At 39.9% G+C, this 72,089-nt stretch overlaps 6 protein-coding genes across 10 annotated transcripts in view; 2 read left to right on the forward strand and 4 right to left on the reverse strand.

Annotated features, from left to right (window-relative positions):
• Positions 1–2,530, forward strand: part of LOC135473818 (melatonin receptor type 1B-like) — a 19,073-nt gene extending 16,543 nt beyond the window's left edge. Inside the window, exon 6 of the mRNA XM_064753725.1 lies at positions 88–2,530. Within this exon, the coding sequence (XP_064609795.1) occupies positions 88–827 (740 nt within the window). The 3' untranslated portion in view covers positions 828–2,530. The remainder of the gene's footprint in view (positions 1–87) is intronic.
• Positions 2,531–27,061: 24,531 nt separating this feature from the next.
• On the reverse strand, positions 27,062–29,679 carry LOC135473539 (melatonin receptor type 1A-like). The gene is made up of 3 exons (XM_064753392.1): positions 29,518–29,679; positions 28,770–28,860; positions 27,062–28,237 (listed from the first exon to the last, which is right to left on the reverse strand). Exons 1-3 carry the CDS (start codon positions 29,677–29,679, stop codon positions 27,573–27,575), a joined length of 918 nt encoding a protein of 305 aa, XP_064609462.1. The 3' UTR covers positions 27,062–27,572.
• Positions 29,680–32,060: 2,381 nt separating this feature from the next.
• LOC135473540 (melatonin receptor type 1A-like) lies at positions 32,061–34,927 on the reverse strand. Its single transcript, XM_064753393.1, has 3 exons — positions 34,766–34,927; positions 33,934–34,024; positions 32,061–32,725 (listed from the first exon to the last, which is right to left on the reverse strand). Exons 1-3 carry the CDS (start codon positions 34,925–34,927, stop codon positions 32,061–32,063), a joined length of 918 nt encoding a protein of 305 aa, XP_064609463.1.
• A 2,445-nt stretch (positions 34,928–37,372) lies between these two features.
• LOC135473833 (iron-sulfur cluster co-chaperone protein HscB-like) lies at positions 37,373–40,872 on the reverse strand. Its single transcript, XM_064753742.1, has 2 exons — positions 40,409–40,872; positions 37,373–38,430 (listed from the first exon to the last, which is right to left on the reverse strand). The coding sequence occupies exons 1-2, from the start codon at positions 40,676–40,678 to the stop codon at positions 38,044–38,046; spliced, it is 657 nt and encodes a 218-aa protein (XP_064609812.1). The 5' UTR covers positions 40,679–40,872; the 3' UTR covers positions 37,373–38,043.
• Positions 40,873–41,125: 253 nt separating this feature from the next.
• Positions 41,126–46,231, forward strand: LOC135473759 (U6 snRNA-associated Sm-like protein LSm6). Its single transcript, XM_064753640.1, has 4 exons — positions 41,126–41,154; positions 42,615–42,767; positions 44,189–44,302; positions 45,910–46,231. The coding sequence occupies exons 2-4, from the start codon at positions 42,680–42,682 to the stop codon at positions 45,942–45,944; spliced, it is 237 nt and encodes a 78-aa protein (XP_064609710.1). The 5' UTR covers positions 41,126–41,154; positions 42,615–42,679; the 3' UTR covers positions 45,945–46,231.
• Positions 46,232–59,857: 13,626 nt separating this feature from the next.
• Positions 59,858–70,002, reverse strand: LOC135472168 (uncharacterized). Of its 5 annotated transcripts, none has more exons than XM_064751537.1 (6): positions 69,752–70,002; positions 67,289–67,533; positions 66,968–67,027; positions 66,155–66,430; positions 61,059–63,432; positions 59,858–60,073 (listed from the first exon to the last, which is right to left on the reverse strand). In XM_064751537.1, exons 2-6 carry the CDS (start codon positions 67,410–67,412, stop codon positions 59,863–59,865), a joined length of 3,045 nt encoding a protein of 1,014 aa, XP_064607607.1. In that variant the 5' UTR covers positions 67,413–67,533; positions 69,752–70,002; the 3' UTR covers positions 59,858–59,862. The 5 variants fall into 5 exon arrangements, with proteins under 5 accessions (XP_064607607.1, XP_064607605.1, XP_064607608.1 ...); XM_064751535.1 differs by having other exon boundaries at positions 67,289–67,844; XM_064751538.1 differs by lacking the exon at positions 69,752–70,002 and adding an exon at positions 67,711–67,745.
• Positions 70,003–72,089: the final 2,087 nt, after the last annotated feature.

Raw genomic sequence — 72,089 nt, forward strand, 5'->3', positions numbered from 1 at the left:
GTGCGATTGTCAGCATGTCACAATGCGGTCGGTAACATGTAACTATAGGGTTCCCAGGCCTATCAATCTACCTGTTTCTGCTTTCAGGTATATTTGCTGGCGGTGATTTTTACAACCACCACCAAACGTTGTGTATAGTGACGGCCATGATCACAGTTACCTTGTGCGTTTCCTCCATCATCAACATCGTGGCCATCGCAATCAACCGTTACGTGCAGGTATGCCTCAGCGGTTCTTACAATAGCATCTACACACGCAGGAGAGCAGCTGGAATGTGCGTCGCAATCTGGGTGATAGGTTTTCTCCCCAACTTCTATTACATATTCGCAGGTGTGCCCTATCGCTTTGACCCCAAACTGCTGCTTTGTCTATACGATAGGGACAGCAGCTACCATTTCAACATTGGGCTGTACACACTGTGTCTCTGGCAGAACGCTATCGTTGGACTCGTTTACTGGAAACTCTTTCGCCTTGTTGCCAAGAGTTCCCAGCGCTTGTCTCGTCCTTCGTCCGAGTCCAGCAGCCTCCTTAAGGCCGTCTTCACCATCTTCCTTGTCTACACGGTGTGTTGGGGACCTTTTCTCTTTATCGGCCTAATCGATGGACATGACAGAGCTCCCAGGTTGGCCTATGTGATCACTGTTTGCATGGCGCTCATCAACTCTAGCTCTGATTGGATTACTTACACCCTTAACAATCGTTACTTCAAAGAAGCTTACAGACAAATCTTTGGATGCAAAGCTCCTGAGCCGAACAACTGCAAATCTTCGAATTCTCCGAATACGGAAAGGTTCAGTAATATCAAGTCTAGCATACGAAATTATTGAGATGCTGTAATGACCAAACGAGAACGTGACAACTGTTGACACCACGAACTTTCAGATTGTAGAGTTACTCCTGTTTGAACTGCCAATACAAAATTTTACTACATTTTGATGTTGCAAAGTTGCTATAGACCTATAGCATGATTTGCCACCTAATATCAAAAGTGTACTCTATAAAAATATACTCTAGTACGAACCTATTACCTTATGTGGTAGCAGTAATAAAACCTTGCCAACCAGAACCCAAACCTAATATAAAAGTGTACATACTCCAGTACGAGTCTGTCTGTCACCTTATTCTGGCGTGATAAACTTGATGCCCAGAACCCAAACCTAATATGAAAGTGTACATACTCGAGTTCGAGACTGTCTGTCACCTTATTCTGGCGTGATAAACTTGATGCCCAGAACCCCCAAGTATGATACTGCCAATTTACTTTGATCCCTTTGTCTCTTAATAGCAAGAGTGTACATACTCGACTACGAACCTGCCACCATGTGCTAGCGTGATAAATTTACCACCCACAGCCAAAAACTGCATGTGTATACTGGGGTATGATTCCGATAATTTATCTGGTGCTATAGCACGAAAAGTTTGCCCGCACAATCCCAAAACTGTACTACCATACGAGTACAACACAGTCTATGGCTAGCGTGATAAACTCGTCACCCGAATCCAAACTGTTCTGGGGTATGCAACTGACTGGTACCTGCTCGCACAGCGTGATGGCTTTACCATGCACCCAGTTTCAAAAGTATACTGAGGTACGAACCTTTTACTAGCCTCATACCTTGTCACACAATCCCAAGGTATTTGTACTCGATACACTCTTTTAACCCAAGTACTCACACTTAAGGCTGGTAATCAGTGCCCTAATCAATCCTAAATAAGCACTGGCGCAGCACACTGGTAACCTTCAGAGAACTTTTAGCAATCCTTAAATGTAAGATACTGTTACTAGCGCCTTGACATTAGCAACCAATCAAAATGTACAGCCGTATTAAATCGACTTGTAACGTCTTAACATTGCCAAACAATCTTAAAATATACTGGTGTATTGAAGAGTAGTAACGCCTTAACATTGCCAACGGGTCCTGAAATGTACTGGCGTATTAAATAGACTGGGGACACCTTATCATTGCAAACCAATCTTAAAATGTACTGGCGTATTAAAGAGGCTGGTAGAACTAATAACTTAGCTGGTAGAACTAATATAGATAGCACTAATGTTTTGCAACTGATATCAGGTATGCAGATAATGTAGACGTTCTATATGATGCTTGATATGTACATGTGATAGTGGATATGTTGATGTATAGCATAAACTAATCTTACAGATGTTTTGTAACCAATATCAGCTCCCTCGAGATGTCAAGTATGTAGACAACTTATACTCTATACTTGATGTTTGATACTGAGATATGACAATTGATATGTTCACGTATAGTACAAACCGATTTACAGATGTTTCATAACCGATATTAATTCTGTCGAGATTTCAAATGCGAAAGCAACTTAGACACTGTACTAGATGCTTGATACGATATGATAGCTTTATTTGTTTTATTTGATTGGTGTTTTACGCCGTACTCAAGAATATTTCACATGTACGGCGGTGGTCAGCATTATGGTGGGAGGGAACCGGGCAGAGCCCGGGGAAAACCCACGATCATCCGCAGGCTGCTGCCAGACCTTCACACTTACAGCCGGATATGATAGCTTACATGTTGATTTATAGCACAACTGATCTGCATATGTTTACAACTGACATCGTTTCTAATGTTGTCTAAATGTCATATGTACAGACAGCTTAATACAAAGATGTGGTAGTTGATACGTTGATATCTGTTACAAACTGATCATTACAGACTTATTTTCATAACCGATGTCTATTCTGTTAAGATGGATATACGGCATGTAAATATATTATATGTTTCCTATTTGATAGTTAATAAATGAAAAAGAGGTTCAGTTTTTCCTTTTTCTCGTGTGTTATGACATTAATCAGTTCCCCCGGAACCTACTTGGTTCACTCTCCCAAATCATTATGCTGGCCGCCGTCGTATACGTGAAATATTTTTGAACACGGCATAAAAGCAACAATCAACTAGATGAATAGATATATTAATCTGCGTCCTGATGTTAAATGGCGAACTGTTCACACCGGACAGTCTGTTTCGTTCTGATGATTTTCTCAGCTTTATGACCGGGGATATCGTTATGCTCGGAGATACTTTCTCCGCCTTATGATCTGAGAATCTTCATGCTGTTATGCCCGGAGATACTTTCTCAGCGTTATGATTGAGGAGTTCAAAACGCCCTTACACTTGGAGAGCAATTCTTAGCCTTATGATCAGGGAGTCCTTCACGTCCTATGACTGGAGAGTATTTCTGAGTGTTATGATCGTGCATTCCACTTAGTCTTTATTATTGGAGAGTATTTCTCGGCCTTTTTGATCGGGGAGTTCTTCTTGTCCTTCTCATTGGACAGTATTTCTCAGCCTTCGGGGAGATTATGAAAGTCTTTCACATGTTTATAAGTTTTTCTCAATCTGAGGATCAGGGAGCCACGTCCTTACGATGCTGAAGTGTCTGTCGTCTGCCTTATGGTCGTGGACTCCTTCACGTCCTTATAAGCATTTTTCAGCCTTATGATCGGGAAGTCGTTATGATTTGAGCATCTTTCTGATCATTAGGATTGGAGAACATTTCATATCCTTTATAAGAGTGTGAAGACTCTATCCCATGCACCCCTCTCGAATCGAAAATAATCCTCAGTGCATATGATCGTCAGACCATATTGCAAATCTCTGTACGTGCGCCAATACTCCAAGATAAGAGTATCTTTCTTATAATTACGACTGGAGAGCATTTCCTGTCCTTATCATTGGAGAGTCTTCTCTTATGATTGGACACGTATGAATGGAGGGAATTTCTTATACTTATGATTGAAAAACCATTGCTCTTTACACTTACGACTGGAGAGTCTTTCTTACCTTTATAATTAGGAAGCCTATTTAAACCCTATTATAAAAGAGTCCTCTTGACAGTTATGATTGAGGAGTCTTTTTTCATCCTTATCTATATCATTGAAGACTCTTTCCTGTCCTTGTTGTTGTACAGTCTTTTCGATCATCATGAATGTCAGAACAACTTTCCAAATCTTAATTTAATTGGTTGGTGTTTTGCGGCGTATTCAAGAATATTTTACTTATACGACGGCGGCCAGCATTACGGTGGGTGGAAACCGTACAGAGCCAGGGCGAATCTTAATTTGTAACGATACTTCCAGAAAAACATGGAATACCTTTCGATGTAAAAATACTCATTTATAGGAATCAGCAAACGATTAACAGACATGATTTCGGCGAAAACATATTACTGTTTAGCACTTTACATATGTGTACAAAGCACTCTAGAAACCAACATAACTGCGAACGTTCTGCTGACATTTACGGGATAAATATAGATATCCCATTAGTTTTTCCACCGGAAAAAAACTTATTGTTTCCATTTCCTGTAATTAGTGTGAATGACAAAAAATAATCACCAAAATTTGGAAAAATAGGAGGACATTCTCCAAATGAATATGTGTACTTTTTCTGTTTGGTACACCGATCGAAGGGAGAGTTAACTGAAATCAGCCTGGTGATGGAGAAATAGACGAAAGTTTTTTTTTTACTCACGTATAAGTATTAAATCTATAACATTTCATGAAACGCAAAGTTTCTTTAAATGCATCCCGGAAACGTTGATTGGTCAATCCATAAATTATCGAATTGAGACCGGGGCCCAAGTAAGCTTGTATTATTGTCGACATGTACACTGCCTTACCGAGTGAATCGGTTTGTTTTATACTACTGACGACAATGTACGGTATGATACACACATATGTACTGTCGACTATAAGGAGTAAAGTCTGAGTCAGCTTGATGGAGTCTGACTGCAGAGACCAGTTAATCAGCCGATGGATTCTGAGTAGAACAAATATGCCCGAATAAGACAAATTCAAAACAAAACGGACATTGATTCGGCTTTGACGTGATTACATTTCGGGCTTTTTAGGGAATCAGTGGATATCGAAAGTAAGGTAGAGTTCGAGCTGTTATTTTTTAGTAAATTATCTGCTTGGATTAGATTACTTGAAACCAAGTTGGATGTTACGGTAGGAGTGTCCTGCTTAGCTTTGGGCTATATCGTTCCTCCCCTTTGTGATGTTTTCTTTGTTATTTAACATGTTTGCGCTAAATCGCGTTTGAATACCCTACAGCCCTATCCCCATATGTGGCACAAAGCAGCCCTGCATGCTCTACCCACTTGAAATGTATAACTTTCGTATAACAAGTTTTTTAGATAGCAACCATGCATGGTCTATAAATATGACATTTATAACTCCACTACATTTAGCCATCAAACAGAACGAGATAGATTCGTATATACATGAGCGTCATTCCAATCACTCTAAGAAGTGCCAACGTGCAATGCAATTATCCAAAGTAATTCACAGCTCAAGAATATGTACATACATGTAGCTTTGGGCATTGTAAATTTTTGATTTTTGAACTAGATTTTTGTCTCCAGTAACAGGGGAAAATGTTTGTAAATGATCATTTATCAGAGTTATCGAGCATTTTTGTCTTCAATTTTAGTAGATCTTAGTGAGTATACATTACCTGTAACAGCGCAACTGGTCAAAACAGTAGAAGTAAGGACGTCATCCAGAGTCAGATTAAGGATGAATTTGTTCCCAATAGCCCGAATTGTCTGAACACAAGAAAACTTCATTTTTCAGATTGATTTCGTTATTGTTTAAAACTATATTCAAAAAGTTCGCACCTCATCGATGGCAGTGAGATAAATGAATGTAGGAACTCGGATTGCTTGGGATAAACCACCAACCTGTGGCAAGTTATTGTCGAACTTTTGAGACTCTCATAGATGTATGCAAACAGCCCTAAAAAGGCCATTGATCGGTTATTATAATCAACGCCACATTAACGCTTAAAGCGCAATATTGCTGAAACTTCACATCCAATGTAACCTCTTCGGTGGCGTAATGGTTAGAGCGGCCTTCTCAAAGTCGGGAGGCCCGGGATCAAAATAGGGTTGGGTCATTCAAAAGGCTTGGTGAAATGGTACTTCTTGCTACCTCGCTTGGAGCTCAGTTCTGGGAGGTTAGAGCAAGGAAACAGGACTGGTAAGCCAGGTGTCAGTATAATGTGACTGGGTGAGGTGTCATCTCTGGTCTCTTCGCCATGATATTTCAGTGGCAGCAGCACTTTGGCTGAATGGAGTTGCCCTGCCATAAGAAGACACAATATATGTACACACACCTAATGACTCCTTGTCGTCATATGACTGAGAAATTGTTAAATACAACGTTAAACCACAAGCATTCGTTCATTCATTCCCATCCAAAGCAAGCATTGCACCTCCTCCTAGTGCGATTGAAAAAAAAGAGAAGAAAATGGTAGCTCTTCGTTTTCCTTGCATGCTACTGATATGGTGGTGGATGTGAGCAGACATTGCAATAGATATTTGCAACATATCCATAGGTATCCACAGTATCCATTGATGTCCAGTTTTTTTATGGGTTTTTACAATTGTATTTAACGGCATTATTTATGCATGGGGTACATTAGACTACAACAATCCTTACGTCTTTAATTCTACCAGGTCCTCCAGCAACCTACAGATGGTCGTATGCTTCCCTCGGAGCCTGTAAGGTTTCCTCCCACCATAATGCTGGTTGCAGCCGTACAAGTGAAATATTCTTGAGTAAGGCGTAAAACACCAATGAAATTTTGACTTAAGAGGTGGCTAAGAGACAGGTAAGTCTCTAAAACACAAGAAAGGCAATACAAGGTTGAATTCATTAATGTTAAATTTATAAAAGACTTAGCAGAGAGAGTAAAACCAGAGCAGCGACGACAGTGTGATAGTTGGCAAATGGTCACTAAACGGGGATTGCTTTTGAGCCTGTGTTTAGAGGGCGCAGCTAGTCTTCCGATGTTTAAGTTGATAGACAATACATGTTTTTGCAGGTTGGACACTTGAAGACAATATAACGATAAAAGACTTAGAGCATAGAGAGTAAAACGAGAGCAGTGACAACAGTGTCATACTTCGGAGATGGTCACACATATATTTTACCGCTGAAATCCGGAAACTTGTCAGTTCACCTGAGTCATACATTAATAGTGTCTCCAGTATTAGACTGGACTAGAGTATCCTTACCTTCGTATCCAAGATAGAAACGATCACAAATGTGTTCCCAAACGTCACAGAAACACTGCATATAGTGATATGCGATTGCAAATGATGGATTTGTTTCCAGCAGGGAAGCGTTAGTTGTGCGCTTAAAGCGCATACTATTTGATGCCAGATTCATTGTTGCTAATCATCTATTCTGCTGCCGTAAGTGGGAAGGTCTGCCAGCAACCTGCGGATGGTCGTGGGTTTCCCCTGGGCTGTGCCCGGTTTCCACTCACCATAATGCTGGCCGCCGTCGTATAAGTGAAATATTCTTGAGTACGGCGTAAAACACCAATCAAATAAATAAATAAATAAATCTATTCTGCTGGGTTTTGACAATGCTTTCTCTCCGGTCGTAAGTGACATCAACCTGTGGATGGTCGTGGGTTTCCTCCGGGCTCTGCCCGGTTTCCTCTCACCATAGTGCGGCGTAAAACACCAATCAAAGTTTCACAATGCGACACAAATGAAAGTACACGATAATGAAGTTCTTACTGACAATCGATACCTAACGCCATGGCCTACTTAAATGTTTATGTGTTCACAGATATTTTACTGTAACATTTCAGGTTCTCTATGAGTGGCCAAGTTTCATAGCAAGAGGTGTGTAAATGCGTATGTTTGTATGAAAACTACAACTTAGAGTGCACAACCAGCAGTAGTGACACGGTGATAGTTGGCAAATGATGGCACGTAACCGGTGAAATAAAGCCCCTTGTTAATTAACCTCAGTTAAGGTTTTATTCTAACTGGTCATGTAAATGCATAAATAGCACCAGATTTCATATCTTGTGCCTTCAGTACGGTACTTTCGCTAGGTAACACCATAATATGAAAGTAAGGTCACAAATGAATTGAGCAAAGAGTCAAATGGTCTCATGAGTTTATCATAATGAAAGGAACGGGACTTAATGCATTTGTACGTGACTACAAAATCAAAAGACTACAGCACAAGGAGTAAAAGGGAACCAGCGATGGTAATCTAATAGTTAGCAATAGGCCACACCTTACGGGTGAAATACGGTCAATTTAACTCATTTTTTTATGGTTTCTTTGTAAATTGTCTATTTAACTGTTCATGTAAACTACTAACACCATGGCTTAAGCAGATATGGCGAAAATATATGCAGTGATGGTAACTATAACAAACGCTGGCCAACGAGATACTGATTCATTCCCGAATTTCCGGAAGGGTTCCTGGAATCCTTGACCAGCGATGTCCCTGATTCAAAACCAGCTCTCCCTAATTCATCAGCGGCTTTATGTCACTTTTTCATACCCATTGCCACATGATTTCAAAACCAGCTCTCCTTAATTCATCAGCGGCTTTGTGTCACTTTTTCATATCCATTGCCACATGATTTCAAAACCAGCTCTCCCTAATTCAGCAGCGGCTTTGTGTCACTTTTTCATACCCATTACCGCATGATTTCAAAACCAGCTCTCCCTAATTCATCAGCGGCTTTGTGTCACTTTTTAATGCCCATTACCACATGATTTCAAAACCAGCTCTCCCTAATTCATCAGCGGCTTTGTGTCACTTTTTCATACCCATTGCCACATGATTTCCAAACCAGCTGTCCCTAATTCATCAGCGGCTTTGTGCCACTTTTTCATACCCATTGCCACATGATTTCAAAACCATCTCTCCCTAATTCATCAACGGCTTTGTGCCACTCTTTCATACCCATTACCACATGATTTCAAAACCATCTCTCCCTAATTCATCAGCGGCTTTGTGTCACTTTTAATGCCCATTACCACATGATTTCAAAACCATCTCTCCCTAATTCATCAGTGGCTTTGTGCCACTTTTTCATACCCATTACCACATGATTTCCAAACCAGCTGTCCCTAATTCATCAACGGCTTTGTGCCACTCTTTCATACCCATTACCACATGATTTCAAAACCAGCTCTCCCTAATTCATCAGCGGCTTTGTGTCACTTTTTCATACCCACTGCCACATGATTTCAAAACCATCTCTCCCTAATTCATCAGCGGCTTTGTGTCACTTTTTCATACCCACTGCCACATGATTTCAAAACCATCTCTCCCTAATTCATCAGCGGCTTTGTGTCACTTTTTCATACCCATTGCCACATGATTTCAAAACCAGCTGTCCCTAATTCATCAGCGGCTTTGTGTCACTTTTTCATACCCACTGCCACATGATTTCAAAACCAGCTCTCCCTAATTCATCAGCGGCTTTGTGTCACTTTTTCATACCCATTACCACATGATTTCAAAACCATCTCTCCCTAATTCATCAGCGGCTTTGTGTCACTTTTTCATACCCATTACCACATGATTTCAAAACCAGCTCTCCTTAATTCATCAGCGGCTTTGTGTCACTTTTTCATACCCATTACCACATGATTTCAAAACCATCTCACCCTAATTCATCAGCGGCTTTGTGTCACTTTTTCATACCCATTACCACATGATTTCAAAACCATCTCCCTAATTCATCAGCGGCTTTGTGTCACTTTTTCATACCCATTGCCACATGATTTCCAAACCAGCTGTCCCTAATTCATCAGCGGCTTTGTGTCACTTTTTAATGCCCATTACCACATGATTTCAAAACCAGCTCTCCCTAATTAATCAGCGGCTTTGTGTCATTTTTTCATACCCATTACCACATGATTTCAAAACCAGCTCTCCCTAATTCTTGAGCAGCTTTGTGTCACTTTTTCATACCCATTACCACAAGATTTCCAAACCAGCTCTCCCTAATTCATGAGCAGCTTTGTGTCATTTTTATAAATTGTATTTTGAAGGTCTCTTATTGATAATCGTATCCGTTTACATACGATTTTGTAACCAGATGGAGAAATACATATTCCAGCCTTGCAAAACCTCTTGTTTGTCACCAAAAGCAAGCTGTTGACTTGATCAGAATTCTTTTTCATTACTGGCATACAACGTTCATATATACTAAACTACCCATATCTTTTGTCTGACACCCCTTTTTGTTTAATGGCTATTCCTTACTGAACTATGGTGTTTTACTTTAATTGGTTAAAATCAAAGATACACCTGCAGAATACTTGAAAACATCTTCGAAGGTCGGTAAAATCTGTAAAACTCTAGATAATCCTAATACCGCACGTTTTATTGAAGGGTATCATGTTATGACATGTTTTTACCTTCCTCGAGTATAAATTCCATTGTATAATGATCCTGGACATAAATTATATTACGATATGATATGATAGACCGCTATTAATGTTATTACTGTTGAACTGAATCCAGCATTTTGTATATAGATTATCTTCTAGTGGTGACATTGACAATCTAACAGTCAAAGTTATGTTTACATCCAACGTTTCGTGGAATAAATGGTATCTATAAAAGCAGCTTGGAATTGTTCGTTTGTCAATCCACAAATAATCCAATTGAGGCTAGAGCCTGCGTAAGCAATTTTCGACGACAAATAAGTAGACTTGCTTTCAAACGAGACGATAGTGTACGGCATGAGACAAATATATGAATTAATGACTATTAACAGTAGAGGCCAGCTTGATGCAGTCTGACCGCCGAATTTGAATAGTCAGCCGATGTCTCCTGACAAGGTAAAATATTCCCGAATAGAATACAGTGACGGTCAAAAAGCACAGCAGGGCGAGTGCTTTCAGAACCCATGAGTTAGCCTCACGGTCGTAAAAACATTGTCAAAACAAGTCAAAGCCATGTCCACGGCTGTGCAATTTGATCAGATAGCGGGCGTCACGGAGGATAGTAATTATCCAGACAGCTGCGATCAGGACACTGGTGGACAGCCTGGTGAAGGCTGAGAAACAAATGTGAACGATAGTAATTATCCAGACAGCTGCGATCAGGACACTGGTGGACAGCCTGGTGAAGGCTGAGAAACAAATGTGAACGAATCTGTGAAAGCTGCCAAGAGTAACGCCAGGGATAGAGACGAGACAGGAGATAACAACAAAGGACGAGGACAACTCACAGAGGACCGGATGGTCGTCATAAAACACCCTTCCCAGGATGGCACCTATATCAAAAAAGAATGTCAGCAAATCTTAAGGTAGGCGTTTTAGCGTACATTCATACGCCAATCGTCAACTAAAATAAAAATAAAAAAACAAGACCAATTTCCAATGCAGCGTACCAGTATAGCATAAACCACCAGAAAATAGGATGGATATTCGATACATGTAAAACCAACTAAAAAGCTTGTTTGTCAGGACAATTGATAGGTAGGACAGTGTTTGTCAGGAAAATTGATATGTAGTGTAGTGTTCGTCAGGTCTATTGATAGGTAGTGTAGTGGTCGCCAAGACAATTGATAAGCGGTAGAGCGTTCATCAGGGCAACTGATAGGTACAGCTGTTTTCGTCAGAAAAGTTCATAGGTATGTTCGTCAGGATGTTCGTCAAGATAACCGATAAATAGTGTAGTGGTCGTCAAGACAACTGATAGGAGGTATAGTCCCCGTTAGCTAGGGTAGTGTTGATAAGGACAGTCGACAGGCAATATAGTGTCCGTGAAGACAATTGATAGGAAGTGCAGTGTTTATCAAAACAATTGATAGGTAATACAGTTTTTGTCAGGGCAATTGACAGGTAGTGTAGTGGTCGTCAAGACAATTGATAAGTAGTGTACTGGTCGTCCAGACCATTCATAGGCAGTACACTGTTCGCTAGGACAGTTGATAGATAGTACAGTGTTCGTCAGGACAATTGATAAGTAATGTAACGTTCGTCCGGGCAATTGATTGGTAGGACAGTGTTCGTCAGGACAACTGATTGGTAGGACAGTTTTTGACAGGACAATTGATAGGTTGCGTAGTGGTCGTAAAGACAGCTGATAGGTAGTATTGTGTTTGTGAGGGTAATTGATTGGTAGGACAGTGTTCGTCAGGGCAACTGATAGGTAGTGCAGTGTTCGTCATGACAATTGATAGGTAGTGTAGTGGCCGTCAAGACAATTACTAGGTAGTGTAGTGTTGGTCAGGACAGTCGACAGGCAGTATAGTGTTCGTCAGGACAACTGATAGGTAGTGCAGTGTTCGTCAGGACAATTGATAGGTAGTGTAGTGGTCGTCAAGACAATTAATAGGTAGTGTAGTGTTGGTCAGGACAGTCGACAGGCAGTATAGTGTTCGTCAGGACAACCGATAAGTAGTACAGTTTTTGTCAGGACAATTAATAGGTAATGTAATGCTCATCAAGACAATTGATAGAAAGTGCAGTGATCGTCAAGATAATTGATAGCTTGTACAGTGTTCGCCTGGACAACTGATACATGTAGGTAGTACAGTGGTCGTCAGGACATTTATTAGGCAGTATAGTGTTCGTCAGGGCAATTAATATGTAGTACGGTGCTCGGCAGGACAATTGATAGGCAGTACTGTGTTCGTCAGGGCAATTCATAGGCCGTGCAGTGTTCGTCAGGACAATTGATAGGTAGTGTGGTGTTCGTCAGAGCATTTGATAAGCAGTGCAGTGTTCGTCAGCAGAATTCGTAGGTGGTACAGTGTTTTCCGGGCAAATGAAAGGCAGTACAGTTGTCCACAAACCGTGGATAACGTTGAAAACATCTCATTACCTAAAATCTACCCAACTAATTCTTAAAAGGAAGTATTTGAAAAGAAAAACACAATATGCACAATATGTATATGGCCATCGACTAAGTGAGTACTATATATAAATAATATATCATTGATAGGCCTATGAGGACATATTTATGAACTGAATACACTGAACTACAAACCGTGGATATCGTTGATAACATTACAACATGTCTAAACATTACCCAACTCATTCTTTAAAACAAAAAATATTTGAAAAGAAACAAATATATATGTACAATATGTACACTTACATTTAATGACTACTTCACTAAGCACATGTTTAACAGGCAGCGTTTCTGTAGTTCGTACTTTGTTGCATCACGAGCTGTTGTGACCATAACTGACGTGTGAGATCACACCGTGACATCAGGCGGCAGCGGTAGATACCCGCGCATTGGCAACTTGTTTCAATGTAGTCACGTGCTTAAGGCCCACTTTTTCGTGAGGGAGTGTAAGTTTCTCTTGACTGTGGTATTGCCGAACGTCTCCAGACATCTCTATACATGGGCGTTAACTTATATGAGGCGCATAAAATCGCGGTGTTCTGCAAGACTATTCTAACGTACGGATAAAACCCGATATCTTCACACATCACAATGTCAGGTAAGCTATATCATTATATCTATGTGTCACTTTGTATCCGTTTGTTTGTTTCTTTATGTTTTTCTCTGCTCACTTTATTCGACTACTTGCCATGCATAAGACATCCACTATTTGTGTAATTTTGTTTTCATACATTTCAATGGACAGTGTGTTATACAAGAACAGAAGTGAATTGCCGTAGCGGTTTTAATACTAATCTTCCGTCATCGCATAATTCAGCAGCTTACGAAGGTAAATCATTGTTTCTTTGACTTACCACTTGATTTTTTTCATTTCGTCATTTCATGTTTATTAATTTTTACAGGGCTAAAGCAGCTATAGCGCCTACACACTCTCCCTAATATATCCGAATTTCAGCTGTTGCCTCAAATGTCAACATACCCTCGTATTAGGACCAACAAAATCTCTATTATCGGAACCACGTCTGTAAACTTTACGAAATTCGATATTTTTAAGATTTTGTTTTTCATCATGCAAAAAACAAACAACTGATCGTATCTGTACTCACAACTGATGTGGCGTGAATATATGAATGGTTTCATGGCAATGCCGTGTTTTCAGCCACGTTGGAGAGTATTTCAGCTATGTAGTCGGGAACATAGAGCTCAGTCGATCACCATTTTATCGGACACCATTTTTCCTATATCGACTGTATTTCAACCATCCACGTCATTCAGATTTGTTTGTGTATGTCAGGTATCCAGATTGTTTCATGTTATTTAAAAGTCAGGCTGGATATAAAAGTACAATAGCTCCGTTGTATATCAAATGCATTTTGCATACCCTATAGGTAAATACAATTTAAAGTATTTTCTACTTCACGTAAAGGAGCCATTTTTCTGGGGCATTCATTTACGCAAATACTGCGAACAAGCGTTGAACTGGCGAGAATAATAATTCACACTGATGTCGGCAGGTAGGAGAAAGTTTTCACGTGACTCTTTTAAAAGCTTCAAGTTACTGGAGACGGTAGCTAGACACAAGGCAGAACACAAGGAGTGAGGTGTTTCACAAGTCAAAGGACAAGCATATAACCTACACTGACGAGGCCTAAGCTGACGTCAACAAAGCGGCCGAAAACAAAGCTTAAGTGTGGAACATACATATGTCTACATCATGCGGGCTTCTCGATTGCCACTGACTGATCAAACGGGTAAAAATGTTGACATACACTTGTCACAGCTGCAGGACACGCCCACACAGGGTACCAATCAGGGTTAAAATCCCCATATACCCTTCTCTACACGCGGGTAATTTATAATAGCGTAAGGTTATTATGCAAGCAAGTCAACAACCCTGAAATAGAATAAGTTGGTCTCGACAGTAAAAAAAATGTTTACATTTTCATGTTTCAAGATCGAAGTCGAGAGGCCAGAGATCAAACCCAGGTCGGGTCATTGCATTTGGTCATTTCTTTCTTTTGTCTGTTTGCCTGGTGTTTCTATTTCCACCAAAGGGCAATAGGGCTGCATATACAGGAGTAATTTTACATTCAGTCGTGTTCCAATGTAGTCTATTTAATTGTCCATATTCCTGTCGTTACCTAACAAATCCAACTCTCGTCGGACACGCGATCCATTAGACACGATATCTCTTAGACACGCTATACCTGAAATACTTCAGACATAATGTCCCTCGGACACGCTGTCCTTCATTCACGATATCCCTCACTCAGGCGATACTTGAGAATAGTTGGCAAAATGTATATCATCTCGGATCACACGGAAGAAACAGTGCAAGAGAACAAAAAAAAAATACGGACATATACATTTACAAAATGATGCAATTTCCCCTCATAAAATACTGTGGCAATTAAAAGCTTACTACTATGGATGCGCAAGAACCGTTTCAACAATATGTTCATTTAAGTGCGAGCTTCCCTGTTGTTGTACTCCGATACCACTCATTAGACCAACAGAACGTCCTTAAACTAAAGAGCCTGAAGCTTGAATCGAAGTTTAGGTTTTAATTTTATCTATATATAAAGTTTGTCACTTTGTGTGGCTGAAAGTCTATTCTGAAATAAAATCTTTCACCAGACGTCTGATGCAGTATATCTGTGATAAATTTGTGACAGTCGAATACAATAGCTATTGTCGTATTCTATTCGACTGTCACCACCTTTCCGGGAGGTCTATAGCTTTTCTGTGGCTCTACTCGATCACTGCGCAGTTGTGGTGCACCGTGATGACATCACTTGTCGTGGGCGGATCGAGAAATGACGCTTCACTGAGAGAAATGCAGGGGACTAGTGCCCGGTTATGTCACCATGTCACCAAAATCATATGGATAAATTCAAACAAAGTGGTTATTAAAACACCTTACAGTTCATAGAAGTCATATATCGTGGTTTGGAAAACCCACCTTTCTGAATCACAATCAATTTTAATTCCATTTCTCTTCTTTTTTTATTTATACATTATACAGAATATCAAAAGTAAAGATGGTTTTGTGCTAGGTCAATAACTACATGTGTATATATAATATATCCACGGGTGAGGCGGGTGGGGCAAAGCGGGTGGAGTGGGGTGGGGGGGGGGGTGGCGGGGCAAGTCGGAAATACTTAACCTCAATCATAAACACGCTCTGGCTATGCTTTTCCTCAGCTGTTAAGGTGCAAAGATTTTAAATGCAAGGATATTATGCTTCTCGTTATTAGATTCTGGTTTAGCTCAATATTCTTAATCCGTACTGAAACCGCATCATTGCACAAGGCACTCTCTTCGTGCTCTCTTCTACGTCCTAACATTTACATTTAACATGTTCTGTTCATAATTTCAGCATTTGTGAATTTCAGAATCCATTTTGCTGAATTCATACACTTCAGTGAAGAGTTTCTTATCTCGCGTTCAAAATATCGTCCGGGCCTTCACGGGGTACCTTTATGTCGCAGTCTTAAGCTCTATATCTTCACGATCAACACTCACGGGAATACCCACACACCCAACCCCGCCCCCTCTCCACCCCGTCATCCCAGCATCTTGGAAAGATGCGCAGGATGAGAGGGATTCTCCGAGATACAGGCCGAAGCTTTGAGGGAATATATTTGCATGGTTTATCATGCCGCAACAAGACAACATGATTTTTAACGAGACTTCCGGTCCCACCAGGTTGCAGGCCATCAGGTACTATATGACCCCCAGGCACCCCTTAGTTCTTGTCTTTTTAAACCAACAGCGCAGATCGGTTGGCAGTACCTGCAGACTGATGGGTGGGGGGAGATACTTGGCTGATGTGAATTGTTCCTACTTGATCCTCCGATGCCGTTCACAATGGAGTCAGTATGCACGCATGACCTGTGTACACCCCCAGCCTGTGACACCAATTGTAATGCGAATTGCCATACTAGACATCCATCTTCCATCCCAAGCGTGACATTAGGTAGGGTGATTCCGTCAAGGCCTCAGCCGGTATCTCGAAGAATCCCTCTCATCCTGCACATCTTTCCAAGATGCTGGGAGGAGAGGGGGAAATTCTTCTTCGATAGTCTCAGCCTATCGGGATAATATTTGCAACCTTTACTTTTCGTTATATTGTGCTCTTTACTTTCACAACAGCCCATGGAAATACATGTATCTAAAACTGCTATATAGTTGGAAATTTGGTGCTAGGTAGCTCAACAGGAAAACCGTAAACGAATATTCACTGCAACACAGCTTCGGCATAGTTTTGCCCTGTGAGGGACAATGGCCTGCAGTCAAACACTGAAAAAGTTCTCGCAGATGACCAGTCCGCAGTCTTCATGAGTATCCTTAACTGACACCCCCTTCCTACCCGCAACCGATGTGGAAGCACCCCTAAAAAAATGTGCGCGAAATACATCAATATCAATATCTGATAACCTAAGGACTTCACATAGCCATCTAGAAATAGTTTCCGTGGACATTTGTCGTAGAGTCTTAAATGAAAGTAACGACAGGTCATGTTTCTGCTTGGCATTAGTGCGCTGTAAATAAATTAGCAATGTATGAACAACACAAATGCTTCTTTCTCGAAACTTGCAAATCTTAACAGAACCTGGTGGGTGTCTTTGAGACGTTGTTTTTACCGACTTATCGATCAAAAGGTAACCTCTGTCTGATCATCAGATATGCGCATCCCTGACACGCTGAGGGCTTTGAGCGTGCATACACGCTGAGCAGAGATCAAAGCTACTAAAGACACCAATTTTAATGTCAGACATTTAAGAGAAATAGTTTCAGCTGGAACTAAAGTTTGTAGGTATTTCAAAACCTTTGACACATCCCAGGTCCTCGACGCACATACCAGGGCCTGGGCGGTAAAACCTCAAAAACTCCCTTCACCAATCTTTTGACAAGATCCAGTTGAACAGGTCTGTTCAGACAGTGTGGGCGGGCAGCACGACGGTCAGGCCAAATCTTCATGTTTTTACATACACTGGTAGTGAGGCAACATGGCCCGTCTCAGGTGAATGTAGTCCGAATAATTTTCCCTGTACAGTGCATCTTTACTACTGAAATATGCAACAAAAATGCAACGTATACATAAATAGTTTATTAATCATATTCATGATCTAATACGCTGTAAGTCTGGCAGCTATATTATCTACATGTACAAGGGTGAATAAAGGTACAGCTTTTAGACTTAGGACAGTATGACAATATGATATGACAAAAGAAATAAGATACACAATTTAAGATGATATGTAACACTTTAAAATATACCGTCAGTGTGAAATGAATTGTTACAATTTCTGATAGATGAACAATTTCCATCCTTTAATTACACAGGATTGACAGAACTATAAATACTTTGGTCGCTAAAATTGGGCACCTGTAAAGATAAACAGTGTAAATGGTGCCATATTTGCCCTTGTCATGTACATTTTGTTACTGTTGATAGATACAGTATGTGAACTGCGAACTACAATAAACCAATCATGTCTTATTCTCAGTGTTCTCATTTCAGGCAACAAAGAGGATTTATTGCTACAGATCTATGGGAATGCAATTTATGGATCTCATAATCTCCTCAGTGGCCACATTTTCAAAAGTCTCTTCACCTACACGGTTAAATAGCCTTATTCATCGGAAATTGCTTTTTAACCATGGCGTTAGCTATATTCCATGGGGTATCCTTCATATCAGTTTAATATTTCCGCTTGGTTTCTCCTGGGACTGAAGTACATGTAGCACTTTAAAAAATTACCGCTATGCTAATACTTGTGACATGGTTTTGAATCAATGCTGTCACCACAGCTGCTTGCCTCCTGTAATTCGTAATGGGGTTGTATGATAAGGAGTTCCTTTGTATTGTATTTGTATTGATATGTGTCCATAGCAAATAAAAAAAAATGTGATAAGATAAGGCTCTTTGATAGTAGCACTGTTATGACGTAGTGTGAGGGGGCATGTTATTAGTTACATGGTTGCACGGATGTGAAAATACCTGATGTTAGTAACCCTCATATAGAAAAGGGAATAGTGCAACGACTTGTTGACCCATATCAGTATAATGGCTCGGGCGGGGCAACTGACTGCCTTCGGTAAGCCGTCTCAGTGAAACAGCACTAGACAAAAGAGCGGTGGGAATCTGCCGTGCAACAAGGAGGCATACTACATGCATTCTAAGGATTCCTTCGTCGTCATATGACTGAAAAGTTGTTAAGTACGACGTTAAACCCCAAGCTCTCACTCGCTCACTCACTCACTAATAGGATAACTGCTGTTGTTGTGACTACATTTTAAGACACGCATACCAGTAAGTAGTCTGAGTTAGAGTCTGGGAAGTCGCGGAATAAAAGTACATCAAGTAACTCATACAATTAATGGCTATGAAGTGCGGAGTGATGTAAATTAAGTCACACTAAAATGGCATTATGCTACAAAAGGTCTTAATGAAATTTCACAACCTTTTGCTGCACTGAATTCCGTCTTTTATTAAATGTAATATAGCATTCTAGATAACTACCCTATTTCTTCCACCTTTTCGCATGTTTGAGGACAACTTTAAATAATGGTGAAAATTTATGTTTAATTATGTTTCCCCACATCAAGGCTTCACAGAGAAAATCAAGTTTTTAGTTAGATAGTGAAATCTCCTCAGAATAGACTTAAAACACCAGGTGAACATGTTAATAGGTTGAAGAAATATAGGGTAGTGGTAACCTGGTAAAACGCAATGAAAAGAAATTAATCCTATTAGTGGATATAATATTTGCTTTGATATTTATATACTAGGCCTATTTGCTTGTAATACATCCTATTCAGGCAAGTCATACAACTCACGCTCACAACTTTGTGCGAGCAAATATCTCAGCAAGCCTGTATGCCACGCGGGCCAAGACAGGATTGCATAGTGGTCAGTTCAGGCCTAAATATTTCAAAATAAATATCGATTGTAGGAGTTCGTAAGTGTAACTAGATTTATAACTGTTGCAAAAGTTGATAAGAACACATTTATTCAAAATAATTCAGTGAAAAACACCTCAACAAGAGGAAAAGCGACGATTTTCTGAGAAAAATTCTTGAGTAAGGTGTTAAACAACAATCAAATCAGAAAATGAAAGCTAAGTTTAACTATTCCACACTTTTTTTGAAGGGGTGTGGAACATGACATGTTTGATTGGTTACAGAGTACATGTTTTAATAACACATGTGGTATATTTCTGAGCATGTTTTGTTGTTTTCTGATCAAATACACAGCTGATTAATAAAAATGTGATTAAAATGTTGTTTACTCATGGGTTCAAGTCCAGTTTATGATGGCTTCCCCTCTGGCCGCACGTGGGAAGGTCTCACAGCGGATGGTCGTGGGTTTCCACCGTGCTATGCCCGGTTTCGTCCCACCATAATAGTGGCCGCCGTCGTATAAGTGAAATATTCTTGAGTACGGCGTAAAACACTAATCAAATAAATAAAATAAATTTAAGTAATTTTCATAATTTTGCAAGAACACAGCTAAACAGGAATTAGGCATTTAGTGATTTATATTAAAAGAAATAGTTTTTCTTTCACCATTACGGATGTAATGTATTTTATATTTTACATTTTATTACAAATTATTGCTTACCCGTTATTAACAATCTATTACCAATATTATATATATTACCAACATAATATTAATAATGGCTATTTTATGATGACTGCAGTAAATTATGAAATGCTTAGTTAACTTAAATATGCTGAAATGATGAAATTTTTGTTGAATAAAAATAAATTTAGAACTGTGCTGTAAGAATGTTTAAGGTTATATACCAGTAAGTACCAAAGTTAACTACAATGGGAGCCCAACAAAGGCCCGGCAATAGGATCGTAAAATTATTAAATTGATATCAGATGTTCCTTTACCAGGTCACAACAATAATGCCACATTAAAAGCAGTATGACGTTACAATAAAAATTGATACATTTAATTTGTAACATATAGTAGCCGTTGCGCAGACGTTGCGCTACAATGCACAGTTGTGACATGACAATGGTTACAGGTACTTCTTCGCTCTAGCGCCACTTTCATTAAATAAAAAATATCCCTCCATCCCAGTATTTTCACCATATATTAAATTGGGAGACCTGAACAAAAACAATTGTTATAAATAAATAAATTCAGTAATTTAATTGCCAGTTGAGCTATTAAAGTGAAGAACTTGGTAAGATGTTTATTGTTTACTGGAAATAAACGTTTCTGAATATTGTTATCCCGTCGGTTATTGCTTTCATGAGTTTATTTTCTCAGTTTCAACAAAACTTTACCGGCCCCGATAGCACAGTTAGTAGAGCGTCCGCTTCGGGTAGATCCAGGGTCAGTCCTGGGTCGAGTCACACCTAAGACCTTAAAAGAGGAAGTTGTAATTTCCTCACTTGGCGTTCAGCATGAAAGGGATAGTGCAACGACTGGTTGACCCGTATCAGTATAATGGCTCAGGTGAGGCGGCTTACTTATCTTCGGTAAGGCGTCTCAGTGAAGCAGCACTAGACAAAAGAGCGGTGGAAATTCGTCCTGCAACAAGGAGCCACATTACATGCACTCTAAGGATTCCTTCGTCGTCATATGACTGAAAAATTATTAAGTACGACGTTAAACCCAAAACACTCACTCACTCACTCACTCACTCAACGAAACTTCCTTGTGTTAACTTTTAGCTGGTTTCGCCAGATATCGTATGATAGATGACTAATTGTTGGACTAAATAATTCTCGGGCAAATTAAAACCATTAAAACAAAATAATGCATAATTATACATTTATTATTGTTACAAACCAGGAAACTGAAGAACATGAAGCACTTAACAGGTTTGTTGACCTGCAGCATGCAGACCTACTTGGTAACGCCTTGACATTCTCACCTACTCCCGAAACGCACTCTTGCATACCGTATGAGTAGCCTTTTAGCATTCTCGAGGTGCCGAGGTGGTTAGCACGGTAGCGCCGCGCAATGGTTCATGAGCAACCTGCAGATGGTCATGGATTTCCCCTGGGCTCTGCCCGGTTTCCACCCACCATAATGTTGGCTGCCGTCGTATAAGTCACATAACCTTGAGTAAAGCCTAAAACGGCAATCAAATAAATAAATAATGTTTGCCAAATGGTCCACATTGTCTCTGGTCGAATTAGTAACACTTATTCTATGCTGGTTCAAACCACAACACGATTTCCTCTGATCTCCGCCAGTTACTCTTCTCTATGACAAGGCTTTTTTAAAAACGAACCCCAATACATGCATTTAACAAACTCAGCTTAGACAACGTAACGCTTTTGTCTCCACAGACAGTCAGTGCAAAAGTATTAAGAACACAGGAGCTATTTCTAATACGAACCCCAATACATGCATTTAAAGAACTCAGCTCAGATAATATGTTCCCAATAGTCCGTGTTCTCTGGTAACGAACATTGTACAAAGGGTGTAGGTCTACGATGTTGAAGAATGAGAGTAAATGTCAGATAGCTCAATGACTGTGTCTTTTCAGTTGAATACACGGTATTAAACCCATGTCGAGTAATGCCAAAGATTTTATAAAGTTGCAATCTTGAGCTTACAACTCAGCGTTAGAACTGGTTTGTTCGTTTGATTGGCGTTTTACGCCTTGCGCACGAATATTTCACTTTTCACGAAAACGAAAACGGGCTCGGGAAACCCACGACCATCGACAGATCTTACAAACCTTCCCAAGTACAGCCGGAGAGGAGGCCAGCACGAGCAGCACTTGAACTCACATGGGATCGCATTGGTGATAGGCTCCTGGCGATTGTGCTGCACTAGAACTCTAACCACTTGGCCACAGAGGCCTCCGCTTTCAGGAAAGTAAGTACAATAAATATGTTTGCATTGCATTATATGAACACTACGCGAGTAAAACCATAGAAGCGACGACAGTGTGATAGTGGATCACATGAAATTCATTTGTCAGTTCACCTGATACCCAAATACTTTATGGAGACACAGCCATAACAAAATAAGACAATATTGTTGAAAGCGGCTTTGTTACGTACATTATTGGGGTAAGATTATCATTTATATTTCCTAAAACCGGATGTTTAAAATTATAATGCAGTGACCTACCTTTGTAGCCAAGATCGAGGCGATCACCAGAATGTTCCCAAACGTTCCAGAAACATAGCAGACTATGAGGATTGTGATGTCTGCGATTGCCAATGGCGGGTTTTTCTCCAGAAGAGGGACATCGGTGTGGTTAACGCCCATACCAAACCTTGTCGCATCTATAGACTGGCTATGCAACATAAGTTCCACGCCTCTAACACAGACAATGAACTAGTCCTGTGTTACCGGTGACAAATACCATGGCGTAATTAATGTTTAAATGATTGCTGAAAGAAATTGTTGCAAATTAAATTAGTAGCTAATGTATTTCATGCCAAGAAGCGAGTAAAAGAATCATGTCCATTGACGTAAAATACAGTTACATACTGGGTGTGCTTGTCGAAGGGGGGAAATTTTTAAATAGATTAAGTGTATTGATTTTTATGATTGGCCGATGTTTGTGGAGTCGATAAAGCTTTACGGCTTGTTACTACATTCAGATTTGAATTTGAGTGTTGTTTACTTTTCGGGTATGATCTCGATTTCATACTGTTGTATTATCTTATGACATCATAATGCGGAAGACACCAAACAGGAAACCCGGTACCTTTTCTGCCATTCAGGTTTTCAGTGTTTCTGCGTGGTTTTCGCAACTCAGAAATTTCAACCCGTAAGTTATAATCATGATAGTAAAATACCCTTGAGTTCGGCGTAAACACTAATCAAGTAATTATAGAAATGAAAATGGACGCCAGCCACTGTGAGACCAATCGTTTAGTTTTTTTTTATGTATATCAGACTAAGAGACAAAAAGAGCAGACACCCAGCCAGGGATTGTATCCGCGCCTTTTGTTTATTGTTTACTGGAAATAAACGTTTCTGAATATTGTTATCCCATCAGTCATTGCTTTTATGAGTTTATTATGGTTACAAACCAAGAAACCAGTTTAAACCAACCAGGAAATGAAGTCCCTTTTTTACAGTGTCGTGCGACCTTAATACTGGCTGTTTTTATCTGCAAATCTTTGTTACTGAGTTATAGTTCATGATAAAACTCGATTGCAGCGCTGCCAATTAATAACAATAATGCTTTATGTCAGGCAACAAGGTCCATATGAAAGGAAGGTTTTACAATAGAAGTAAGGCTGATCAGCCGATGGCTTCTGACAAAACAAAATATAGCCCAATATACTCCACCAGACATAACATCCATCACGAGGAAGTCTGGATCCAGTGTGGAAGAATCACCGGCAACCGGACTTCGAGTTGAACGCGTGCCTCACGCTTTCGGGTTACAAAGCAGAGGTTTGAATCCCACCGGCCACCTTGGTGTGGACAGTGAGTTGAAGGGGTTGGCTAATAAGTGCATAGACAGTTTACATCGGGTTAATACAATGGATTGTAGCGTAATGTCCGCTTACCTTTGTAGCCAAGACCGAGACAATCACCAGGATGTTTCCAAAAGTTCCAGAAACACAGCAGACACTGAGGATTGTGATATATGTAATTGCCAATAGCGAATTTTTCTGCAGCAGAGAAACATCGGTGTGGTTAACGCCCATTCCCAAATGTTGTAAGATTCATTGTATGCAATAATTCAGTTGCAATTTAGCCTATCAGCCTATCGTCCAGCTGCAGTTAAGTCTATCATCCAGTTACGTTTACAACTATGCGACACAAACTCCACAGCTCAACTTTAAAACTCAAGTTAGTTCCCAGGACGATGTATACTTGTACAGCTACATACAGTAAGCAGTTCAATGATTATGTATGTAAAGATGTAGATTTGGCAATTAATTCAGAGGAGTGAAAATAGACACCCAATACCAGGACGCTGCAAGGTAATTTGTGGCTTCATATCGTGTAAATAAAATGATAAAGTAATTTGTGAATCAAACATGTCCTAATGTGTTTATAACGCTTACTCCCAATCCCAGTTATAAGCGGTAAAAAGGAGATCGCTGACGTGCGCGTCACAGCTATGATGCCACAATGCAGAAATTCACAGCCTCTTGAGCTGTTATATTGCGCTAAGAGCTCCAAATAAAAGAGGCGCCGGAGAAATTATATCTGTTGCCTTGTTTGTTTGGTTGGTTGGTGTTTAACATCGTTGTAAACATGTTTTCGGTCGTACTACGACGGTGACTCCTTGTAATAGGCCAGGCCTCATGCTCTAAGCCATGTAGGCCCTAGTAGCAAGATTACTTTCAGATGTCAAAATCTCAGGTGTGATAACAAACTGGATTGAGCCCGGAATCTACCGTTTACGAAGCAAATGTACTAACCACTACGCCACCGCGGCCGATCGTTAATTTTTCTGAATCATCAATGATTTTCTATTCCATGATATTTCGCATTCTCAACATACTTACATGTACTTATGTACAACAGCTATTCCTTCTCCGAACTATTAATCTGTCCGGCAGGATAGAAGGCACTGTATGATCTCTTATTGGTGAAGCTAAAAATTTTTAATATTTCAAAACTTAAATCAATTTGCTTGTATCATCCGTGCCAATAAATTGATTCATCATGCACAGCAATATTCTGGTAATTTTAGAATTATTTCACAAGACATTCTGATATACACAATTACCCAACGAGAGTGGGAGAATTATCTTTGTGTATAGAGTCAGTTAATTGTACATCACTGTTTAAATCTCGACCATAACAGATCATGTATGTAATTGCTGTGTGTGAGCATTTTTCAGTGTGTATAGTTGTTGCATGTGTCACTGTCAATATTTTCTGCATGACTTTGAGAAGAGAACAAGTTCTTCGGAACTTTTTCTCCTACCGAAAACCAATATATATGTGTGTGTATACACTTCAGTTATACTTTCATGATTATATGATATACATATATATAACGTCATAACGTATAATATATATATATATATATATATATATATATATATATATATATATATATATATATATATATATATATATATATATATATATATATATATATATATATATATATATATATATAATCATGAAAGTAAAATACCCTTGACTTCGGCGTGAGCACTGATCAAATAAATATAGAAATGAAAATGGACTGAGAGTCAAAAAGAGCAGACACCCAGCCAGGGATTGTATCCGATCCCTATGTTTATTGTTTACTTGAAATAAACGTTCTGAATATTGTTACCCCATCAACGAAACTTCCTTGTGTGAACCTTTCGCTGGTTATATCGGTCATATGATAAACGACTAATTGTTGGACTATATAATTATCGGGCAAACTGAAACCATTAAAACAAAACTTATACATTTATTATGGGTACAAATCAGGAAACCGGTTTAAGCCAACCACTGATTTCTTAACTATAGTAGCATATTTAGAGAACTTCCTTAGTAACATATTTGCACGTACACCCAGTATCCGTTTTTGTGCTACAGTATCAGAGTTATCATACAGACCACTAGTAAGTATATGACCTAAGCATACATATGACTGCACGTAGAGCAATATCGCATTGTTAAGCATGACACGCGGAAGGGTAAAATGCTATCGGATGACGTTATGTCTCCATATTTGTTCTCAACTATTAGAGTGATAACAACATGAGTAAGCAAACTCCCCAGGAAGTTATCCATGTTTACTATCAAAGATACTCATCTTGCGGCCCCTGCATGGCCATACAAAAACTAGACATACAAGTTAACTGTAAGTATTGATATACTTGCTGTACAAAACCTGAACTGAAAGATCAGATTAAATTTGGAAACGTTTAGAACAGACACTACGCCATGGCCAAGTAAACAGCAGAGTCGGTCACGTACATATTTCGCCGAGCTTATCCTTGCGGCAAAATAGTACCTACTCTGGTGACAGAGTATTAATCGAATGGCTACTCCTTAACTAATGCCACATAATCCCAGTGTATTCGCATCAGTTTGTTTGTTCATCTGTTAACAACGTCCTCTGTGATTTTCAATGAATGTTTTCATATTGTGGACCGAAGTCACAAGAACTTTCTTATGGTTTATTTGCAGCATGCAGGCCTAATATGGTATCGCCTTAACATTCTCACCTAGACCCGAAACGTATTCTTGCATTAGAGTACTATCGTATGGCTAGCCTTTTAGCATTCTCCGTTGCAGAGGTGGTTAGCATGCCAGCGCGGCGCAATGATTCATGAGTCTCTCGCCAATACAGTCGCTGTGAGTTTAAGTCCAGCTCATGCTGGCTTCCTCCCCGGCTGAACGTGGGAATATTTGTCAGATACCTGCGGATGGTCATGGGTTTCCCCTGGGCTCTGCCCGGTTTCCTCCCACCTTAATGCTGGCTACCGTTGTATAAGTGAAATATCCTTAAGTAAAGCCTAATACACCAATCAAATAAATAATGTTGGCCAAATTGTCCACATTGTCTCGGGTCGAATTAGTAACACTTATCCTATGCTGGTTCAAACCACAATACGATTTCCTCTTGTTTCGGCCAGTTACTTTTCTCTATGACAAGGCTATTTTAAATACAAACTCCAATACATGCACTTAACAAACTCAGTTCAGACATTGTAACACTTTCGTCTCCACACACACTCAGTGCGGAACTCTTAGGAACACAAGAGAGCCATATAGGCCATAAATGAAATATACAAAGTACTTTAAAATCCTGGAAGTTCACATCGTCCCCATGGGTAAAATCTTCGATTGAAGATCAGATCAGGAAAACAAGTTGGGTTAACAAAAAACAGAATTATCCTTCCATCAAGTTGTCATTCTGTAATGAATCGGAGTCCCTTCAGCCCCTGGCACATCATCTCATAATCCCCGTGGATTTTACTTCCAACATTTTATGGAATTTAGGGTGTTTTTGAAGGCGGCTCGGAATTGTTGGTTTGCCAGTCCGTAAATCATCCAGTTGAGACTGGAGCTTAGATAAGCAATCGCGATGGTCAACAAATATACTTCCTGCCCGAGAGAGTCCGTTTTGTCGATGATGGTAACAACGGTGTACGGCATTATACATACATACACACTGATGACTATTACCAGTGAAGTGTGGGCCAGCTTGATCGAGTCTGACTGCCGAGCTTGACTCATCAGCCGATGGCTTCTGACAAAGCAAAAGATAGCTGAATATGATACAGTAACGGCCACGAAAGCCAACAGAGCGAATATTTTAAGAATCACGGAATTAGCATGACGATCGTAAAAACACTGTTCCACTTTGAAGTCAAAACCGTGACCCCGGCTGTGCCATTTGAGGAGATAGCGAACGTCAGAGAGGATAGTAATTGTCCAGACAACAGCGATCAGAACACTTGTGGATAGCCTGGTGAACAGTTTGTCACAGTATACTGAGAAACAAATATGGACGAATCTATGAAAGCTGACAAGTGCTACGCCAGCGATAGAGGCCAAGCACGAGATAACCACAAGCCCACCAGCTACCTCACACAGGACAGGACGGTCGTCATAAAACATCTTTCCCAAGATGGCACCTGAGTGGCAGAAAACAACAAAGCAAACAGGATTAAAAACTTTCTGTAAAATCACAGGGCAAATGTTAATGCGACTGGCTGAAATCTGTAAAATATTTATGAAGCAAAACTACTGTTATCGGAAATCTAGTCTCTGCAATTCGCTGCTCCTCACCGTCCTTGTATAAGAAGGAGATATCGGTATAGGTCCGATTCACATTCATTTCCAGCTTTCTCCAGGTAAAAATAAATATGAATTTATGTCTAAAACCGGATGCCCAATGACAACCTTAACATTACCATCAGGTAAATATGTAAAATATACAACTGCCATGCCCCAAAAACGGTAATTTAATGACCTCAGAGGAGAAAGGCCACAGCTCAGGAAAGTGTACCTTAAGGATTGTAAATTCTATATTCGAACTAAAATATTTCTTGCCGGAAGGCAGTAAAATGTGTAGCTTGACTGTTGGAAGGTTATTTTCTACAGAAGGACTTTAAAATGCATAATCAACTCATATTAATCAGATCTCCATGCGAACAGTTGACCCACCTGTAACAGCGGAACTGTCCAACACAGAACACACAAGGAGATCAGCCACAGCCAGATTCAAGATAAACATGTTCCCAATAGTCCGAATTTTCTGACAACCAAAGCAAAAGGAAAGAACTGTTGTAAGCCTTGGCAGTGAACCTTATATACTTGACCGAGAAACTAGAACATCCGTCAAATTATTGAGAAACCCCAGAAAAACGTTGCCTGTGTAGTACGAAGAATGTCGGTATATACAGGTTGTAATCATATGTCGTCATATTATTTGCATTCACCCAGGGGCGGGTTAAGTACTGAGGTTACAAAACTTGCGTTCTTAGAATTGATTGCTTGGTTCTCGACATACGAGGGTATACCTAAACAAATCGTCAGGCCCAGTATCGAAGTAATAATAGCACCACCTAGCCGATTGATTGACTTAATTATATATCCATTTATTTGACGTTCTATGCTCTACTTTTATTCAAGAATATTCCACTTATGCAACGCCACTCCCCCCCCCCGCCCCCACCCCCCGCCCCCACCAGACATAACACCCATCACGAGGAAGTCTGGATCCAGTGTGGAAGAATCACCGCCAAACAAACTTAAAGTTGAACGCGTGCCTCACGCTTTCGGCTTACAAAGCAGAGGTTTGAATCCCACCGGCCACCTTGGTGTGGACAGTGAGTTGAAGGGGTTGGCTAATAAGTGCATAGACAGTTTACATCGGGTTAATACAATGGATTGTAGCGTAATGTCCGCTTACCTTTGTAGCCAAGATCGAGACGATCACCAGGATGTTTCCAAAAGTTCCAGAAACACCGCAGACACTGAGGATTGTGATATATGTAATTGCCAATGGCGGATTTTTCTGCAGCAGAGGAACATCGGTGTGGTTAACGCCCATTCCAAATGTTGTAAGATTCATTGTATGCAATAATTCAGTTGCAGTTTAGCCTATCAGCCTATCTTCCAGCTGCAGGTATGTCTATCATCGAGTTGCGACACAAACTCCACAGCTCAACTTCAAAACTCGCAACAAGTTAGTTCCAGACGATGTATACTTGTACAGCTACATACAGTAAGCAGTTCAATGATTATGTATGTAAAAATGTAGATTTGGCAATTAGTTAAGAGGAGTAGAAAATAGACACCCAATACCAGGACGCTGTATGGTAATTTGTGGATTCATATCGTGTATTTATATTCCAATAAAGTAATTTGTGAACCAAACATGTTTAATGTGTTTATAACGCTTACTTCCAATCCCAGTTATAAGCGGTAAAAAGGAGATCGCTGACGTGCGCGTCACAGCTATGATGCCACAATGCAGAAATTCACAGCCTCTTGAGCTGTTATATTGCGCTAAGAGTTCCAAATAAAAGAGGCTCCGGAGAAATTATAACTGTTGCCTTGTTTGTTTGGTTGGTTGGTGTTTAACATCGTTGTAAACATGTTTTCGGTCGTATTACGACGGTGACTCCTTGTAATAGGCCCGCCTGATGTTGACATATTCATAGCGCTGTCTCACGGGAACGAGAAGGAAACGGGAAGCAAGATTACTTATAGATGTTAAAGTCTCAGGTGTGATTACAAACGGAATAGAGCTCGAAATCTACCGTTTACGGTTTTCCGTATACTGAGACACACACTTACATGTACTTATGTACAACAGCTATTCCTTTTCCGAACACAGGCTATTGGGACTATTAATCTGTCTGGAAGGATGGAAGGCACTGTATGATCTCTTATTGGACAAGCTAACATTTTAAATATTTTAGAAGTTAAATCAATTTGCAGGGGCCGCAACTGCGGAAGACCGCCCCCCCCCCACCCCCCGGCAAAAACGTTCCACTAAAGTTGACCAAAAAATATTTTAGTCAATATTTCTTACCTAGCTATTAACATTCATTCCACAGATATTTGTTGTAGCCTATATAAACCAATATTTCAATTTCGTACCAATTTACTAAATAGTATATAGGCCTATTTAGATATGTTCTGTTTAATGTCAACCATTCCATATTGTTCTCGGTGGAAGACAGCGTGTTTGACAGAATTACCTCTCTTGAATCGTACTGCGCAGGAAGCAGAAGCCATTTCCGTTTGGTGGACAAGACAGATGCCGCAGTTTTACTTGTACTGTTTGTAACCCTAGAATCCATGACAATAAATACTATATATTCAATGACAGCCTGTTTTCAACCCCACCTAAGCTGAGCTTGAATTAATCTGTTAACTGTTAACAAAGCCCCTGTTAATTTTTGAAGTATTCAACAAGACATTCTGATATCCACAATTACCCAACGACAGTGGGAGAATTATCTTTGTGTATAGAGTCAGTTAACTGTACATCACTGTTAAAATCTCGGCTATAACAGGTCATGTATCTTATTCCTCTGTGTAAGCATTTTTCAGTTGGTATTATGTATGTATAAATATACTAAAGTCATATTTATATCGTGTATAAATTTATATCATGTATAAATGAAAATGAAATGAAACAAGTCATGTTCTTGAATATTTTCGAAGGATGAGATGGTCCTGTATATTTCGACACCATGAGAATAACAAATATTTCAGGGCCGTATGAAGTCCCAGAAAACAGGCGACGGAAAACTTCTGAGTATACGTTCATGTCAACACAAATGGATGTGTCTTTATCATCAGACATCTTGTGGCGTCCTCAAACAGGGGACACGTCCATTTTCTCCGGCAAAAAGCGACCATTATATCTTAATCTGAATAATAAGAGATCCGTTAAATATCTTTGGACCATCATCATTTCTTGAATTTGGAGGACCGACATTTTCAACATTTCTAAACTATCAGAAGTATACTGAAACATTATTGGCTGATTTTATCTGCAAGTCTATCTCACTATGCCAGTCCATAACAAAATAAATTTGTAGCATAAATTAATACATGTACTATAAATGATACACGTCTTGCCGCCATGCATTACATGGTCATAAAACCTGTACATACAAAATTACGGTAATCATTGATACACAAGCCGTGCAAAGATCTGAGCTGATAGGTCAAATTTAATTTGGAAACATTTGAACGTGGGAACACAGCACAGAGCCCTTGTCACGCAAACAGAAGAGTCGATCATGTACAAATTTGGCCAAGCATACCCTATTCGTCTCCACAATCAGTCAGAGCGAAACTCTTAAGAACACAGGAGAGCCATATAGGCCATAAATGAAAAATACAAAGTACGGTACTTTAAAATCCTGCTGTAATTCTGTAATGAGTCAGGCTCCTGTTAGCCCCTGTCACACCGTCACATAATTACTATGGACTTCACTTCCAACATTTCATGGAACTTAGGGTGTTTTTGAAGGCGGCTCGGAATTGTTGGTTTGTTAGTCCGTAGATCACCCAGTTGAGACTGGTGCTTACGTAAGCTATCGCGATGGTCAACAAATATACTTCCTGCCCGAGAGAGTCCGTTTTGTCGATGATGGTAACAACTGTGTATGGAATCATACATACGTACAGACTGATGACTATTACCAGTAAAGTGTGGGCCAGCTTGATCGAGTCTGACTGCCGAGCTTGACTGATCAGCCGATGGCTTCTGACAAAGCAAAAGATAGCCGAATATGATACAGTAACGGCCAGGAAAGCCAACAGAGCGAATATTTTAAGAATCACGGAATTAGCATGACGATCGTAAAAACATTGTTCCACTTTGAAATCAAAGCCATGTCCGCGGCTGTGTAATTTGACCAGATAGAGGACGTCACAGAGGATAGCAATTGTCCAGACAGCAGCGATCAGGACACTGGTGGACAGCCTGGTGAACAGTTTGTCACAGAAGGCTGAGAAACAAATGTGGACGAATCTGTAAAAGCTGACAAGAGCTACTCCAGCGATAGAGGCCAGCCCACAGACTACCACAAACCCGGCAACCACCTCACACAGGACCGGATGGTCGTCATAAAACACTCTTCCCAGGATGGCACCTGAGTGGGAAGAGAAAAAAGGCGCACAGAGTTTAAAACCCTATGTAAAATTATCGAACAACTTTTATCAGAAGTCCTTTCACTGGAAAGCATTCAACCGCCCATAAACATGACCATAAAAGTAAAATATTCTTTATAAAGACGTAAAACACCAGTCAAAAGAGGAAATAAATAAACCATGTAGATATTATCAAATAAATTGCCAGTTAAGGAAATAAATGTGTCGTCCAGAAATTGAAAACGTACAACAGTCGATATTTTCGATCTGAATTCCAATGGTCCGCTCATGCACTATAAACTACATTGTAAACATGAATGCGGCTGGTGGAAACTTCTGCTATCTGTAGTTTGCTGTAAAGGCCTACCGATATTTTTCTTCAGAATAAGGTATCGGTATAGGTCCTTGAAAGGAACATCTTAGCTTAAAGTTTTTTGTTCATTTTTGTTTTTTACATTGATTTCCAGCTTTCTCAGGTGCAAATTAATCCGAAGAACTCTTTGCCATATGGACAATATCTGAAACCGAATGCTCAATGACAAACTTAATATTACCATCGTGTAAATATGTAAATCAAACATGGAGAAAGGGCACAGCTCAGGAAAAGACACCTTAAGAATTGTAAATTTCATATTAGAACTAAAATAATTCAAAAATCAATGCAATGCCTAAACTTGACATTGGACGTTTTCTACCGAAGAACTTTAAAATAAAAGAAAGCTGAAATATGAAATAAGGATCATCAAACAGACAACTGAACACTATGGTAGAAATACTTTCATTAATTTTTTCCGATTTTTTGTAACAGTGTTGAAATGCAATCAAATAAATGAATACTGTGGTGGGCTTTAAGAGCCGTATGCAGGAACTGTGACGTCACATCACCTTTTATTCCTGATCTTCACCGGAAGGAAATTTTTACTCATGGGTGAAAACAGTTATTCCAACATTCAGTGTCTGATTAGAGTAGGAAATACTTCACGTGACGTCAGAGTTCTAAACTCTGACAGTATGGTCCATAGCAGCCACCTTAGAATTCAAATGTTTGAACGCCTTTAACTCTTTTCACAAAAATCTAAAAAATTAAATGAAAGTATATTTATGCATAAATTTAAGTGGTCTATTTAGTGATGCCTACTTTTGTTTTTAGAGGTCTTTTCTTTTAAAATGCATAGTTAACTCATATTAATCAGATCTCCATGCGACCCACCTGTAACAGCGGAACTGTCCAACACAGTACACACAAGGAGATCAGCCACAGCCAGATTCAAGATAAACATGTTCCCAATGGTCCGAATTTTCTGACAACCAAAGCAAAAGGAAAGAAATGGTGTAAACCTTGGCAGTGAAGCTTACATGCTTGACCGAGAAACTAGAACATCCGCCAAATAATTGAGGGACCTCAGAAAAACGTTGTGTGTGCAGTACGAAGAGTATCGGCACACACAGTTTTTGATCTTATGGTGTCTTACTATTTTGCATTCACTTAGAGGGCGCCAATACATGATTTTTTGATTTATTTACATATTTATTTATTTCAGGCTTTACGTCATGTTCAAGAGTATTTGACTAATACGACGGCGGCCTACATGGTGGGTGAACAGGTAGCAGAACCCGGAGGCAAACCACGACCATTCTGAGGTATAGCTGGCAGATTTTCCCACGAACGACAGCACGTGAACCGCAGAGGAAACCAATGTGAGCTGGACTTGAACTCACAGCGCTCACGTGTTCAATACCTAGAAGAGGGTCCTGCAAAAACGCCGATTCAGCAATATCGATTGTAGCGGAATGACTCCTTATCTGTGTTTATTGACTTATTTCATTGGTGGTTTACGCTGTATTCAAGAACATTTCACTTATATGACGGCGGCCAGTATTATGGTGGGAGGAAATCGGGTAAACCCACGACCATCCGCGTGTTGCTGACAGACCTTCTCACGTCCGACTGGAGAGGAAGCCATCATGAGCTGCGCTTGAACTCACAGCGATTGGTGAGATGCTTCTGGGACACTGTGTGCTTTGCTAGCACGCTATCTTACCTTTGTAGCCAAGATCGAGACGATCAGCAGTATGTTCCCTAACGTTCCACAAACACAGCACACGATGAGGATTGTGATATACGCGATTGCCAATGGCGGATTTTTCTGCAGCAGAGGAACATCGGTGTGGTTAACGCGCATACCAAACGTTGTCAAATTCATTGTACTCTATCATCCAGTTACACCTGCATCGCAGCCTATCAACCAATTACTTTTGCATTGCAGCCTATGATCCAGTTACATTTGCGTTGCAGCCTATCATCCAGTTACGTTTGCAATGCAGCCAATCATTCAGTTACATTTGCATTGCAGCCTATCATCCAGTTACATTTGCATTGCAGCCTATCATCCAGTTACGCTTGCATTGCAGTCTATCATACAATTACGTTTACATTACACTCTATCCCCCAGGTGTATCTTCGCTTATCACCCAGATGCGTTTGCAAACATTCTGCAAACGCTCCACGCCTCTATTAAAATCGTTGGTTCGAGATGTTGTATACTTGTTGAGCTACATACAGCAAAGGCTTCAATGTCTGTGCGTGTAAAGATGTAAATCTGACAAGTTACCTAGAGGCGTGGAAAATATCTAGCCAATACCGATATGTTGTGTGATGAGTGATGTCTTCACATTGTGAACCGACCTTATCTTCAAATTATAGATTTTTTAAATCAAACCAGTTTAATGTGTTTATAATTAGTCTGGGAATCTGTCCAGAGGAGAGATTAGACACCAGGAAACGTGTTAACATCAACCAGGTTTCATATTTTGAATTAAATTTCTACATTTAGGTCAGTCGCTCTCAGTTGTGGGTGTGTACAAATTCCCTGAAATTTGTAAACAAATGTTTGTTACTGTCGATGTGTGAAGCATAACGTAAACCTAGTATACCAAGAATAACAAACGTTTCATGACCTTCTAGTCTTGCATAATTTGAATCATTAGAAGGTCATTACACATTTATTGACCATCATCACTCCTTGATTTCGGGGGACCAACGGTGTCAACTTTTCTAAACCATCAGAAGTATACTGGAATATTTTTGGAGTAAGCCTATAAAAAGTCCAAACTGGTATTTCTCTCCCACAGGAACAACATTTATATCTCTGAGCTATCGGTATGTTATGTAAACCCTAGAACAGGTAATGAATGAACATTCTCAGAATAAGGTATAGCGAATGGGTTAGTCCACCTCTGTGACAATCGAAAGTTTTTCTTGAAGCTTTCCTTCAAGAATACCTTTCCTCCATTTTTTTTTTTTTTTTTTTTTTTGTCTTAAAAAATGTATTCATCATTCGATATGTCAGACAGTCTGACTTTCTGACCGGTTTTTCCTGGTATAGTCTCGGTGTTTGGATCTAATATATCGGTAGCCATGCAAGACAACAAATGCACAGAATCATATATATCTCCAGATTTCGCAAAAACTGGAATCACGCTTTGCATGAATGTCACGCTCTCCATTAACATTTATCAATGATACCAGTGGCTACGCGCATCACGATCTTACTTGGCACCAAACAGCCTTGGATAACCAAAATGAGATATATGCAGGCTGATCCTATAGGAAAAGACCTCTAAAAGTCGAAGCAGGCATCATTAAATAGGCCACTTAAAACCGGCATAAATGCACTTCCATTTCTTTTTTTACATTTTTGTCAAAAGAGTTGAAGGCGCTCAAACATTTGAATTCTAAGGTGGGCTTTATGGAAAATACTATCAGAGCTTAGGAACTCTGACGTCGAAGGAAGTTCATCCAACTCTTATCACGACACTGAATGTTGGAATAACTCTTTTTTATTTGAATTAAAAATTACTGAAATAATGATCCTAAAAATTTCAATCTTCTGGTGAAGATCACGAAAAAAGTTGATGTGACATCAGTTCCCAGATACCGTCAACATGGCCCATAAAGCTCACCATAGTATTCAAACATTTGAGTGTCTTTCCAAAAAATCTGAAAAATAAATGAAAGTATTTTTACGCACAGTTTTCAGTTGTCTGTATGATACACCTTACCACATAGCTTAGTTTTCTTTTACTTTAAGGCAAGCTATCAATCCTTGGTAACCAGATGTAGTAGGAGATACAGGAAGGCTGATCTAAGGGGAACCTTCCAACCCTGGGTAACCAGCAGGAGATACATCCAGCCTGATGGGAAGGAAACATTTCAACCCAGGATAACGAACTGGAGATACATGAACACTGATCTGAAGGAAACCTTCCAACCCTGGGTAACCAGCAGGAGATACATCCAGCCTGATGGGAAGGAAACATTTCAACCCAGGATAACGAACTGGAGATACATGAACACTGATCTGAAGGAAACCTTTCAACACTGGGTAACCAGCAGGAGATACATCCAACGAGATCTTAAGGAAACCTTTCGATTCATGATAACCAACAGGAGATACATCCAACCTGATCTGAAGGAAACTTTTCAACGCAGGAAAACCAACAGAAGACAGATGTTAGGTTTAACCCGAGCTAATATTTTATCAGGATTTTAAGACATTTTGAGAATTTTCATACCTTACTATGTGTGATTTTATCATTATTTCTAGCTTAAATAAAGACGAAGCACAAATACAAATTCAATCACACAGGTAAACTTTACTGAACTATTTGCTGCTTGATCACAAAATTAGACACATAAAACAATATGCCTCATATCCAGAATCTGTGGTTTATGATCTAGGAATTTATTCTCTGACGGATGATTCAGCTAAAAATTCCACATTACCATCTATTATCATCGGGATATATATGTATACTGCCTGAATTGCCTGGATATAACAATTCCACATTACCATCTATTATCATCAGGATATATATGTATACTGCCTGAATTGCCTGGATATAACAATTCCACATTACCATCTATTATCATCAGGATATATATGTATACTGCCTGAATTGCCTGGATATAACAATTCCACATTACCATCTATTATCATCAGGATATATATGTATACTGCCTGAATTGCCTGGATATAACATTCGTGAAATGTGATGTCTCTTCTGATGTTATGGCATGGCCTTATAAATAAAAGTGCATAAAAGCTTCCCACCTTTCTTCTTATGGTAAAAAAATGGCTTAAACTAGTCCATAAATCTCTGGTAATACAACAGGTAAAAGGGATTCTCAGCATTTTTCTTTCAAATGAATGTACCCTGTGGACAGTAGGTACACATCTATATTAAAATATATTTGTAAAATCACAATATATACATTTGTAATGTTCACAGAATATGTCATGTATTCAAGAACATGTCCCTAATCTTCAAATTCCTTCCTTTCCAATTCTTTTATTTTCCCGGCAATGTTATCATAATACTTTAAATGTATCAATAATTTCCTTGCTTCTGAGATGTCCCCTTTGTCAAAAGCCATGGATATATCAGTTGTAAGTCTTTGTAAGACTTGCTGATTGCGTTTCCTGATTGCATTGACTTTCTCCATGGAATCTGTTTCTGCCAGATCTTCGTTAATCTCCATGATTTCCATGAGGAAGTCTGGATCCAGATTTGTGTTATCTGTTGTCTCATCAATCGGATCTCCGCTAAGCTCTAGCAGGTAAAGACCTCGCGATAATGGCTTGATCAGTGTTGTGTATGCCTTGTTCACTTGGCTGGACTGATCAGCCGAATACTGCTGCTCTGTCTGCAAAACATAGACAAATACACCAAGTTACATGAATGTACTGACCGGTAGTGAAAACATTAATCACCTGCACAAACTTCCCGATACACAATAGATGAGTGTGTCTGTGTAGGAGATGTGTGGCAGAGGTGAACTTTTCTAGTCTGACAACTATTTCAAAGTGTTTTTTCCAGTTCAGCAAAACATGTATATAGGTTATCATAATGACAAAATCTCTGGAAACACTACTTCTTTATACATTTATTTATTTATTTGGTGTTTTATGGCGCACTCAAGAATATTTCATTTATACAATGATGACTGGTATTATGATGGGGGGAAATACTTTGTTATATAGACTAAAACATTGTTACATTGTAATTTTTTTACACCACAATCTAAATATTTCTAAACATGCTAAAAAAACTATCTGTTACATTATCTACTGGTTTAGTATAATTTTGCATTACCAAGAATTAGCTAGCAATACAAGGGAGATAACTTGGCAGTGTACATTTAGATAACAAATATTAATCACTAAAATAAATTGCCTACAGCAGAAAAAAAAAATGCTAGTGTCTAGGTTGAAAAAAAAAGTCCTTTCAATGTAGCACAAGTAAATCTGCAACTGTTTGATTTGGTATCAGAACAAGTTGTCCTAATATTAAGATATACTGGTAGAATACTAGAGTACATACATGTACCGACAGCTAATATCTCCCGATACGTTCTGGATAAAAATGCCTTCCCTAGAGTTCCCTCGAGTTCATTTACCTGTGCTCTCTGAAGTTGAAGACAATTTATAGAGTCAGAGGCTATAAGCTGCTCTAATTCTTTCTTCACAAAATTGGCAGCCTGTGGTAAACTCATGCACATTCTGGCATGTCAGTGCACTATTGGATCTATTGAGCCAAACATCTTTGGCAACTCAGCTAGGCAAATTAAAGAGTAGCACAAGATAGATGATCTCATCTTAGGTAGAGCTCAACCCCAGCCCTATTTAACTGCATGGCAAAAATGTCACTGGCTTTTACAGTACAATGTCGTTCTTATATCTGGTATACACTGATGCCCTCTCATCTAATGTGTAGACATACCAAAGCCTATGATAATACATTACTAGGCTAAACCATATTTGCAATGTTATCCAGCTGTTAAAATATTTGAATCGAACATGTCTACACATCAGATGACATAGGAGTCATCTAGATGACATTCAACGTAACACTGAGTCCATCGCCACCTCTCAAACAAATCGCCACATATCAGCACACTCCAACTCGATGGAGCCGATCTCAATGAGATCACGGCACCCAAACTTACCTGCACTAAATATACAAGCTCTTTTTTATGCCTTTTTGGATTGAAGTTGTTCTTGCAGACGGTGATTGAAATATAATCATGTTCTTGAGGATTTCAATACCAAAACTAAGTTGCATTTCAATCCCGGAAGTAGGCCACCTGACACTTCAAAATAGCTGTCAATGGCGAGGTACTTGGTACCGCCGAAGTTCTTGCAGTCAATGTGACCACCATGCGCTGAGTTAATTAGTTTCGTTGGTGAGGATCGTAACTTAAAGGATATTATTAGAGATTCCACCATAAAATTACATATAAATAAGCAGAGTAGGTGAGCTAGATTGCCATTAGTGGGAAGGAGGTAGGAGTTGGAAATCTGTGTTTTCTGGAGAGGTGTTGATGAACTCAGTGTTACAATGCATGTCAGAATTTTAAAATAGCACACTGTGTCCATCTAAATGGACTGAGGAAAGTAGTATAGGGGCTAACAAACATAAAGTCGGGTTGGGGTTGTAAATGTTGGGGTCATTTAGCTTTTCCTCTTAGAATTAAAAAAAACATGCGACCGAGCGCTACATAAGGTCGCTTGAGCAGTTCAAAAAGGGAGCTGAGTGTGGACTATGAAACAACCAGACGATGAAACAATAAACCCAAGACAACCCTGGGTTATTGACACTCGCTGTCATACAGTATATCTCACCTCTGACTTTTGAGTAAATTTATCAGGATGAAGTTGGCGTTGTAAATCTTTAAATTTTTGAGACAAACTTTCTTCATTCAAGTTAAAGCTTTTTTCCAGATTGAACAACTGAAAGTGATCCATGTTAGGTCTTGGTGCCATTATCACTCCACATTTGCAGAAGAAAATCTCATCACTGGGGTGTATTGTATTTCCACATTTCCAACATGATGGGCTAGATGACGCTGCGTCGCTATGTATATCTGCAGCAGATGACAACCCTGGCGTCATGGGACCAGAGAGAAACACTTCTGCAGCAGACCACAAAGGAGAGTTCAAACGCTCAGGTCTGCGTCTAGTTACAGTCAGACTGTTTGAGAATGAGTTATTTATTCTTTGTCCCCAAGACGCAATGCATGCTGCTGAAATCCGTTTTCTTGGTATTGGTGAACTCCCTAGTCGATCGAATACTGTCACAAAACCTTCAACCCTCAGCATCGTTTGACATCCCTTGATCACCTTGGGCGCCGCCATTTTTGAAGTCACGTGATAATTTCGTTATCGTTTATTTTTGCTTTGCAAAAGCCGTGATTCGGTCCGGTTACTAATAGAACCTCTTTGCGGCGCAAAAAGAATTTATTCTAACAAAAACTACAGGACTAAAACTCTCAAACAATGCCAAAACAATTTTTTGAAATCGAAAGTCACGCAAATTTTCGCGAGAATCCAATAGGGGGCGCTGTACAACCCTTTAGGCGGCGTGTTTGGTAAGTGACAATAAATTTTATAGATTGAGAACAGAGAATATCCATCCCTGTTTCGTGAATAATTTTGTTCTGCAACATGTGCTTTACAAGCCGAAACATGTCTTGTTGCTGCCATTATTACAACATCTTAGTGAAACGTAAGTTAGTGAAACATTTCAAATGTTGATCTGTTGACTGTTGTGCTGTTGTTGTTGCTGTACCGGTACAGATTATTGTCTGGGATAGTTACCCAACTTTCATTTTTTGACTATGACAAAACTATTTTTCGAGGATACCTAAATACTGAAGCCATAAATTGTTTGCTCCGTAATGCTGGCTGCAATCGTATATGTTGGATATTCTTAAAACGCCTAGGTCTAAAAACACCAGTGAAATAAATAAACAAAATTAAATGCAAAATTTTTCTTGAATGTCATCGTCTGTGATCTAACAGTTAGGTTACGGTGTTACAGCACGTCATATATCCCAGCACTTAATGCCTTTCAGCTACTTGAAATAGCACTATCACTTATGAGTGTGTGGTCTTAAAGTGTCGAATCATTAGTCCGAGGGTCCCCCTAAATTCATATAAAATGTGGAGGGGCCTCTGTGACTGAGTTGGTTAACGCGCTAGCACAGCATAATGACCCAGAAGACTCTCACCAATGTGGTCGCTGTGAGTTCAAGTCCAGCTCTTGCTGGCTTCCTCTCAGGTCGTAAGTGGGAAGGCCTTGCAGCAACCTGCAGATGGTTGTGGGTTTCCACCGGACTCTGCCCGGTTTCCTCCCATCATAATGCTGGCGGCCGTCATTTAAGTGAAATATTCTTGAGTACAGCATAAAACACCAATCAAATAAATAAATAAATAAATAAATAAATATAAAATGTGGATCAAATTGCTGCATTTTTGTCTCTGCTGATCCTAGGCTAAGTTGACAGTAACTGTCATGGCTACATATGTTTTTAACATGTGTTACCATTGTAGTTATTATCAGTTATGATCTGCTTAATCTTTGTGCGAGCAGTCCTAAGTAGAATGTCATTTCAGACTTCACCAGTGGAAGTTAATTTGTAGGCTACCAAACTTTATATGTGTTATCGGTTGTGTTAACATGTGAAAGGATTGTATGTAAAATATATGATAGACCCAGTTGTGGAGGAAATTTGGCTGGGTACCAGTATGTCTTGTAATTTGTGCTGTGTTTTGTAGATACTTAAAGTACTTTTTGAGTAGTTATAAATAGTTTCTTGAATGGTTAGATCATCTGATTTACCAGCTGGCTGCCAAAGATTTCTCAATTTACCTTCAAAATATGCCATACAGAACCACAAATTTACACTTATATCAAGTTTTTTTATTTTTTTTTTATTTTATGTTTTTTTTAAAATTAGGCATACTTATGTAGTTGTGACAGGCAATATCTAACTTAGAAAAGCAGTTGTGATGTTTAAAACTTAATATTATCCTTTTTTTTCATAAGTGAATTGATCTTGACTTCCTTACAACTGATTCAACGTCAATGTCAAGTGGGAGTCAGAATTCAAGATGAGCCGTAAGACTCCAAGTGATTTTCTCAAGCAGATCATTGGCCGTCCTGTTGTGGTGAAACTAAACTCAGGCGTTGACTACAGAGGTAACTCTAACATGGCTAAAGACTTACAATTCATTAGATTCAGATTATTATCTCTATACAGTACGCTGATATGGTACATATTAAGTTGATCCTTACTGAACAGGGGCATTTGATTATGATTTATGAGTATTGGTAAGTAATGAAATAACCTTTGTAAGTGGGCATGATTTAGGCAGATTAAACTTCACTATAGTTTTCAATCAACTTTGCCACATGCCATTTCAGAAATGTAAGTTGACAGCTGACAGATCATGATCCATCAGGTTCCTTACTCTTTACTAGTTACTCTTACATAAATAAGGATGTAGTTGTATTTGATATTAGCTCTGAGATCAGATGGCCATGTTCCCAGCTTAGCGTCCACATTACCCGCTCTGGACCGTTACATTCAATAACCTGGAACTCGGTCCTGTCACCTGTGCTGTCATCAAAGTGCCAACGATGGACGCCACAAAAAAAAAGGTGTCCTGTGATGTTAAAGTAATTCTGAATTCATATCACTTCATTATGTGGGAATAATAAAGACCATAACGTCGTAAATAACACAAAAGTAACTGATCGGAACTTCAAATCATTTTCAAATCATGTGACTTGGTTGCTATGGTGGACTAGGCTGCTTTTCCCAAAATTAAGATCATCTTTTTTTACAATATAATTGATTATGGTTCATTTCTGTTCATTATTAACACACATATTAAAGTAAAGACTCCCAAATTTGTCAGTCACCATTTTTATGGTGTACATCTCATTAGTTTCCATCAAATTGTGCCACAAGATTATCTTTATCTGGAAGATGCCGAGTGCGACCGATTCTAATCAAACGTGGCCTCTAGTGAAGTTTGGCTCGCTGTTAATGTACCAGATACGTTTGTGTTAATTATAACGTTGTTGGTGTTCATTATTCACGAATAACTAGGTGATATGAAATAAGAATTACTGAAGGATTGCAGGCAACTTGTTTTTGTAATGTACAGCTTTGACATGTTGAGGACAGCATACTCGAAAACAGTGAGTTGCAGGTTAGTGAATGGAAGAGTACAGGTTGTATTTTTGAAAGTTAAGCTAGGAAGAATAAAACAGATCTCAGATCTTATTTGATATATGCATACGTTTGAATTATATTTCAAGTATTTAAAGTTTTGTATTGCATTATCTTATTGTCTGATTTTTCATTGTAGTACTTGTAGGCTCTTGCCTGTCAATCACAGTGACAAAAGAGGTGCAGGATCAAACCCCGCCTTAGACAGGGAATTTGTAGATTCCTGGCTCTCACTGCCTCTGGGGCCTTTGTGACAAGTAGTTGTAGCCGTTTTGCTCAGGTGAAAGTTGATGGCAGACCTCTTGTCTTCCACCATTAAACGTGACTGTCATTGTTCAAGTAGCACTCAAATAAATAAATATTGTCTGACTATCTTTTCTAGGTGTATTGGCCTGTTTAGATGGGTATATGAACATAGCCCTGGAACAGACAGAAGAATATGTCAATGGTCAGCTGAAAAACAAATATGGAGATGCCTTTATCAGAGGAAATAACGGTGAGTCACCAAATGTATATATGTACACTTTGATAAAGTATCCCTTAGGAAATATAAAAAGCATAACTTTTTATTTTTAGCTCATGTAGCTTATGTGGCACTCTGAGAGTTGGTGTTAAACAAAGTGTTAGGGATTGTATCTCAAAAAGTACTGTTGGGACTTCCGTGGACGAGGGGGGTTAACAAGCCAGCGCTGAGCAATGACCCAGGAACCTCTCACCATTGCAGTCTCAGTGAGTTCAAGTCCAGCTCATGTTGGCTCCCTCTCCAGCCATAAGTGGGAAGGTCTATCGGCAACGTGTGGATGGTCGTGAGTTTCCCGGTTTCCCCCCACAGTAATGCTGGCCGCCATGTATAAGTGAAATATTCTTGAGTGTGGTGTAAAATCAAATAAAAAGTACTGCCTGTACGCAAATCAGGGTTTGAATACATGTAGAGCACAAAATACACAGGGGGGATATTCCATCGTTGATTTGGAGCGTCCACCTTGAAGTAGGGAGACCCGGGATGAAACCTGAGTCGGGTCATACCAAAGACTTCAAAATGGTACTTGTTGCTGCCTCACTTGGCACTCAGAGGTTAGAGCAAGGAAACATGGCTGGCCCGATGTCAGTATAATGTGACTGGGTGGGCACTTTGGTAGCATGGACTCGCCCTGCCACAAGACACAGCATATACACCCTAATGACTCCTCGTCGCACTGGCCCAGATGGCTCAGTTTGTAGAGCGTCTGCTTCAGGGGTGGTAGATCCAGGGTTAATCTTGGGTTAGGTCACACCTAAGACCTTGAAAGAGCAAGTTGTAGTTTCATTTCTTGGCATTCAGCTTTAAGGGGATAGTACGACTGGTTGACCCTTATCAGTATAATGGCTCGGGTGGGGCAGCTTACTTTGCCTGCTGTATTAAAGTCATCTTAGTGAAGCAGCACTGGATAAAAGAGAGGTGGAAATCTGTCTTGCAGCAAGAAGACACATTACATGCACTCCAAGGACTCCATCATCCTATGACTGAGAAATTATTTAAGTGCGATGTTAAAGCCCAAGCACTCACTCACTCCTCGTCACAGGACTGAAAAGTTGTTAAGTATGACGTTAACCCCTCAAGCATTCATTCGTTCTTTCTATCGCTGATTTTGTATTTGCATATTAAATTCCATAAATTACCAAATTCCTGAGTTGTTGAATTGTGTTAGAATCATTATTAAAGCAAAACATGAGGGGTGGTATCTTAAAAAAGTACTGCATGTATTGACCTGAAGTTTTGCATGCACATAAAGCACAATAACACAAGGAGGATGTTCCATCGCTGATGCTCTGTGAGCATATTAATTGCTGTAAATTCATGACTTCATTACTTTATATATTGAGATGGAGTTTTACATTCATGTGCCTCCCCCAGTCTTTGGTAGCAATTTGAAGTTGTGATATTGCATATCCGATATATTGCTGTTCAAAGAGAGCAAATCAAAAGTGCCGCCATGTTATCAGTTTTATCAAGTTAGGGACAAGTTACATGTATTTCTATAAACCAAGGACATGTCTGTTTCGGCTTCCATCACTCAAAGGAAAACACATGCTATTCAAGTGTGTTTGCCATTTTGTTGACAGTGTTGTACATCAGTACACAGAAGAGGAGGGTATGAGAACAAGGGCATAGTGACTTTCCCCTGGCTCAGCTCCAGAGCACAAGGGTGTCCCAGTTCTAGTAGCTGAGGTATGCAGAATACCTCTTGTGGATGACCTGGCCAATTCCAGTGACGAGACTAAAACATTTACCGTGGCGGAAACACGATCTGTGGACCCCAAGGGCACAATTGTCAGGACTGTTCATGAGGAAATGATGTCCTGCCAGATCTTAGGACTCCTAACTAGTGTGCAGGAAAGCACCAGTCGTCATTTGAACTTCATAATAAACATGTCATTGTAGAAATGTGTATTGTTCTTGGTTTCCTATGCAGGAATTGTTTGGTCTTGATTTTGTCCATAACTGTGATCCTATGCAGACAGTCCCGTGAGTTTAGGAGTTCAAGTCCATCTCCATATAGAAAGTCAGTCACCAATCAAATAAATATATACGAGATATTCAGCCTGCCACTGGTGGTGTGCTCTTTTCAGCAAATGTAATACTGATGTACTTATATTCTCTTGATTGTTGTTTGACACATAAGTCTTTTTCACTGGAATGGTGGCCAGTTTTCTGAGGGGAGGAATCTTGAATACTTGGAGTAAAGCCCTGACCTTTGGAGAGTGTGCAGTGCAGTGGTGATATTCTGTCTGCATGTACTTTGCTTGGTGCCCAGCAGAAGAGGAATAGGCCAAGTTCTGGTTAGTCCCATGTCTGTATAATGTGATTGGGTAGGGTGTCACGTCTGTAGTCTTAGGCATGGCCTTGCAGTGAGGCAGCATTACAAATATGTCGGTATGGGGCCCCAGCCTGCTCCACAAGGAGACACTGTCATGATACGTCCACAGGAATGTTGAAAGTGATGTTAAACCTTAATCAATCAAATGAATTTGTGTATGTAAATATTCAACACAGCGCTGTCATGCAATAACTGACAAACAAATCCACTTCAGATTCGGTTCAGTTTTTTATTTGTGAGCAGTTTTATATAAAAAAAAAAATACTAAAATTCATCACAATTCACATCCAGCCCATTTCAGACTGATAAACAAATCTCTTGTAAAATATAAAGCCTTCAGTTGCATTAGAATAAAACTTTCCTCAGTTATCAAGAAAATAACTGAGTTTTGGGACTAAATTTAGAGCACTTGTAGAGGTAAGCAGTAGGCACAAATGGCTGAATTACACTGATAATCATCAGGATGATCAACACTGTACCATCTATACTGGTAGGAGAGTCTCCATGACTGTGTGACATACATATGTGTATTAATGTTCATAACTTATTCTATGCACAAAATTTATTTAAATGATACAAAATCAGTGAAAATCTGGCTACATACATATAACCTGAATATCCACTCATTGAAAAGCTGCATAAAACTGCATGAGTATCATTTATACTGATGGTAAATAAATAACAGATTTGGTTTGATGTGCACATGTTTTACATGTGCCACCATGGATTGTTATAATTACAATTTTATATTAATAAATACTTAATATATGCATACAGGTACACGTGCCATGTACTTCGATTCTGATCTCAATATTATGATGCTGGCTGCCGTCGTACAAGTGACATATTATTGAGAACGGCATAAAACACCAATGAAATATATAAATAAATCAATATTATGCCTAACTGAAACTGCTCTTTGCAGGTCACCTACCAGTCCGTAATATGTGTATTCACCGGGTTGTTAGTTACAGTAAATTCCTTAGGACAAACCCCATGTACAATCACAGTTACAAACTCCTGCACATGTATTTATGTATTTGACTGGAGTAAAATGATAGATTCATGAGTGGCTCACAAAACCGTAGTAAACCACTGACCTTTTGGCAAGTAACTCTGATAAATTTCCCCATGTGTTTTACTGTCTTATACGGGAGCGGTAGATCCAGGGTCAATCCTGGGTTGAGTCACACCTAAGACTTTAAAGGAGGGAGTTGTAACTTCCTCGCTTGACATTCAGCATGAAGGGGATAATGCAACGACTGGTTGACCCATATCAGTATAATGGCTCAGGTGTGGCGGCTTACTTGCCTTCGGTAAGGCCTCTCAGTGAAGCAGGACTAGATAAAAGAGCGGTGAAAATCCGTCCTGCAACAAGCAGGCACATTACATGCACCGGCCCGGATAGCACAGTTGGTAGAGCGTCCGCTTCGGGACCGGTAGATCCAGGATCAATCCTTGGTCGAGTCACACCTAAGACTTTAAAAGAGGAAGTTGTAACTTCCTCGCTTGGCGTTCAGCATGAAGGGGATAGTGCAACGACTGGTTGACCTGTATCAGTATAATGGCTCGGGCGGGGCGGCTTACTTGCCTTCGGTAAGTCGTCTCAGCGATGCAGCACTAAATAAAAGAGCGGTGGAAATCCGTCCTGCAACAAGGAGGCACAATTACACGTGCATGCACCCTAATGATTCCTTCGTCGTCATATGACTGAAAAATTGTTGAGTACGACGTTAAACCCCAAGCACTCACTCACTCATTACATGCATGCTAAGGATTTCTTCGTCATCATATGACTGAAAAATTGTTAAGTACAACGTTAAACCTCAAACACTCACTCACTTACTGTCTCATAAATTGTGACCAATGGAGCAAGTACAATGTGTATATTCTGTAATGGTGGAAGGAAATTGATCTCCCAGAGACTTCATGTAAGACGATTTTAAGCTACAATAAATGTGCTTTTGACTGCTTACTGGCACCAAAGTCCCCAATAGTCATTAAAAGAACACATCAAATATACATGTAAATACATAAAATTATTCATTACGAGCACTTGCTGATTTAAAAAGATGCATGTCAAAGTAATTATAACACCAATGTATAGCTGAAAGTACAAGTGAATCCTGCACAGAAAGACATCTAAGAATGCACCAAGGCAAAACACTATTGAACATAATGTATATAATTTAGGTCCTTGAACCAGAATACAGTATTTTTATGTAGTAGTGCTTCGACAAGTAACGGGCCCCACCGAATTACTTCCCTTGCAATTACTCCCATATATTAAAAATACACATAGCATGCTTTTTTTTATGGAGTAATGGGGTCAACTAGTTCCTCTGACAATGGCTAATGACATGGAATTGAGCTCAATCCATTGTCAAATACTGAAAATGCAAAATACTGCACATAGTTATGATTTGAAGTGTAGAACAAATTATTGACGAACACCTGCACAGCAACAAAAATTTGAATAAGAAGATACTATTCTGATACAAAAACAAGTATAACCAATAAACACAAATCAAAATTACGCCACACATGATGCATGTACAAGTATTGCCAGTCTCTTATTTGCTCAGGTGTAAACCATATTCTCATGATGTGTCATTTTAATACCTTGAAATATCACTTCTTAGTATAAACTTACGGTGACCATTGAGTATGATGTCACAGTCAAGATATCACACAGGTCATGCTTCTCTTATTCACAGTGTGCTCTTGTGAGCCTGCTGTCAAGAGAGTCAACTGAGCTTCCCTCTTGTGAATTGTTCAACATATCCATGGATTGATAGTTCAATCCAATGATACAACACGATCTGGATTTATTTATTTGATTGGTGTTTTACGCTGTACTCAGGAATATTTCACTTATATGACAGCGGGAGGAAACCGGGCACAGCCTGGAGGAAACCCACGACCATCCGCAGGTTGCTGGCAGACCTTCCCACTTACGGCCGGAGCACGATCTGGAAGTCAGATACTTGTTATTGTAGGTCACCAGCCATGTTGCATTCCTGAATGACAAAATCATTCAACTCGAATTTAGAGTGGTGAGGACAGAGGTCACCAAATCTTCTGTATCATTGCTGTCTGGCTGCGGACAGATCCCAGTCGCTCTTTGTCTGCGCTGGAGTCGTAAGGCAGTGGGCTTGGCTTTCTTCTACACATAAGTCAAGGGGTCCAGATAAATCAGAGACAACTTTATGATAAGTAGCCTCACTTGTATCACTTATGTGATAAACAGCCTCACTTGTATCAGCTTTGTGATAAGCAACCTCACTTATATTGCTTACATAATAAGCAGCCTCACTGGTATGACACCGTGTTTCTTCTACTGCAGTGTCTGGTGTCCTCGACTGCCCAGTCATTACAAGCACAGTGACCTCCATCATCGTGTTTCTTGTACTGCAATGTGTGGTGTCCTCAGTTGCCCAGTCATTACATGCACAGTGACCTCCGCCACCGTGTTTCTGGTATTGCAGTGCCTGGTGTCCTCAGTTGGCCAGTCATTACATGCACAGTGACCTCCATCACCATGTTTCTTGTACTACAGTGCCTGGTGTCCTCGGTTGCCCAGTCATTACATGCACAGTGACCTCCATCACTGTGTTTCTTGTACTGCAATGTCTGGTGTCCTCAGTTGGCCAGTCATTACATGCACAGTGACCTCCGCCACCGTGTTTCTGGTATTGCTGTGCCTGGTGTCCTCAGTTGGCCAGTCATTACATGCACAGTGACCTCCATCACCATGTTTCTTGTACTACAGTGCCTGGTGTCCTCGGTTGCCCAGTCATTACATGCACAGTGACCTCCATCACTGTGTTTCTTGTACTGCAATGTCTGGTGTCCTCAGTTGCCCAGTCATTACATGCACAGTGACCTCCGCCACCATGTTTTTGGTATTGCAATGCCTGGTGTCCTCAGTTGGCCAGTCATTACATGCACAGTGACCTCCGTCACCACGGTTCTTGTACTGCAGTGTCTGGTGTCCTCAGTTGCCCAGTCATTACATGCACAGTGGCCTCTGTCACCGTGTTTCTTGTACCGCAGTGTCTGGTGTCCTCAGTTGCCCAGTCATTACATGCACAGTGACCTCTGTCACCGTGTTTCTGGTATTGCTGTGCCTGGTGTCCTCAGTTGGCCAGTCATTACATGCACAGTGACCTCCATCACCGTGTTTCTGGTATTGCAGTGCCTGGTGTCCTCAGTTGCCCAGTCATTACATACACAGTGGCCTCTGTCACCGTGTTTCTTGTACTACAATGTGTGGTGTCCTCAGTTGGCCAGTCATTACATACACAGCGGCCTCCATCACCGTGTTTCTTGTACTGCAATGTGTGGTGTCCTCAGTTGCCCAGTCATTACATGCACAGTGACCTCCATCACTGTGTTTCTTGTACTGCAATGTCTGGTGTCCTCAGTTGCCCAGTCATTACATGCACAGTGACCTCCGCCACCGTGTTTCTGGTATTGCTGTGCCTGGTGTCCTCAGTTGGCCAGTCATTACATGCACAGTGACCTCCATCACCATGTTTCTTGTACTACAGTGCCTGGTGTCCTCGGTTGCCCAGTCAGTACATGCACAGTGACCTCCATCACTGTGTTTCTTGTACTGCAATGTCTGGTGTCCTCAGTTGGCCAGTCATTACATGCACAGTGACCTCCGCCACCGTGTTTTTGGTATTGCAATGCCTGGTGTCCTCAGTTGGCCAGTCATTACATGCACAGTGACCTCCATCACTGTGTTTCTTGTACTGCAATGTCTGGTGTCCTCAGTTGCCCAGTCATTACATGCACAGTGACCTCCATCACTGTGTTTCTTGTACTGCAATGTCTGGTGTCCTCAGTTGGCCAGTCATTACATGCACAGTGACCTCCCGCCACCGTGTTTTTGGTATTGCAATGCCTGGTGTCCTCAGTTGGCCAGTCATTACATGCACAGTGACCTCCGTCACCACGGTTCTTGTACTGCAGTGTCTGGTGTCCTCAGTTGCCCAGTCATTACATGCACAGTGGCGCCTGTCACCGTGTTTCTTGTACCGCAGTGTCTGGTGTCCTCAGTTGCCCAGTCATTACATGCACAGTGACCTCCATCACCGTGTTTCTTGTACTGTACTGCCTCATGTCCTCAGTTGGCCAGTCATTACATACACAGTGGCCTCCGTCACTGTGTTTCTTGTACTGCAATGTGTGGTGTCCTCAGTTGCCCAGTCATTACATGCACAGTGACCTCTGTCACCGTGTTTCTTGTACCGCAGTGTCTGGTGTCCTCAGTTGCCCAGTCATTTCATGCACAGTGACCTCCGCCACCGTTTTTCTGGTATTGCAGTGCCTGGTGTCCTCAGTTGGCCAGTCATTACATGCACAGTGACCTCCATCACCGTGTTTCTTGTGCTGTACTGCCTGGTGTCCTCAGTTGCCCTGTCATTACATGCACAGTGACCTCCATCACCGTGTTTCTTGTACCGCAGTGTCTGGTGTCCTCAGTTGCCCAGTCATTACATGCACAGTGACCTCCGCCACCGTGTTTCTGGTACTGCAATGTGTGGTGTCCTCAGTTGCCTAGTCATTACATGCACAGTGACCTCCATCACCGTGTTTCTTGTATCGCAGTGTCTGGTGTCCTCAGTTGCCCAGTCATTACATGCACAGTGACCTCCGCCACCGTTTTTCTGGTATTGCAGTGCCTGGTGTCCTCAGTTGCCCAGTCATTACATGCACAGTGACCTCCATCACCGTGTTTCTTGTACCGCAGTGTCTGGTGTCCTCGACTGCCCAGTCATTACATGCACAGTGACCTCCGCCACCGTTTTTCTGGTACTGCAGTGCCTGGTGTCCTCAGTTGCCCAGTCATTACATGCACAGTGACCTCCGCCACCGTGTTTCTGGTATTGCAGTGTCTGGTGTCCTCAGCCATTACATGCACATTGCATGGGTAAGTCATCACACGACTGGTGTTCATAAATCCTTCATTCTTCTTGTGATTGCCTCAAACCAACGCTTGTCTTCTTTCCACTTTTTGATATCCTGTTCCCTTTTCTTTTCATTTTCCACCTTAATATACCGTCTTTTCAAAACCATTTCTTTCATTCTTGAATAGTAAAACTCGTCTCTGGTGTGGAAGTAGTATGCACACAAACACTGCAGTCCAAAAGGAACCTTGTATTTACCCTCACTTTTTGAATCCATGAAGTATGGTACTATGCGCCAATTCCTTTCTGGTTTCTGAATGGATTCCATTAGGCACTCTTCTTCTAGAAAGCAGCTGAGTTCACATTCGCAGAAAGTTTTGGAAATAAGGATGAAAACAAAAGTACAATGTTCCATTCCTTCTCTCAGGCAGCTGATTTGGCGATTAAAGGTGCTTGCCAGTTCCTCGTATAACAGAACCTGAATTGGGTCTTCAGTCATATGAAATTTTTCATCTGTTTCCAAGTGTTTTTTAACTTCTAAAGCCTTGTAAAGGTCATCCACACAGTGAAGCAGAAGAATATCATAACATGGAAAGCAGATTTCTGGAGGTACCATGTTATCTGGGATATCTTCCTCTGACACCTTGGCAGAACTACTGGATCCAGACATTGCACTCTTAGGTGTAGACATTGCACGGTTGTAAGCAGAATTTGCATTGTTTAGTGTAGATATTTCTCTGTTAGCTGCAGGCAATGGACTGCTACATGCAGCCTCTGCATACGTGGGTGTAGACACTGCACTGTTTATTGCAGACACTGAACTCTTGGGTGCAGCCACTGCAGTTTTAGCCACAGACATTGCATTATGCGTATTGTCATTATTGTGTACAGGCACTGCATTCCTGCTTGCAGGCATTTTATTCCTTTTTGCAGACATTGCATTCCTGGTTGGGACTTCTGGTGTGGCTAAATCTCTAGTTGACAAGTAACTTCCTTTGCCATTTTTTGGTGTAGCAAGGAATCTGCCTGGAAAGGTTTACAAAGATAAAAACTGTTCATAATTTCATCAAGGGAGAGCTAAATGAAGATAGACATCATTAACAAGAAAATTCCAAAATGTCTTATGCCAGATGACCACATAAATGTTTTTACAATACAAATTTGTATTCATCACACTTCATACATTTTGCTTCCAGTGATAAAGTTAGGGTACATGTAACAACTGTGTCCTAAAGTTTGCCCTAAAAGTGGATTTCTTGAGGCAAATCAAAACTTGCATATGAGGCAACTGAGGCTTCAAATGCTTGGCCCACTAAGTGGGACCAACAGTCAAAATGCATGAGACCAGTTTGAGCCAACAATATATATATATATATATATATATATATATATATATATTTTGGGCCAAAAAGTAAATTCAGTGGTAATCATTATGTTTATAGGCCTCCTGCTTAAGACATGAGTATGATTTTTATTCAAACGCATCAAGACACTATTCACCCTTCCCACAACGTGACAGTTCATTTAAAATCTTCATTACTGCCAACTTTATTATTCCCAGATGTATCATGTAAATGTACATAAACTTTGTTAACAACCTAGATAAATAACATAAACACGCGTGTGTTGGTCAGTGGATATACTATACATATGCCAGTAAGTCGCCTAATGAATTAGATGTTGTATGCTAACAGGGTATCGCTAACATACAAGGGCTAATTCATTAGGCTACAGTGTAGCCAGTCAGCAAAATTCTTAGAATGACAGGCCTTCGGATTTTGTTATATAATAGTCTTCACTATTCTTTGCAGAAAACAGGGGGTGTGTTTTGATTGGCATCATTTAACGAAATCTAGTCACCATATGATGCATCGATGGCCTACTTAAGCTGCATGACTGGCATTTTGACTACTTCTGCTAAAAACGTAACTGGAACACCATTAACTATGTCCAACAGCTTTCCAAAGGTCCAGTTTTTACTTACAAATTTCTTAGCTGTATTTACGCTCCTCGAAGGTGCCAATTAATCCCAAACTTTTTATCAACAGCTGATCGCACGTTGTGTTCGTAATCATCACAACATTTTTCGTGCAACAACATCCGGGTACTTCGCTCGCATGCAGCGGTGGTATGTTTATGACTGCAAACAGATTATATCAAGGGTTACCTGAAGGCAAATATCTGCAAATTTGTTTTCGACCATATCTTGGTTTATGCTAAACATAGTCAATCAATAAAATAGCTAAAATAATCGTTTATAAACGTCGTATACAACCACAATAAAACCACCAGTAAGATGAATTCAGCTATGTTCAAAGGCTATGGCAGAACTCAAATATGCCTGTGACAGATATAACCTATCTCTTACATCAGTCCCAAAACATGCTTAGCTCTTTGTATTTCCCATATATATGTATATAAACTACTATCATGAAAACAACACTTGTGCTAATGTAGGGCACCCCACCTGTGTTTTGAAAATATTTTATATTACTAAACAGCGGAAGAAATGTAGGCTAACCGACAAAGACCGATGTGGACCTAAATCTTAAACTTTGAATGAATTTAACACTGTCATTGTCAGAAATTTCCAAAAATGTGGTAGGGTGCCATAGATGTACAAGGCTTGCTTTGTGTCATAGTCTGCTTTATTAATTAACTTTAAAACTGATAAAGTTCCGCATGTTCTCACTCATTCCATTGTCTTAGAAGATATAATGCTATGGGGAGGTTCCCAGCATTTAGATTTACAACTAGTTTGATGGGTTAAATGAAGTCCCTCGGTTTTCATGCAGAAGCTCTGTTATTCTCGTTACTCAGTGAAAACTACAAAGATTTAGTTACAAATATTTGGTCGATCAGAATGCCTGCATATGATTTGATGTAACCTAAAATGCGTTAAACGTTAACACAATCACAGCATCCTTAAGTTGTGAACATCACAGAACCCCCATCATAGTTTGGGTTTTAAGGAATATGGGAGGAATTAGACGTATCATATACTAACGATACGTCTAACGGAGGTTCCTTCCCAAAATGCTGGGTACTTTCCTATCAGCAATAAATATATATATATATATATATATATATATATATATATATATATATATATACACACACACACACACACACACTAAAAACCTTTTGCTTTTCCGATCGAGTCAGGCGGTAAAGGGCAATGGTCTACACTCAGAAAGACCAGAAAAATACTAATGACCATGGTCTACAAGCACCGTACATCCTCATTAGATGTGTTAACTGAACCTGATCTGATTGGGTATGGTCATGGTGTGGGCAGGCATATGCCATGGACAACGCACTCGTCTGTGCGCCTCCATCATGTGACATTCTCGTATGACACTGTTCACCCTCACATTGCCCGGATCTACAGGGAGTTTCTGGATGACAGACATTAATTCGTCCTCAACTGGCCACCATATTTCGCCCGACAAGTCATCCATCTAACACCTTGAGATGTTCTGGATCGGTGTGTTTGAAGTGTTCCAGTTCCACAGAACGTCCATTCTTAGTAAATTCTACTTCTCACATATTTTTTCAATCAGAAATTTGACTCAATTTTACCAACCGAATGAGCAGTAATAGTATGAGAATAATTTCTTTACTATTCATGGCAGAATAAATTAAGATATTGGTATTTATGTGTGTGTGTACTAAGGCCTGTAGAAATAAATGTATTTATTGTTTGTTTGATTGGTGTTTTACGCCGTACTCAAGACTATTTCACTTATAGGACAGCGGCCAGAATTATGGTGGGAGGAAACTGGGCAGAGCCCGGGGAAAACCCACGACCATTCACAGGTTGGTGGGAGATTGATATACATGTAAACACACAACCGGTATCCTTAAGCATATATGTGACAGTGCAAAATCTCTGTACTGTAATTAAGGCATGCAAATCATAACTCACAATTCAAATCATAACTCACAATTCACAACTCTCCCTTTGTCTTTATTTGCAGAAATCATAAACGTGTTTGATTTCTCCTTACAATGCAACTACACAGATGTTTTGCAGGATTTTTAATAAAGCATTCAGCAGGATTTTGAAAGCAGGATTTTGAATCAAGTTTCCTCCATTCGAACAATTAGTACTATAATCATGGTAGTAATTCTAGACTAGAATCCCAGGCCTCATCTGGATTTACATCTGCATCACACATACAGGTACACATATACCTGTATTATATTCATTATTTTGCATAGTATAAAACATCTTCGAATATCAGAAATACATGTAATCCCTGATACATGCTGAATGCAATCAAGCACTCACATTGCTATTACACAAAATTCCTTTTAAGGAAAAAAGGCAAACAAAGCAATAATGTAGTATTAAACAACATATATATACCTGTATTGGTATATCCAAATGAATCTTAACACAGGCACAACAAATTATATATTATGCACCAAGGCATGAACATCCACATAATTATCAATAAAAGTGATCAATATATTTTTATATAGGTAATTTGGGGAACTCCAAAATTATTATTTGGGACATCAACCTAAGGCCTCATCAACCAACCATTCTGTCCATTTCAATATATGGTATATTTATTAATTCACAGTGACATAAATTCCTACATTTGTCAAAATGTATCAGTATCTCAATATAGTACTGCTGATTTACCGTAATGATGGTGGTGCCTCACAAAAGTACCATTCCAAAAACATCAGGCAAGACACCAAAATGCCGTAGTCACAGTAGAGAGAGACCAGTGTAAAACTGTCTTACATTAAATTCACAACTAGTACTGATATTTAAATAGTTTATTGTGCTAAAATTGTGACTTATTTTAAGAAGTGTTAATTTAATAGTCATTCTCTTAGTCCTTCACAAGAAAATTAATAAATCAGTGATTAAGTTTCAATCAAAGACCAGGAATAATACCACATACTAAGAAGACTCAGGCTGACTTCAGGCGAAGACATCTTCGTGATCCTGGGGCCTGATCCACTGTGCTTTTCTCTTGGTGCAAGTCTGATACGACCTGGCACAGGACTGAACCCAGACCTTCTTTATAAGTCAGAAACTGTAACCGCTAGGTTATACATGTTTCAACATCCATAGAATACAAACACACATCCAGCATAAAACTGTCATATGTAGGTACATGTACACAAATGCAGAATAATACGTAGAGGAATCAAAAACATTCCATATGGCACAACGATAACAATAACATTCCACAGGGTTCCCACCCATGAATTAAATATTTTTCAAGAACTTAATATCACATGTTTTCCAGCACTTTCAGAATATTCGGTTTAGACGTTAGATACAAACCTTCGGGGGAGACTGTTTATGCAGCTTACTTGCGAGTCCATTTAGAAAATAATGCAAAATGGTATGTACCTAACATTACGAAAATCAAGCTCTTATCCCAAAACCAAATCATTTTTTTTTTCAAGAATTTACAACATTTTGAAAACCTTTCAATCAAATTTAAGTACATGAAAGGACCAGCAAAAAACCGTGTCCTCTCATGACAATGCTGAACCGGATGCTCTCACCGTGGGGAAAACAAGGAAATCTTACTACCATCAATCAGGGACTTACACTGCATCACATATGTATTAAATAGCATGCAGTTAACTTAAGACATGTAGTGATCTCCCACCATAAATCCACCAAATTACACGTATTTCTACACAACACTGTCACACTGATAGTGCCATTGTCTGATAGTCCTGGGCTGGGTTGTTCAAAACTGTAAGCCTTAATACCGGATTTAACTGTAAGCCTTAATACCGGATTTAACTTTAATTTTCAATTTTATATTTAACCCAAAAATAATGTGCAACAGCAATTTAAATATGACTAATTCAGTTGCAGTTATACTTTGACTTGGGCAGCGGCATTTGCTTTTGGTTAGCTTTTGTAAATATAAAGTATGGCTTATTTATTTATTTATTTAATTGGTGTTTTAGGCCGTATTCAAGAATATTTCACTTATACAATGGCGGCCAACACTATGGTGGGAGAAAACCGGGCAGAGACCGGGGGAAACCCAAGACTATTCGCACGTTGCTGACAGACCTTCCCACGTAAGGCCGGAGAGGAAGCCAGCATGAGCTGGACTTGAACTCTCAGCGACTGCATTGGTAAAAGTATGACTTCATACTGGTATTAACTGATACACTTCGAACTGGGCCCAGCACTTTGGAAGTTTCATATCTAATCACAGTCAAGATATCACACAGTCCTTGCCCATCTTTTTCTGTAAAGAACGTCTTGTGCGTTTTGGCTGACCTACACGAGGTCAACTGAGCTTCCCTCTTCACAGGACAAATCCACTGACATATCCCTGGGTTCATCGAATGAGAGAGCTTGTTGTGAATTGTCAGAAAACATGGATTCATTCATGCTACTAGATACATATAACATGCCTCCATGAGAACTACCAGATGGTTCTTGGGAGCTAGCAGACAACACTACTTCATGAGAGCTAGCAGACAACGCAGCATCATGTGAACTGGCAGACAACACAGCTTCATGAGAGCTGGCAGAAAGCACAGCTTCATGAGAGCTAGTGGACAACACACCTTCATGAGAGCTACCAGGCAACACAGTTTCATGAGAACCAAGAGAGAGACATGGCGTTGCATTAGAGCTACTTGTACCAGGTAATACATCAGTTCGACCAGTTTCACGACTGTCACCATTTCCCTGTTTTATCATCTCCTTTGGAAGGTATCGAGAAATTATAGACAATATTGCAGATTTATTTTCGCCACACTCATGTCCATCGAACTGTGACATACTTAATTCTGCACCGCTTTCTCCCACAGTATTCACACATGTTTCACCTGTTGAGCACACACCCTTTCCACTCAGAGATATAGCCTCTACCATATCTGTATGCTGTCCTCTTTTGACCCTATCACAGACCAACATACTTGAGCTTGACGTCTGTTTTCTCTTGTACATCCAGGTTTCACAGTGTAGTTTGGTATTTGCTTTTTCACCTGCTGTAGATCTCCCCACATCAGATTTATCACGCTGAGCATTAGCACATTCTGCCACACCAGGGGCAGGCTGCTTTCCCTCTCTGAATTCCACACCTAACCCTACCACACCCACCCCATCAGCATCCTCTCCATGGCCTTGAATCAACGGGCTAGCTGATAAGTCAGTATAGTCAGATGTGCAAGGAACATCACGCATCATGGACTCTGAGGCTGTGCTTGTTTTAATGATGTCTGCTGATCGTTGTTGGTTATACTCATCTCTGAGCAATCAATGGTAGAAACTTTCACCCATGTGTCATCCTCCATTTGAGCGTCCAGAGTCTGGGGTCTATGCTCACCAGAAAAATCGCTCCTGTCATCACCTGCTTCATTACCCCTTCTGTCTTCCTCATCATATCTCCTCTCTTCCTCATCATATCTCCTCTCTTCCTCTTCATATCTTCTCTCTTCCTCATCTTCATCCAAACACCCGCCTCTCCCTGCCAAGTTTCTGACCTGATAACAGACAAAACCATTACAAAACCCAAGACAAAATCTATATGTAGTGTTGATGTGTATTTAAGGCTCGAAATAACAATATTTCCTGTAATAAACATTTTAGAAAATCGATTTTGCAATGATATACATGCACAAATTAGTTCATCTTTTTTTCATGAGCATCTATTCTTTCTAATAGAGGTGATATGTCCCACATTAACAAGCAACACAGACCAATATAAGAGTTGCAATTAAAATCCACTCATTACATGATGTAATCATGTGAATACAAGCATCTGGCTATACATTACATTCTCGGTTAGTGCAAAGCAATTCATTGTTTACTGATATGATCATAACAATAAACTCCTGAATTTTTCACTTCTGTAACGCCAGTCAGATTAATGGGTGGAGGAAACAGGAGTGTCCAGAGTAAACCACCCACAATCTTCTTGACTCAACAGTTGGTCAAAGCTGATCGGTTGCAGTGAGAATGTTATGCTTTATTCTTTAAAGAATACTAGCTTTCAATGGCCTTATGAGGCAGTTTGAGGCCTCCATATGTTTTGGAATGCATTCTTTAACCCTAAGTCTAAATATCTGTGTACACCGTACTGTATCACACCAACTTATCATATAACTGTATTAGTGCTGTTAAAGGCAAACTGCAACGCTTTCAATTTTTGCAAAATGCTTGTCAACAAGCTTCTGCTGTTATTGTACTTAGCAAGTTTATGCTGCGAAAATAATATTTCACTTATATGGCGGCGGCCAGCATTATAGTGGGTGGAAACTGGGCAGAGCCCAGGGGAAACCCACAACCATCCGCAGGTTGCTGACAGACCATCCCACGTGTGGCTGGAGAGGAAGCCAGTATGAGCTGGACTTATAGCGACCGCATTGGTGAGAGACTCCTGGGTCCACACTGAAGACTACATATTATAAGGACAATATTATACTTTAGAGAAACTTGACATTTTACAGTTTACCTGACCTAACTCACCGGTCATCCCACCCCTGGTGACCAGTCCGGTATTGCGCAACATCATGTGGGATGTTCTGAACGGTGGACCTGTCTCCTAGGTGAACTGTGTCACAGTTCTGAATAATGATCACCTTCTTGGCCTCAGAATCGTGGTGGTGATGGTGGTGGTGGATTTCCCGCAGCACAGACCCGTGCTGCTCAGTTCTGCCTGTAAACTGCTGCTCTCTGCTCTCTGCCACTGACTCAGCTAACAAGGCTGAGCTTAGTGAGTCTGACTCAGATGTCCAGGATGAGCTCAGTGAGTCAGTTTTGCTCCTGGATCTCTGAGCATCCTCCTGCTCCACTCCACTGTGGCTCTGTTTTGTTGGAGTCGTTAATCCCAAGCTCTGCTGAATGTACGAGGCCGTAGAAATTTTGGATGTTGACCTGCTGCTGGAGGCATAGCCCGAGTCTGTGGCAGGGGGTGCTCCGTGCGCCCGTGTAGAGGATGACTCCCTTACTCTAAGACCATCCAGATGTTGCTTGACTGATGTCTCCTCAATCTGCTTGGTTGCATCCTCCTCCACACTGGAATCTAAGAGTGGATCTGTGCAGGAACCAGCATGATGAGTTACTGCTTGTTCGTCATGTTCATGGGCACTGCTGCTGACAGAAGCCTGAGGCAGTGATTGTGAAGCCTGAATCGGGACAGCCTGGCTGAGGCTAGCTTCATGTTGGTCAGACTCACGGAACCCTGTTTCACTGTAGGCAGTGCTGTTATCAGAACCTTGACGATAATCTTTTTTTGTGCGAGGGAATCTCTGGGGATCTGTGCTTGGCTCTTCCTCTCTGAGGTAGGTGACGGCATCAAATGACTGCTCTTTAAGCAGGCCTTCTTTTGTCTTCATTTCGTTGTTACTTGATCCAGTCTTTGGATCCGAGCATCTATCACCTGTATCAAACCTGGCAGAGCTGGTGCCCTGTCCAGTATCTTCATTCTTACTGGAGAGCTTGTGACCATCAAGACTAGTGTCAATCTGTTCTGTTGGCTCTGGTCCTCTCCTCAAGCCGGCTTGCTCCAGTGCCTTACCGTCAGACTGATGGTAAGGTGGGGGACGTGCTCCAAGGGTCACTGTGTGACCACCGTGCTGTTCCCCTACAGAATACCCTGCCATCTCTGCCATGTTCCCTGGCATGGAGTGGCTCTCAGTGATACCTCCAAACCCCGGAGGCATGCCATATCCACCCCATGCCTGCTGGAGGTGTGGGTAACTCATGGTTAAGTGCATGGGTTGTCCATGGGGATATTGCGGATATCCATAAGGGTTTGTCCATGGGTATGGAAATGGAGGGAAATTCCCTAACTGTTCAGTGTTGGGATATTTGCAAGAGTTGGCTGCTTGTGGCATGTTGTAACTGGAGGAAGTAATGGCCATATAACTAGGATTTACGGGCGCATTTTCTAAGCTTTTCTTAAGCTGTTGCAATTGCATTTCTTTCAAATCTTTTGCTTGCTTTTCACGCTGTTCTTCCTTTATTCTTTCCATAAGTAGCTCATGCCGTTTGTCTTCTTTCCAGTTTTTAATGCGCTTTAGCCTTTTCTTTTCCCTTTCATTCTTAATGTATCTCCTTTGCTCGATCATTTTGATCATGTTTGAAGAGTAGAACTCATCTCTCGTGTGGTAGCTAATGCCTTTCAAACAATTCAGTCCAGTCGGAATGCAGTAATCAGCAGACCTTTTGGGTTGAGTGAACAACGGAACAACACTCCATCTCTTGTTTGCGTCATGAATTGATTTAATCAGACACTCTTCTCCCAGAAAGCGGCTCAAGTCAGACTCACAGAAAGTCTTGGTGATAAGAATGAAGACAAAAGTGCAGTGATCCATTCCCTCTTTCAAACAGCCGATCTGACGTCTAAATATCTGTACTAGTTCTTCGTATAACAGCACCTGTATTCTCTCCCCATTACTCAACAGGAGTTCTGTTTCCAAATGTTTCTTCACTTCCCAAGCATTCTCTGGTTCATCCTCGCTGTGAAGAAGGAGTATGTCGTAACAACGCAGTCCAACCTCAACAGGTACCATGCTATCTGGGATATCATCATCTTCCTCCTCTGAGAGCTTCATGGTACTGACACACAGTTCTTCTGATGAACTGCTGGAAACAGCCACTGCATAACTAGTTGCTGAGCTGCTGGATACAGGCACTGAACTGCTGGATACAGACGCTGAGCTGCTGGATACAGTCTTTGAGCTACTGGATACAGATACCGCCTTGTTGGACAGTTTCTTGTCTTCATTACTATGTCCTGACTCACGATCAAGTAAAGCATTTACTGACACCTGTAACTGAAGGGATATATCATCTGGTAAGTCATCTTTGCCACACTTTGATTTCGCAGGAAAGTTATCTGAAAAGATAAAAATAACATTGTTTTATATAATTTCATGCTACGATAACAGAATGTGTAATAAGTTTAGTGCTGGCACACCAATCAAATAAATAAAATAAATAAATACTTCACAATGACGAACTAACAAATCTATGTTCATTTATAGACATGCCAGGAAAACTACAGCTGTCCTTTAAAAGAATTAAATACAATTAAAATATTTGATTTCTAAGATCTGCTTAAGATTTATTGATACTATTTATGGTGTTGAATGCAAATTACCTCCATGAATAGTTATTAATGTTCATTAATGAGCATTTATACAACACTTCACAAGAATTTTTCTAATAAACTAAAGATAAATGTTAAAAGAAAAGACAACACTATACCAAACGTTTATAGTCATTAAACTATAGTATAGTATATAGTATTCCACTGAAAGTTTAACAATCAAAACATGTTGTTTTTGTAATGCAGCACATCCAATATGGAGTTCAAAGCAAGCAAAAAGCAAGCACAGATGGAGTCAATCGAGACTGACTCATGTCATCAGCATCTTTTTTATCTGTTTATCATTTAACCATATGACAACGGGGTACAAGTACAGGCTCCAGTTGCTCTAACATGGCGCATTCCATGGCCTCAAAAGAATTCCTGATTAAAAGTTGAGTGACTTAGCAAGTCAGGGAAAAAAGTGTCTGTGGCCATTCATATCATTCTCCATCCATCCCCTATTCCAAAAAAAAATCAAGTTATATTATTTGCTGTTTTTCCTTTGAAGAAAGTGCCTATGCTGTCATCAAGGCTCAACAATGGTCCAGCACCTTAGAATGCACGTACTCTTATCTCAGGCTTTTGCAAAAAGGGAGGTAATTTTGATCTCTCCTCCCTGTACATGTATGCTTGTCAAATATTGGTTTCTGACAAATGACTCCTCCAAATAGTCTAATTTTGAAACAAAAAAAAATTGTGAGCAGGTCCACTTTAATAAAGGAATTTTATCAATAAGTTTTACATATTTCATTCCGTGATTCTCAAAGGTTGGTGGTTTTGGTGCAACAGCTGCTCCAAATATTGTTATTGATGAAATTCCTTGGGCAGATAAAATCCAAAAACCAGCTGGGTCAGTTAAAATTTGAAAACAGCTGGATCCTTGTACAAGTCTTGCATATTCAACCATTTCCTTCATGATGACTGGTAATTGGTTTCCGTGCAGTAACCACTTCAAATATTGTCTGTATATGATAAAATTTTGTGTGCTGATTCAATTTGTGGTCTCTTTAAGATCAAATCTGAAAATCAGGCTATATAACCATGGGTTACGAGTGCATAAGGCTTGTACACTAAACATGAAATATAAATTTGGAGACTGTGCTGGTAAGGTACAGTTTTCAGTTGGGTATCTGTGATGATGATTTCATAACCTGTGAGAACATCTCCTCTTTGTTCGTTGTGAAAGTGTGAGAATGCTCAAAACCACACAGGGCTCAATGCTAACACTGATCCAGTGGTTCAATGGCAGTGGTATTTATGATCAAAATTTATTTAAAAACATGGCTTCTACATGTCCTATAGATGCTATATATTTAGATTAAAATAAAGTTTGATCATGTTTTCCTTTATTTAACTGAAGGACCAACTAATACCATGGACGAACAACTACATGTAATACCAAGGAGGGTCAACTACATATAATATCAAGGATTGACTTCATGTTTGTAACATCAAAGACCAACTAAATGTAAAATCAAGGAGGACCAGCTACATGTAATATCAAGGAGGATCAGCTACATGTAATATCAAGGAGGACCAACTACATGTAATATCAAGGATTGATTTCATGTTTGTAATATCAAGGACCAACGAAATGTAAAATCATGGATGACCAGCTACATGTAATATCAAGGAAAACCAGCTACAAGTAATATAAAGGAGGACCAACTACATGTAATATCAAGGATTGACTTCATGTTCGTAATATCAAAAAGGACCAACTAAATGTAAAATCAAGGGGACCAGCTACATGTAATATTAGGGAGGACCAACTACATGTAATATCAAGGAGGACCAACTACATGTAAAATCAAGGATTGACCTTATGTTCGTAATATCAAGGAGGACCAGCTACACATAATATCAAGGAGGACCAACTACATGTAATATCAAGAATTAACCTTATGTTCGTAATATCAAAAAGGACAAACTACTTGTAAAATCATGGGGGACCAACTACATATAATATCAAGGGTTGACTTCATGTTCGTAACATCAAAAATGATCAATTAAATATAACATCAAGGAGGACCAGCTACATGTAATATAAAGGAGGACCAACTACATGTAATATCAAGGATTGACTTCATGTTCGTAATATCAAGGACGACCAGCTACATGTAATATCAAAGAGGACCAGTACATGTAATATCAAAGAGGACCAGTACATGTAATGTCAAGCAGGACCAGCTACATGTAACATCAAGGAATGACTTCATGTGCGTAATATCAAAAAGGACCAACTAAATGTAAAATCAAGGAGGACCAGCTACATGTAATATTAAGGAGGACCAGCTACATGTAATATCAAGGAGGACCAGCAACATGTAAAATCAAGGAGGACCAACTAAATGTAACATCAAGGGGGACCAGTTACATGTAATATCAAGTAGGACTAAGTTTGTGGTTAATTATGGCCCTGACAAGTATCAGTAACTAACAGCACGGTAGAATAGCTCACACTTACCAGGTGGTGATCGTGATTGGGGCCTTGTGGCAGGGGGTGGTGCCTCACAATGCCCTGCCCCACTGGGTACCTGATGAGCTGATGCTGTACTCTGCTGTGCATTGCTTGGAGTCTGTTGAGCTGGTGTAGTTCTGGGTGCAACACTGTATGTGTTGGGTCTCACACAGCCTGTCTCAGGGGTGAAGGGAACAGCATCAGGGCTGACACACCCTGACAGGTCTCCAGCACTTGTCTCAATATGAAGAGTTAGGGGCTTGATGTCAGCTTCAGTCTTATCTGTCATGTAAAGAGTTTACACACATTTCTGATGGTGATCTAGTTATAACAGTCCAATATAATGCATAAATAAATAGTACATTAACAATACTTCCACACACAAACAATTAAGTGAATTATTCAAGATTGCAAACACCAAGCGAAATTGTCGCTTTACTCACGTCAACGCGCCTGATGTGTCTTTTCGACGTTCAAAATTTACATACGCTGTGCACATAGGTCTACTGCCTTACATATTGTAACTTCTGGTTACGATTAGCGGTACTTCAGTGATTATCATCCAATGTTTTATATTTCCCTACATCTTCCCATTTTATCTTTCACCTCCTCATCTGCTTGCCCCTGTCTTGTATGAGAGAAGTGCCCGGACGTCCACAGTCTCGAATTGGCTGGTTGTGTCAAAGTATTCCAAGTGAAAGGAGATCAGAAACTGTAACATCTGTATTGCTGATTGCAGACATGATCGTACTGAAGTTTAAAATCGAGCACATGGGTCATACGGAAGACAGAAGAACAGTGAAAACAAATAAAACTCACCTCTTCTCCCAACTCCACGACTCTTTAGAGTCTGTTTGTTCTCATGGATGGTCATCATTTCTGACATGAGTATGAATATAAAATATGTTTTCAAGTACATAACTATTAGTATCTATAAGTACATGTAGATACACACATACTGGTACAAAAGTAGCTTGGGTGTCAACCACATCATCACACATGTAAACTAAAGATTTAGAAAACTTGGGACTAATGGACATTGTCAACATCAGGTCAATATTTTCTCAATATGGTAATTCAAACAGTGCATGATTTCTAAAGGCTTTCCAAGCAAGTCTTTATGGTAATTTTATCACTTACCCATGTGGTCTTTCATAGTGTTTTCCATCGAGGTTGTCTCCTGCCTTAAGTTGACCATGCTAAAGGTTGGAGATGCGTCTTCATCCACGCGACTAGTCAGTTTCTTTCTTCTGCTGTTGGACATAGTACACTTCTACACTTTCTGATCCAGTCTGCCTCTCATTTTTCAGAAAATGACCAGACTTTTTCACACTACTATTCCATATTCCAAATGAGATGTTTATCGCTCCCTTGGCCTCAGCTGACTTATAAAACAGAGGAATACAATGAAGTCAGATTTACTGTAACTGTACTGAAAACCATGTAACAATGCCAAGTCAAAAAACATGTAGTCCAGGAACATGTGCATAGGTTACAAGATGGAAATAAAGGTTAAAATGCATACAAGACTTTCTAACGTTAGCATGCCTGGTGTAAGCTACCTTCAGTAACTGAGGTAATTAAAAGTCTCCGAAGTGACCTCCAATCAGTCTTAACAGGACAAAGCCGATGGTGACCGATGGTGACCGATGGTGCACTGAGTTTTGAGGGTTGATAAGGGACCTACAAGTGCTTTCTCATGGCCAAAAAAAACAATAAAAAAATAAAAAATAAACCCACCAATTATTTTACAAAGCAAACCACCAATAAAAATAACTCTAAAACTACATAGAATATACAGAATATATTATTACCTTAAGCTATTGTGACCACATTACTTCAGGTCACTCTCCAGTCGAAAAGGTGCATTTCTAAAACTGCTAATAACAAGTTCCGGTGTTAAAGCGACATAGGCTAGTCGAAGGATTAAGACAAATTCATAAGCTGGGTCTTTGACTAGCTTATGAATTAATCTTGCACACTGATTACAAAAGCCACAGATAAACGTGATGTATTATTTTAATCCATACAGAGGTAGTTTGAAAATCCTGGTATTAATTAAATACAACAGACAGCTTTGACGAAGTCCTGTCAAATATGATCTCAGCACTAATGCAATGTAATAATCAGGTACAAAAATCACTCGGGCTAAGGATGATGGCTTCTGCATAACAATAAATATAGGTTCCAAAAATAACCTTACATTATATCATAGCTGGGATTAAGATTATACCAGATCATAGTCACTGATGTCAACTTGTGTATGACAAGGGAGGTAATTCAGAGCTGGCCTATTCTGTTCTTTATACTGTTCAACAATGGCATCAACCAGAGAATGCAAAACGTGAGTTTTTTTAATAACCTCCGAGAGTAAGAAACAAAACAAGCCTTTAATATCATCTACATGTCCTTTAGTCGTATAACTAGGATATTTTCAAAAAAGATAGGCAGGTTACCCTCGACACACAAGGATTATTTAGCCCACCTAGATCTGATGATCCCAGAGAGCTATTTTAAAATTCTGACTTTCATCGTAACACTGCGTCCATCGCCGACTCTCAAACAAATCGCCGCACATCTGCACACTACAGCTCGATGGAGTGGATCTCAATGATGTCTGGGCTCACACACCCAAACTTACCTGCACCAGAAATAAAAGTTCTTTTTTATGCCTTTTTGGATTGAGTTAAGAAGGTTAAGTTGTTCATGCAGATAGCAATCAAAGTATAACAGTTTTCTTGAGGATTCCAATACCAATGCATTTCAAACTCAAAAGTAGATTACGTGACACTATAAAATGACTGCTGATGGCAAGGCACTCGCTTACCGCCAAAGTTCTAGCAGTCAATGTGACCACCACACAGAGAGTTAATTACGGTAGTTTCGTAGGTGAGGAAAGTCAATCAAGAGGATGACATTAGAGATTCTACCATAAAATTCATATACATTGCCATAATTTGGAAGGGAGATCTGGAAATTTGCGCCATGTTTGTTGATAGCCGGCGATGGACTGAGAGTGTTACGATGAATGTCAGAATTTTAAAATAGCACACTGAGTGCATCTAGATCTGATGGACTAGAGGATTATTGCAGATGATAATATACATGTCAATGTGCATTAGAAACAGGAAGAGATCAGCACTAGTAACTTTAGTCCACATCATTGTCTTGGTCCAGGCAAATGAACATTTTAGATGTAGCTGAGGAATCTCCATGGCCAAGGTGGTTAGCGAGCCAGTGTGGCACACTGACCCAGGAGCCTCTCGCCAATGCAGTTGCTGTGAGTTCAAATCCAGCTCATGCTATCTTCCTCTCCTGCGGTACATGAGAAGGTCTGTCAGCAACCTGCAGATGGCTGTGAGTTTCGACAGGCTCTGCCCAGTTTCCTCTCACCATAATGCTGGCCGCCGTCGTATAAGTAAAATGTTCTTGTGTACGGCGTAAAACACCAATTGGCTAATCAAATAAACACTGATAAATGTAGCCGATTCCTGAGGGTTATAAGGGCGTTTTAGACTTTTCACCAGGAACCTTATGAAGGCTAAGGTTTTACGTTATCTAATCTTATCAAGGCAGATGAGTTCGGCGGCCGTAAGAACACACCTGTTACAAGTAGTTTAAAATGACACAGATCAAATAAACCTGGTTCGAGTTGCTGAGTTGTTGTTGTTGTTGTAATGTCACGGTGGGACTCTGCGCGTTCAGCCAGGCCTTCCTTGGAATAGCACTTCTTAGAACAAAAATTTTACCCACTTCTGCCGGGAAAATCCATAATCAAACGTAACATAAACGAATTAGCAACTGTTATACAGCCTACGCGCCTCGAAATAATACAGAAAATTTTGTCTGGTTTCCCCTTCCTGCTAAAAATAGAGAGCTAATGGTAAAGTAAAAAGCTGGAGTACTTTTGAAAACGGACTATGGCTATATCCATTGTTGACTACAGATTGATAAGCTGTACGGAGGTACAAACAATGTTAGTGTGAAAAAAAATCCGATCAGATATATATGGATGCATGAAACAACTGATTACATGTAACCCTTGTCTTACAGGCGTTGTGACGTATTCATGCAACCCACATATCGCTATTGTCTTACGGCTGGCCTTAGCTCTAAGATTGGCTGGCTATATTCCCACCTAAGTTTCCACACCAACCCTTTTAAACCTTGTAATTTTGTATTTCAGTAAGCTAAGCTGGGATGAATGAAATAGATCTCATATCTAGTCAGGCCTATTTAGGTCTATTATATATCCGAAGCCCACAATGGGTGATGCACTTCTGATTATATAGCCTCTATATTGTTCGTACAGGTCTTTCATTTCTAACCTTGATTTCACCACTAGGCCTAGGGCAGCATAGAGATCAAGACATAATGTCATGCTGGTGGGTACAGTTGGCAGCATACTGTGTCTGCTTTGAACATGTTAAAGTCGTTTATTTCTGGGCCGAACTTCCTATCTCTCAAGTTGACAACAACAACAGCATGCGCCCAAGTTATTGTCCCAAACGCTGTAAATTTGGTTCTTGTCGGGTAGACCTCTATACAATCTGGGATCCGTCTGTCTTAAATTCAGATACCATATATATGAAAAATACCTACCTTTCAACCGGCAACAACACCATGCGCCCACCACAGAACATGACAGGGAGCGCCAATTTGAAGTAGCCGGCGCGCTCCATAGGGTGAAAGGAATAGCACGGCGACTTAACGTCTACACGCTGTTTCAATAGGCTACTTTCTATTATCTTAAAAGCCTTGCCCATACATTTTCATTTATCATATAAAACTGGAAAACTGACTGTATACTCGTAAACTAATGTACCCGATAAATTTATGGTGAGAAAATACGCATACTTCATATATACAGGTGAAATATTCTGAATACGGCGCAAAACAAATCAAATAAATAAATTTAACAGCGGTGCTTCGCTAAGGCGGAAATGAAGTCTGACTGGGATTGATGTCTTTGATATTTGGCTTCACCCCAATAAACCCTAACAAACTGATGGTGTTTTGGGTGATATCCTGGGCGCCTGCTGTTGTTGAGGGGTATTTTTTTTTTTTCTTTTTGAACAGGAATAATTTGATATGGCAAAATAATTTAATCAGGACTATAACTAACTAAATTATGGCTGAGATATGTAGATGACACATTTGTAACAGGGAATCATGGTAAACAAAATCTTCCTCTATTCTTACGTGGCTTAGTAAATCGAGCCTATTTAATCTGTGATAAATAACCTAATACCTGGAAGAAGAACTTAATCACTTAACTAATGTTTTTATATCGCACAGTTATAAAAAGCGTAAAATTAGTCATATTATCAAAAAATCAAAAAGAAGTTAATGATACAAAAAAACACTTGAAAAGAAGCCCACGGGCATCATAAAATTACCATATGTCCCAGGCTTAAGTGAAAAACTAAGACGTAAGGAAGACTTTCGGGTAATTTTAATATAGGGAAAGCATTAGGTAGTCAAAGATATTAAACCTCATAACAGTAGAAGAAATAACATGTACTTCATAGAATGCGAGTGTGGGGATGAATATATTGGAGAAACTCGTAGACTTCCTTATCACAGAATCAATGAACATAAGATGGCCGTTCAGACAGGGGAAATTACTAAATCAGCATCAGCTGAACACAGCTGGGGCTGTAACAAAACCTTTTTGTGGGATAATATTAAATGTTATCTGCAGATCCACACTGGAAGAAGAGAAAAATTAAAGAAGCGTTTTTTTTATTATTATTATGAGGAAATACAACCCTATACTTAGCAGAGATTGTGGTATTCACACCAGCAGTGTATGGGATAAGTTTATCATAAAGATGTAACTCCATTTCAGACATATTTCTTACCATATAATGATTTCACGCTTGATAACTACAAGTTGTTAGTAACAATTATAGCTTGGTCTCACTATCACTGCAGATTA

This window comes from Liolophura sinensis, chromosome 8 (assembly GCF_032854445.1).
Source record: "Liolophura sinensis isolate JHLJ2023 chromosome 8, CUHK_Ljap_v2, whole genome shotgun sequence".
Classification (NCBI taxonomy): Eukaryota; Metazoa; Mollusca; class Polyplacophora; order Chitonida; family Chitonidae; genus Liolophura; species Liolophura sinensis.

Excerpts from the sequence above, each read along its gene's own strand:
- LOC135473539 (XM_064753392.1), bottom strand. The coding sequence starts at position 29,679 with ATGAATCTTACAACATTTGGAATGGGCGTTAACCACACCGATGTTCCT. Across the intron at positions 28,861-29,517 it reads TCTCGATCTTGGCTACAAAG|AAAATTCGGACTATTGGGAA; the intron begins GTAAGCGGACAT and ends TTTGGTTGTCAG. Across the intron at positions 28,238-28,769 it reads GGACAGTTCCGCTGTTACAG|GTGCCATCTTGGGAAAGATG; the intron begins GTGGGTCAACTG and ends TCTGCCACTCAG.
- LOC135473540 (XM_064753393.1), bottom strand. The coding sequence starts at position 34,927 with ATGAATTTGACAACGTTTGGTATGCGCGTTAACCACACCGATGTTCCT. Across the intron at positions 34,025-34,765 it reads TCTCGATCTTGGCTACAAAG|AAAATTCGGACCATTGGGAA; the intron begins GTAAGATAGCGT and ends TTTGGTTGTCAG. Across the intron at positions 32,726-33,933 it reads GGACAGTTCCGCTGTTACAG|GTGCCATCCTGGGAAGAGTG; the intron begins GTGGGTCGCATG and ends CTTCCCACTCAG.
- LOC135473833 (XM_064753742.1), bottom strand. The coding sequence starts at position 40,678 with ATGACGCCAGGGTTGTCATCTGCTGCAGATATACATAGCGACGCAGCG. Across the intron at positions 38,431-40,408 it reads AATTTACTCAAAAGTCAGAG|ACAGAGCAGCAGTATTCGGC; the intron begins GTGAGATATACT and ends TATGTTTTGCAG.
- LOC135473759 (XM_064753640.1), top strand. The coding sequence starts at position 42,680 with ATGAGCCGTAAGACTCCAAGTGATTTTCTCAAGCAGATCATTGGCCGT. Across the intron at positions 42,768-44,188 it reads CTCAGGCGTTGACTACAGAG|GTGTATTGGCCTGTTTAGAT; the intron begins GTAACTCTAACA and ends TATCTTTTCTAG. Across the intron at positions 44,303-45,909 it reads CTTTATCAGAGGAAATAACG|TGTTGTACATCAGTACACAG; the intron begins GTGAGTCACCAA and ends TTTTGTTGACAG.
- LOC135472168 (XM_064751537.1), bottom strand. The coding sequence starts at position 67,412 with ATGTCCAACAGCAGAAGAAAGAAACTGACTAGTCGCGTGGATGAAGAC. Across the intron at positions 67,028-67,288 it reads CACTATGAAAGACCACATGG|AAATGATGACCATCCATGAG; the intron begins GTAAGTGATAAA and ends TACTCATGTCAG. Across the intron at positions 60,074-61,058 it reads CACCAGGGGTGGGATGACCG|GTCAGAAACTTGGCAGGGAG; the intron begins GTGAGTTAGGTC and ends GTCTGTTATCAG.